Below are 72089 nucleotides of genomic sequence, written 5' to 3' on the forward strand. Positions count from 1 at the left end.
CATGAAGATTCTATAATTAGATACTTTTTTATGTACATCATATATGCTGAGTTTCACAATTTTTACGAAGAAGCCAAATGTGAGACACCTATTCATATATGTGTATACATATAAGTCACATACATATCATAGGGAGCAATGACATTGCTTTATGTTGTGCTCTTATGACAGTTAAATGTATGTTGTTGATTACACAATGAAATAAATGTGGAAAGTTCTAGCTTCATCTCCTGGCACTTTGATAAAGAAAGAATAAAAGATGCCAACTTATGCAATGTGACATTAAATTACATCCCAAAGTCATTCCAATCTGATACAATTAAAAGAATTTCTTTTTTCTATCATGGCTGTTGTATCAGTTTGGCCATTTGGGAAGTGACACATGATGCATAGTAGACACCCGGTAATGTAAGCAAAGTTCTAAAAATAAGACAAAATTCTGAAAAGCAAAAGGTTATAATGAGGTGTAAATAAGAAGGGAAAAGAGCACAAAATGATTGGATTTTGAGATTTGTATGAAAAGCCATCAAGCAGTGGGTGCCCAACGAATTCTTGCCATTTGTGCTTATCTTGATTAATTGCAAGGCAAATAAAATGTGAGCATCTTAAATGTAAAAGGAAAATGTTGTTAACCTTCTGCAGACTGAGCTTTATAAAGCTGTTTCTAAGTGTGCAAATATTGCTGAAATTAAATAACAGGACATGCAATTTGTATCTTTTTTTTTTAAATGACAGTGATTCTAGTAGTCTGATCCAAATTCATTTTATGACCTGAGAAAGAGTTAGCAATACTTATATGAACTTATTAGCTCAGTGATAAAGAATAATGGGCGGGTGTTCAGTGGCACTTCCCAAAAGAAATAAGAAGTTATTGCATAAAAAGAGTTAAGAGAATTGAATGTGGTTCTGTTTTCTTTTTTTTTTAATATTTATTTATTTTTGAGACAAAGAGAGACACTGAATGGGGGAGGGTCAGAGAGAGAGGGAGACACAGAATCTGAAGCAGGCTCCAGGCTCCGAGCTGTCAGCACAGAGCCCGACGCAGGGCTCGAACTCACGGACCGTGAGATCATGACCTGAGCCGAAGTCGGGTGCTTAACTGACTGAGCCACCCAGGCGCCCCTGGTTCTGTTTTCTAAAGTGAGCCATCCAAGACTCTCTTTATGAATAATATTAAATGTCCAATCTGCATCATTTCATAATACAACAATCCAACCATCTCTTTAGAATATATACCCTACACTTTCCTGCTTCTTTCATTGTCTTCTTAACAAGTGCATTTATCATTATAGACAAGGACCGAAAGAAACAAAATTCTATACAGAAAATAAATACATTTGGAATAGGGGTATAAGAATCAGACAAAAGGCCAAAACACAAATCAAAATACTGAAAAAAAAATTACATAGGTTGTCCTAAGCAACTGAAAGAAATTGGAGGGGGAATTTTTAAGATAGCAGGAAGACTATCCATGGGGAAAGCACAAGGAAAAACATTTATACTAGTGCCTACTTTGTACAAATTGAGTAATTAAAGAAAGGGAACCCCCTAATGACACATGGTTATCAATCAGTCCTCAGCAATAAATATGCCTTTTATTGGTCATGCTAATTTTTAGATGACATATAATCAACTAGTTGAAAAACACCCTATTTCTATAACTGATGAAATGATGACCAAATGAGGGAAAAATTCTAAAAACTTGAAATATGTACATAAATTTGCGTTAAATTTTTTATTCTTATAGGATTACGATTTTCAAGGCACCAACTGGAATACACAGCTAGTGTTTGCTGCAGGTTCATATGCCATATGCTGAGAAATCTATTATCTTTTCTAAAGAAATCCAAAGTCTTGGTGAAGCTGCTGTGTCTAATAAATTTAGCAAAAGCATATTTAAGATATAAAGGTGGAAAATTCTTTCATGTTAAACAATTACATGAACCCCACATAGTTTTGCATTTCTTTTACCTTCTGACCAGAATGCCTATATCATATGGGGAAGTAATACTCTTCCTTAGAGTCCTAGTTCACATACTACACCCCCATGGAATATTTCCAGTATCCTTAGAAAAGGCTAATTTGTCTTCTGTGCTTCTTCATGTTACATTATATTACCCCCATTATAGTGTGTGTATGTGTGTGTGTGTGTGTGTGTGTGTGTGTGTGTGTGTGTATACATATATATATATATATATATATGTATGTATACATGTATATATACATATATATGTGTATATATATATATATATATATATATATATATATATATATATATATATACACATACGAATATTCTTGCACGTTCCATGTTAATTTTGCACTCTTAGTTTTTATGGCCAGCATAAAATGAAAGCTCAAAGAAGGCAGATGAAACAATGGACATAGTTTCTGGCCTGATGATTTTGAGTTTGAAATAGATAAGTGCTTACTTACTCTTTCACCACTGTTCTGCTTTTCTGCATTTCGTCATTGTTGTAAGGCATAAAAAATGCTTAATGCACTGCCTGTTACATAGTAAACACTTGTTAAAAAGTCAAACTCATATTATTAAGTCTACTTTAAGTAATTCTTATTTCCCCTTCTTCAAACACCCAGATTTTCCTGCTCTAATTCTAAAACCTGAGCCTTTACTGTACAGTTAGCTTCTCATCTCAGGGCATATATAGGTGACATTAGCATTTGTAAGTAAGAGTTATGTTCTTTAAATGAAGCTAGTCCAAAGTCATCAAACTCTTAGTCTCTGGAAGACTTTCCTCCCTACCTACCCCAAAATATATCTCCTGGCTGGCATGTATTTACAGTGTTATAAGAGAGAAACATGGAATTTTCTATGATAAATATAAGCTATACTAAAAATATATAAAACAAAGACAAATTAATTCTGCTAGGACCACAAAGGAAGGCACCACAGAGTTATATTTTACCAAAGCCTTGAAAGATGAGTAGACAAGTGAATAAACAATGCTTACACCAAAAAAATCAGAGGCAAGAAAGTCCATGGGTTGTATAGAAAACCATGATAAAATCTAAATGACCACATCATGGGGTTGTCTGAGAGCAGTGTGTGGGGGATGTAAAGCTGAAGGAGCCATATTGCAAGGGTATTAAATGCTATGTTAAGGAGAAATGTATTGTTGACAAAGCCTATGTGAAGAGATTTGTATTTTAGAACAGTAATTTAATGTTTATTTATTTTTGAGGGACAGAGAGAGACAGCATGAGTGGGAGAGAGCAGAGAGTTGGGAGGAGACCCAGAATATGAAGCAGGCTCCAGGCTCTGAGCTGTCAACACAGAGCCCGGTGCGGGGCTCGAACTCATGAGCCGCAAGATCATGATTTGAGCCAAAGTAAGATACTCAACTGACTGAGCCACCCAGGTGCCCCTAGAACAGCAATTTAAAGGAGATAACTGATTGCCAGGGGAAGAAAATTGGTGCACATCTGTTATAACAGTGCATTAATAATGATGGGGCAAGTAGCCATGAGCATAGAGCAGAGCAGAGACAGTTGAGCACCATATTATGGGGGATTGCAGCAGTTAGAGGAAGCACAGTACACAGGGTGCCCTCACTTGTGGCGTCACCTGCCGGTTCAGGGTTCTCAAACACTCTCAGGTTCAATAAGGCACAAAGCTCACTGAGGCTATTCTACCTGTGGTTACAGTTATGACAGGATTATGGATTAATCAGCCAAGGGAACAAACTCACAGGGCAGAGAAACACAGAGTTGCCAGGTATCTTCTTCCCATGAAGTCATGGATAACTCAGTGTTGATACCCAAGTATCATTAGGATGTGATTTTAATAGAGGAAGGATAGATGAATATTTTGAGGGCTGCAAAAGGATTTTCAGTTTCTAGCTCCATAAAATGCCAGATTGTTATCTCCTTCCTCCTCCTCTTCTTCTCCTTACTCTCCTCCTCCTCCTCTTCCTCTTGCTCTTCCTCTCCTTCTCTCCTTCTTCTTCCTCCCCTCCTTCCTCTTCCTCTTCCTCTCCCTCTCCCTCTCCTCCTCCTCCTCCTCCTCTTCCTCTCCCTCTCCTCCTCCTCCTCCTTCTTCCTCTGTCAATAAAACTTACTTTTATTTTTCATAAGTGAAGATGACAAGTGGCAACTTGCCTTTGGAAAAGATATTAAAGAATATCAGGATAATAAACTATCTGTCTCTTAGAGATGGTATCCTAAGAAAGACTGTTACATAGCTTTTTAAAAAGTCCTGTCAAATAAATCTCAGAGTAATATGCAAAACAGCATAACAAAACAGCAAAACAAAACCACCACCACTAACAAAAAATTATATATAGAGAGTCCATTAAATGGTATGTGAAGAAGGAAAATGGAAAATCTGGAAATCCACATACTGATAGTGCTGTATTAAAATAGAGGAGGCCCAAATCCTGCATTGTAAGAATGGAAATCAATTAGGCTCTCAAAACTCTACAGTGCAAACTTTAACAAGACAGGGTATCCAAGGTAAAATCAATCTGCTCCCAACCATCCAAGGAAAAGAGATAGTGCAACTACCACTTGATACAAATAGCCGTCTGCATTTCACCAAGATATGGGCTTGAGAAAACCAACTCCATTTCCAGTAAAATGTGTTTCATTGCCACCAAAGCCCTTACAGTTATGTTGGGTGTTGGAAAACAAGGAACATGTGTTATGTATTAAGGAAAGTTAACTGGTTCTCATGTAGCATCATTTCTTTTTGAACCTTTAAATCATATTCCCCCACTTTGAGGTCCTTGCACTTAAAAATCTCTTTGCCATCATGGCAGTGACGGCAGCAGCTCCCCAAGATCCTGTGGTCACTGATGAACGACAGGACAACCAGGAGCTGTGAGGCCACAGCCTCCAGAGCAGGCAGCCTGGAGGCCAGGCAACCACCATGCTGGGGATTGGCCCATAGTTTCCTTCTTCAACATTTGAATACAAATAGAAGAAACATCTAAGAGATTGTTAGGGTAGATATAACAAGCTGATTGTAAAAATTAATGAAGTCCAAAATTTACAAAAATTCACCACATGAAGTTTATGATTCTTATTGGACAAACAGAAAACATGAATGGCAAAATAGGAAAATGAGAGCTACAACAGAGAGAGAGAGAGAGAGAGAGAGAGAATGTTGAATATAGTTGCTACTACGCAATATAAACTAATAGTCTTATCTATTTTATGACATGACACACATTAATAAGGATAATTGTACAGTCTTCTAATTCATCTAGATCTAATAGCAAATAGTACAAACTTATTCCCCCATGCTACATATGTAAACAAATAGTGTCATTGCACAATCATAAGATCCTCCACCATCTATATATGTTAATAATCTAAGAGATATTTAAACAAATGTACATCTGAGTCGAAGTACCTTAAATGAATCATGCTTAGCTAGCAATAGTAATTTATATTTTCAAGGTGAAGTGACAGCATTTGAAAGAAGAGATAAAGCAATATCAGGTCTGTTATTAGCTAAAGCCTGGATACATTAATAGGTACGTATTGTTTTGGATCTATATAGAAGAAAGAAAACTAAACATGTTCCTTGAAATTTATTACGAGATATGCAATGAATCAGCTATCAACTATTTAATGCATATCAGGGCATTAAAAGCTCATTCCAGGGAGTATGGAAGTATGAGACATTTTAATGATTTTGAATTATGAGTACCAAGTCTTATTAATAAACACAATGAACAAGAAAAAAATATTGTTTATAAATAAGTTACATGATTTATGATCAGATGAGGGGGAAGCATTGTCTATTACAATCCATTGGAGACTTCTTTTCCTTATCTTCCTAAAAACATGGAACAATTGCCCCCACACTTCTGTCATGGAAGGTGCCCCATCCCCCCCTAATTAAAGCTGAATGCCTTCCCCGTCATAATGTCTCCTGTTGCTCTTCACTTCCCTATAAACCAAATCAGTATCATAATTTGCTAGCATCATAAAACCTCTATATGTCTCAGTTAAGTAAAATATTTTCCTTTATTTCACTGATCTTATACTTCTAACACACTTTATTGCGCTATGGTTTTCCTAACTGTATTGTGCAATTGGCCTTGGCAAATGCATGTATTCTTCTTAGGTCTGCCACAAACAAAATATAAAGTCCATTGCTTTAAAAAGTTTCCCTCTAACCCTTTGATGTCAATCTCTGCTCCCAGATCCAGGCCCTACACAACTATTGGATTGTTTTCTCTCACTATAGATAAGGTCTTTGATTTCTAGAGTTTCAAATAAATGGAATAGTAGAGATGTTTTCTTTCATTCCTAGCATCTTTTACTTTTTTAATGCTATTGAATGTATCAGTAGTTCACTCTTTTTATTGCTGAATAATATTCCGCTATATAGACATTGCAAATTATGTAGTCTTTTAAATTTTAGTACGTTATTTATTTATTTATTTATTTATTTATTTATAAGCTCCACACCCCACGCGAGGCTTGAATTCACGACCCTGATCAAGAGTCACAAGCTGTACCAACTGAGCCAGCCAGGTGCCCCTTAAATTTTAGTATTTTATAGTGGTATCTCATCAAGATTTTAATTTGCATTTCCCTGACTAATATGATGTTGAAGATTTTTTCCATGTTTAAAGACCATTTGAATATCCTCTTTCATGAAGTATTTGCTAAAACTTTTGTCCATTTACAAAAAAGTGGTTGTCTGCCTTTATTATTGAGGCATAATTATTCCTTCGTATTCTGTGTAGATGCATGTGTTCTGGAAGATACAGATCTGAAATATTTCCTCCCAGGCTATATCATGCCCTTCATTTTCTTAATTGTGCTTTTCAGAGACCTGAATGTTTTTTTAATTGTGATGAAGCCCAATTTATAATTTTAATTTCTATGGTCCTAAGAAATCTTTGCTTGCCCTGAGGGCACTAAGATTTTTTTCTTGAATTGTATAATTTCAGCTTTTATGTTTAAGTTTATGATCCATGTTGAATCCTTTTTAATGTATTTTGCAAGGTAAAAGCTTATTTGAAACTTGGATATATACCAGATGTCTTATACTGGAGAATTATTATTAATTGTCTTGGAAGAAATAATGGAGTGAGATTACATACATAAGAGACAGTTCTGATTTTTATGTATGGAAGCTAAATTAGTTTGGGGTAAATATTAATGTTTTTTTCTACAACTTATACTGCTCACTAAGAAAAAGAGAAACAAATAGTATAACCCTGTATGTATAGCTGCCTAGATAGATAAAAAAGTATTATTGAATCTAGACAGACACATGCATATGCACAGTACTACACGTAGAGATATTTTTACTTGAATATCATCAAAATTAAAAATTAAATAAATAAAAATAATGTTGCAAAATATTATACTCTACCTTACTGGGATACGCAAAATAGTGTATTTCATGTAGGCTTAAGTGTAATAATTAATTTTAACAATAATAGTAGTAATAATTCCTTCAAGTGTTGAGAATTGGAGGGGCAGTGGGGACAAGAAACTTAACCAATTCTTCTAGTACACATATCTGAAGTTCTAAAGGCAATACTGAAGTCCAAAGTTCAGAGGTTTCTATTCAGGAAACTCACTTTTATAGAAGTAGCATCAGATTTGGGTCGGTTAGACTAGGATATGAATATATTATCTAATTTAGAGCCTACTACTGAGTCAAGGTACTTTTCTAGTTTGGGTTTATTAGGATTTCTACATAAATATATTCGTCATATTATGTATTCGTGCATATGTACTATTTCATTTGCCATTGTTTCCAATTTTTGCTGACTCAGCAGTACATTTCAGTACATTTGATCAAGTTTTACCTCCCAAAAGTGTAGCTTTGGACTTTCTTTACATCCCCTCAGTATTGGGAAAGAATTGTCCATTAGTTTGCTATACTGTAAAGTGTGAATGTTTCATATAGCTTTACTTATTGCTAAAATCCTTGCACAACAGGTCTTTCTGGAATGCCTGCTGAGATCCCTGTCAAAATTTCACATAGTTTATTAATTTTTGATGCCCTCTGTAAATCTTGTGGTTTTGTATTTCTGTGAGATTGGTTAATTTCAGAAACTCCCCATGCTTTTTGTAAATAAATGAGCAGAGTTGTAGTTATTATAACCCTTATCATTAGAAGAACAAAGTCCTTGTGTGATGTTGTAAATAGAAAAATGGTGCGTGTGTGTGTATGTGTGTGTGTGTGACTCAGAAATTGGAAATAATATTTTAGAGTGCTCTCTTTCACTCCTCTGTCTCTAGTTTAGAAAAAATTTGAAAAACTTATTTTACCACTGCTATTGATGTGTATGTGATGAAAGAGGAATTGTCCTATACTTTTTATTTTATTCAAGTAGTTAACATACAGTGTAGTAATGGTTTCAAGAGTAGCACTCAGTGATTCATCACTTACATACAACATCCTGTGCTCATCCCAACAAGTGCCCTCCTTAGTACCCATTCCCCATCTGTCCCATCCCTCCATCAACCCCCAGTTTGTTCTCTGTATTTAAAAGGCTTGAATGCTTTGCTTCCCTCTCTGTTTTTATCTTATTTCTCCTTCCCTCCCCCTATGTTCATCTGTTGTGTTTCTTAAATTTCACATATGAGTTAATCATGTTATATTTGTCTTTCTCTGACTTATTTCAATTAGCAAGATACATTCTAGTTCCATCCACATTGTTGCAAATAGGAAGAACCTGTTCTTTTTAATCGCTGAGTAATATTCTATGTTATATATGTACCACATCTTCTTTATCCATTCATCAGTTGATGGACATTTGGGCTCTTTCCATATTTTGGCTATTGTTGATAGTGCTGCTATAAACATCGGGGTGCGTGTGCCCCTTTGAATCAGCATTTTTGTATTCTTTGGGTAAATACCTAGTAGTCCAATTGCTGGATCATGAGGTAGTCATATTAACTTTTTGAGGAACCTCCATACTCCTGTCCAGAGTGGCTGCACCAGTTTTCATTCCCACCAACAGTGCACAAGGCTTCCTTCCCCTTTCTCCACATCCTCACTGATACCTGTTGTTTCCTGAGTTGTTAATTCTAATCATTCTGACAGGTGTGAGATGATACCTCATTGTGGTTTTCATTTGTATTTCCCTGATGATGAGGGATGTGGAGCATCTTTTCATGTGTCTTTTAGCCAACTGGATGTCTCCTTTAGTCCCATACCTTTTAAAAACTAATTTGACATTGCATATCCAGATTAGAAAAAAATCATACACTTTGTTAGAGTGTTGGTACTTCAAAAATATAACCTAATTTTTAAAAACTGATCAAATTCTTTGTAAAACAGGTGACAATTGCAGCATGGCAGACACTTGGGAAATATAATAAAATTTCAACAATAGAAGATGATTACAAAAAATAGTTTAGGGCCATTAAATTTTAATACTTTTTTACAAGTAGCATGAGGTTTTCAAAACTATTTTATGGACATACAGTGGTAATGTTAAGATAAAAATAGGATAAAAAATGTATATTTAATATGATTCCTTTTTTCCATTTTACACATGAGCACAAAATAATCTGGGAAATATATTAATTAAACAGTCATTATGTTTCCATAAAAGGGTTCTGAATATATATTTTCCACTTTATTTTTCTATAATTTTAATCTATTTTAAAGATTTTATAACTTGATAATAAACTTTACACATATCTTTTTAGCAGGGTTCATATAGACTTACTGTCCACAGGCCCAACTAACCAACTGCCTGTGTTTTGTAAATAAAGTTTTATTGAAACACAGCCACAAGTATTTATTTACATATTGTCTATAACTTCTTTCATGCAAAAGGGCAAAGTTAAGTAATTGTAGCATCAGGATATTATGGCCATCTCACACAGCCAAAAATATTTACAAAATATTTATTTCCTGTACTTTTACAGAAAAAGGTCTCAGTTCATTATGTTCAAATTTCAAATCAATCAAGATTTCTTAAAAAAATGTTTCACACACCACAAAGTGATATACAACTTTACTATATAAATGATTTCACTTATCAAATTCTTTAAAATCCTCTTTACATCTAAAATTGTGACTTTATTTAAAATATTACTACTTTATTTTTGTTTGTTTCTCAGTATGTTATTTTGTTTTATTTTTTTTTAATATGAAATTTATTGTCAAATTGGTTTCCATACAACACCCAGTGTTCATCCCAACAGGTGCCCTCCTCAATGCCCCTCACCTACCCCCCCTCCCTCCCACCCCCCATCAACCCTCAGTTTGTTCTCATATTTTAAGAGTCTCTTATGGTTTGACTCCCTCCCTCTCTAACTTTGTTTTTTCCTTCCCCTCCACCATGGTCTTCTGTTAAGTTTCTCAGCATCCACATAAGAGTGAAAACATATGGTATCTGTCTTTCTCTGTATGACTTATTTCACTTAGCATCACACTCTCCAGTTCCATCCACGTTGCTACAAAAGGCCATATTTCATTCTTTCTCATTGCCAAGTAGTATTCCATTGTGTGTATAAACCACAATTTATCCATTCATCAGTTGATGGGCATTTAGACTCTTTCCATAATTTGGCTATTGTTGAAAGTGCTGCTATAAACATTGGGGTACAAGTACCCCTATGCATCAGCACTCCTGTATCTCTTGGGTAAATTCCTAGCAGTTCTCTGCAGTTTGGAGCTACTGCAGGGACTACCCAAAATTATGAAACAGAAGAACTCTCCTGAAAAGAAACTCCAGGAAGTAGCGACAGCTAACAAATTGATCAAAAACGATTTAAGCAATATAACGGAACAAGAATTTAGAATAATAGTCATAAATTAATCTCTGGGCTTGAAAAAAGCATAGAGGACAGCAGAGAATCTATTGCTACAGGGATCAAGGGACTAAGAAATAGTCATGAGGAGCTAAAAAATGCTATAAAATATTCCTACTTTATGGCAGAAATTCAAATCATTCAGAACGAAAAATATATACAATAGATTATTTTAAGTAAAATTAAAGCTTCAAATGCATAAGTAAGCTGTTTAGAGCCTTCTTTGTCTTTACAATGTATCTCTTTAAAGAGATGACAGAGAACAGCCATATTTAAATTATTCTATCTTGAACATGGCTAATACTTCAATTATGACACTGTTTAAAGAACAGAACTCCGGGAAGAGAAGTCACTAGCCTCTCTCCTTTTTACTATTGTTACTGACTCACTTTGAGTTCTGAGGTAATGAGAAAAATAGTAACTCCCCAACTATGTAAACCACAGGGTTCTTTGTAATTCACAATTTAGTAGTGCTCTTAAGAAAATCAGAGCATTTCATGGACAATGGGGAAGAGATCAATACATGTGCCAATGTATAAAGGCCTAAAATCAGAGTTCTCAGTTGGAAGGTACAGGATTCTATAAATGCTTCAGGGATTCCGTTCATTAAAGTGTTGCCTAGACATTACCCTTGATTTTCTAAAGAAGGCTTACGGAATCCTGATGGTCTGGAAGAGAATTCTCCGATTTTCCTAAACTCATGCTAGATTTCTTTTCCTCTTCTTCCCACTATAATTCTAGCTTATTGACTTCCTGTTTTATTCCTTCTCTTTCCTTGAGAAGGGTTTGGCCCTCTTTGAAAGAATGATGGATCTGAAAGAACATTCTAATCATCAAGAACACTCACATTAAACCAGAAGTGATGTATACCACAGGCAGTCTTATAAAGAGATGAGACAGAAAGATATATCACCCTTTTATTACAGTTGAGTGTATGCTCATGCTTGCTGAGGTCCCCAAATAATGCACACAGGCTACCAGGAGAGTAATTTCTGTTTTCTCAGTTCAGGTTTCTTTTCTTTTAACAGTGTTGACAGGCAAAGTGGGGCCACATGAATACAAAAACAACTTGGTTAATTTGAAATGACTATGTTCAAATAAGTGAAAGAAATAATACATTACATTGCACCCAAAAAGTTCTCATAATGCAGAGAGACTCAGTGTGATAATGTCTTTTTCAAACTATTGGGTCCATCCACTGTGATCCTATCCTTGGTCTACCTCACAAATTCCCCTCAGATTCCTGTCTAGATTGTTAGTCAGACTGGAGCTAGCTAGACCACAAGTTGATGAGCTGCTAATTACTCTTTCCTAAATGGACCTACCTATTCCTTATCTCATACTGTCCTTAGTATGTGGGAGTGGCCCTGCAACCTGAAGTCCAGAAGTGGTGTTTATACAGTTCAATTTTTGTCTAGAACACTTTTTAAATTGGCTGGACTCCTACCTACTGTGACTTTGGTCTATCTCTTGATTATGACCAGAAACATATAAATGCAATGTGGTCTTATAATCTTGATTCAGAAAGTCAACCATGTAAATTATTTCTCTTTAACTTACTGATCAGAGCAACTTAGCATGAAACTGAAAACATTTTCAGACACTCATACAACATGATTTGTATTTGAAGTTTAGAAGGTTTTTCATAGATATAAAATTATAATGTATAACTATGTATGTATTTTAGGGAAGAAATTTTCCTCTATCCTTCTGAGTTCTTGGCTGAGACCCCTGTAACAAAAGACAGATTAACAAAAGAAAAACAAGGAGAAGTTTATTAACATGTATACTTCATGTATGTATGAGAGACACACAACCCGGAAAGATAAGTAATGCAAAGAGGTGGCTTTACAATTCAGGATTAAATACCATCTTAATAGGAGAAAGGGAGGGAGATGTAGGCCTCGTAGGGAGATTAAATGTTTTGTTTTGTTTTGTTTTTTCCCCTTAGGAAAGATGAATGCATTCTTAGAAAAAGAGATGGGAGGTTGGGTCATTTGTGACACAGTCCATCTGGGTATGGTGTCTTCTCCAGGTGTCCTCCCCCATGATAAAAGTCAGCCCTCCTTGGTGGCAAAATTCCCTGGGAAGGGATCTATGACAATTGAGTTCCTTTGGGGGGTCTTTTAGGTGGGTGAGGAAGTTCAGAGAAAGCATTTGCTGTTTCTCAAGTATCTGTGTCTCACAAAGATCAGTCTGACAAAGAGGCATATTTTGGAGTGACATATTCTGTTGTCCTTTATTATATATACACATTTAATAACATAATACTAGGATCTCATTTTGAATCATTATGTTCTCTTATTCATATTTATCATTTCCTATCAAATCAATTTAGATGAAATTAAAATGTATTTTATTTTTAGCGTTTGTGATAATTTTCTTGGTATGTTAATTCCATGATCATCTTCCTCCTCCCTATTTATGTATCAAACTCTCAAAGTATCTTCTTTTTGCTCTCATGTTACCCATTAAAATGTCCTAGAAAAATCTTTTCTTTTCTCTGCAGCTGGACTCCCTAATCTGAATCATATGTGTTCATTCTCCCTCACCATGATATGTGCGTGCAATATCTTATGCTGTATGATTTGGGCCACTATTTTCTAAAAGGATCGTAATTACTATTTTTAATTAATTAAGGCTAAAGTGTGTTGAAGAAATATAATTAAAAACAAAATTTCCTGCCAAAGCATACAATCTCTTCACCAGGGATTAAGAGAAAGAAAATGATTTTATTATTGAATGAAAATTAAATCAGACTGTGATGCATAACACGGCAGTCTCATAAAGAGATAAGACAGAAAGATATCTCACCCTTCTGGCTAAGTATGTGCACCTCATGGCATACACCTTCTTCAGATAAACATTGACTAATCTGCAAGGGAGAAAGAGGACTAGACAACATTCATCCCACACAGTTCATCCTAAACTCATCTAGCATTTGAGGTGACCTTCTATGCTGGCTAATTGGTTTTATCCAACGGAACAATAAACTTTTCATGTCTTCATGACAGGGAGTAGTTTTGGAGCAAGACACTGCAGAAGCCCGGGGTCTATAATCCCACAGAAACTGGGAGATAGGGCACATATCAAACAGATGGTTCCCAGGTCCTTGAGAAGAGGCTTCTATAGCTTTTAAAGGATTCATATATATGTTAAAGATTCAGAAAAAGAATTACAATTGTAATTCTAAATCTAAAGCAATGCTGTTAAAAGGGAGATATGGGGAGTTTCTTTCCTTATTTTCAATAGGGAGAGTTCATTCATTCATTAATTCATTTAGTATTTACCTATTGAAGTGATAATAACTAACGATATATGTGCAAGATAATTCCTTTAGAGTGTCTAATTTTCTATTTGGGACAAATGTAGATACTTTTAAGCCAGAGAACTGATATTGAACATTAAACATTGAAATTGTGATCTTTCAACAACACAATAGCCTGGAAATTGGTATAAGGAAGATTTCTACTCCTAACTAGAATGATAAATAAAATTCAATAAATTTACCTTTCAAACACAGAGCTGCGTTAGAGCAAAATTACACATATGTGCACATGTGCACACACACTCACACACCCACACCCTTAAATGATGGTAGAAATGCATTTAGAATTTAAATTCAAAGTAATTAGATTAAATTCTGATGTTATGATAGCTCAGGGGGCTTTATATGAAATTTGGAGTGTTTGAAATACACCAAAAGAAAGAGGATATACATGGTTTTAGGGATACACAAGGCAATAATCTAGAACTGAGACCCCAGCATGAAGTCCAAATGCTGGAAATACTCCCCCCAACACGCATACACACACACACACACGCATGCACACACACACACACACACACACACACGCACTCCTTCCATGAGTAGGGCATTGGAAGATTTTGCACAACTGCCCAAAGATATTCTACTATGAGGGAAAAAGTGTATTTGTATTAAAGAATCAATTATAATAAGTATAAATGTAAAAAATATTTTATTTAATTTTCATAAAAGATACAAATCTGTAAGTTACTTAAGTGATATAGAAAATGTGGAGTTGAGGCACCTGGGTGACTCTGTCAGGTGAGCATGAGACTCTTGATTTCAGCAAGGAGAGTCTGCCCCTCCCCCAGTTGCTCATGTGTGCACTTGTGCACACTCTCTCTCTCTCAAAATAATAAATGAACTTTAAAAAATAAAGGAAAATGTTGTGAGGTGGTACAACATATAACTAATAGGAATTTAATTTAGTAACCATAAGTAAAGAGATAGCTTCAGGAAAAAAAATCCAAGGAGACAGGCTTCTTTGATGAATACAGAAACAATGTTAAAATAAATTGTGCCCTTCTCTTGAACAACAACAGCAGAAATCTCGCAGAGGTAGCAGAAAGTATTTAGTGTGCAGGATTCTGCAGTGCAAAACAGATGAGAAGTTGTAACGTACAATGTATAGCTCAATGCTGGGTAAAGGGTTTCAGGAAGAATTTTCTTTCCTCTAGTGAGTATATGCTATCTAACTTCTTCCATAAAGAACATATTCTAGAGAACATCGTTTCCCACTCAATTATATTAAAATAGAAGAAAGGGCAAACAGGGAATTGAAATGCATGCACTTTAGAAAAGACACATAAAGAAGAACAATTTTTAACTTTATAAGAGCAATTCTCATCTGTGGCATAATGTTTATTCAATGATTTCCATTTTTACCACCTGCAAGACTGAGGTCACCTTATTTTAAAAGATTAAGAAATAAAGGATAATAGAATATCAAGAGACTAAGTATATCTATTGAAACCAGAAAGGGAAGCACAGGGAAATGTAAAAAAGAACCTTTAAAAGTCGTTTTCTTTCTATGCCTTTTTAAAAATGTGATCCGTCCTTTATAATGGTACTTTGGTTTGGCCTACATATCTGAATGATATATAATCTTAAATTCTAAGGGCTGCCACAGTTGCTGACTTGGTTTGTTAATTTTTCTGTTGTTACAGAGTTATGCTGATGCTCTGAACCAACTGTATACAGTGCTAGAGTCCGCAGTGGGTCTAGACCAACTTACGTGAGTCTAAGAACAGGGGAAAAGATTCCTTCTGACATGAGGAACAGTCATAGGGGATGAGAAGTCCATGGTTTGGGGTCTGTGATGAATAAAGGGTCAGAAGAAGCATAATATGATTTTGTTTTACTCTGAGTAATGAGAAATGAGGAAAACCCATTCTCACGGGTACATCCCCTAGTGCCGTCCAGCCCTAGATGTTCACCAGACCCCCTCCCCACATCACCCGCCTGTCAGCAAAAACCTATAGACTACACACGGGTCAGAAGAGACAAAGGAGAACATTACAGACCTGTACTTACTTTGCCTCTCGATGGTCCAAATGGACGTCTGTGAGGATAATATTTGAGAACAAGTGAAACAGTCAGAGAGGATTCCTAGCGTTGTGGTTTAGAGCCATGCCCATCACAGATCTAGAATCTGTTTTGTTCCTTAGTTTCTACTTTGCAAATTCTTGTCATTAGAAGTGGGTTGGTGCCGATAAATTTTTCACTGATTTAACTAATATTTGTGGGGTTTTTTTTTTTTTTTAGATATTAGACAAGATAGATCCTGCAATTTTATGTTGCTCTGCCATGTTTGTTCCTTTTTCCCCTCCAATTATCTGTGAAAATAGCAATTGGTATAAAACAAATGTTGGAAAATAAAAGTTTCTGAAACTATGCAATAAACTGGGAAGAAGACCCTGTAAAGGAAAGTGTAGTAGTTCTCCAGTCAGCCAGATTTGAATCTTAGACCTTTCCAAGTAACGACTGTGTGACTTTTGCAAGTAAGTTAACTTCTCTGAGCACTAATTTTGCCACTATGTATGCCATCCAGCACAGTGATAACACATTAACTTTCAAGAAACTGTACAAATATTGTAAAATCACTATATTAATACATTGCATTGAACTTGGCATTTAGCTGTCATTTGTTTTACCATGTAAACAACAAGGGGGGATATTCTATTTGCCTTCACAGTTTTAGAAGAATTTCAAACTAACACCAAACTTGAAATTGACATCATTTGAATAACAATCAGCTTTCTCTTCTGTATAAGATACTTCTGCTGCACTGCCTCACATCACCCTAACCTCGTCCGCAATCACAGCTATAGCTGCGGATGACAAGTCTACCTGAGCCTTGGCTAAAATAGTGACAATGACACCTGACACATACTTGCCAGTCAGTAGAATGTTTTCAGTCCCCCATATGAGGGGAAATCAGTCCAATTCCCTTTTACATGAGAAGGAGAACAGTAAATGTATACTGTCTTGTCTCAGGCTATGTTAACTATCACAATTTCAGTCACCATATGGTTGATGAGATCTTTATTTTCTTAATTTGTGAAGAATCTTACTGTAGTTCATTATTTAATAACATTAAGTTGATTGGTTGTAGTGATCAAGCAGTCACATGTAGGCTGGATGCATGCCAGAATATGGGGAAAAAATACTACAGACATTAAAGTCCTGCCTCATCCAAAAAGTATTTAGGGATTCAGTGTTTCAAAGGGTTTTCAGGACATTCCCTTAAAGGTCAAGAGCAAGCTGTTGCTCCCTGAGCCTCTGCCAAGGAAGAGTCATCCTTAGTGAGTTTCTTTGGATCTGGGAGAGTATACCGTATTTGGGTATATGGCTGAAAACTGTGAGATGATGCACGGAGATATTAGTTTTGACTAGGGCCGAGGACAGTGAGCTCTGCCTCAGGACCAGAGTACAGTGTAAGTGCTCCAGAAGTGAAACTTACCTGAATGTTCAGTGTCTTGTTACAGGTGTCAGTGGTGGGTATAGGAGCTTTCTGCAGGTTCCACCACACAGACAAAGGCCATGTCATTTGCAGCAGAAATCACCTGCCATATACAAGATAATTTTCTTGGTGAGCTATTGGTCCCTAGTAGCATTCTGAAGTTATGATCATGTTACATTCAACCATAGCTGTCTGTAAAATGCTAGGAAACATCAGATACACTATGACTTAAGGGCATAACAGACAGTTCTAATAACAATCTTTTGTGTATCAGAAATTGTCTAGTTTTTATTAGTCTGAGCTGGTAAGACATTACAAGGACGTCCCATGAACAGGTGGTCCAGACTCTCATCTAACCTGCTTCTTGGGCACTGATGCCCCTCCCTGATCTACATCTGGGTCCACAGAGGGAAGTGTCCATGGCTACCAGACAGAAGTGGAAAATATCTTGGATCTATATAATAATAGGTTTGTCTGGTATGTTGATGTGAGCTGTGTACTACATACTCTCTCACAAGTCACCCTAAAAGATGGAATGAATCTTTCCAATGAGCATTTCTGTGAGCAGTTTACCTGGCCTTTTATATTGTCTGAGGCAAGGACACATATGGAATCAGGCACTGGTGTATGGATGTCAGTCATGAGTGGCAGCGGGCAAGATTGAAAAATCAATAAGAAGTAAGTCAAGATGTGGACTAGACCACCGGCTGGTGAATGGATAAAGATGTGGTATATATACAATGGAATATTGCTCAGTGATAAAAAGAATGTAATCTTGCCATTTGCAACAACGTGGTTGGAACTAGAGTGTATTATAAAATAAGTGAAATAAGTCAGAGAAAGACAAATATCATATGATTTTACTCATATGTGGAATTTAAGAAACAAAACAGATTAACATACGGGAAGGGGGGAAAGAGAGGGAAACAAACCATAAAGGACCCTTAACGAAAGAGAACAACCTGAGAGTTGATGGAGTGAGGTGGGTGGGGATGGGCTAGATGGGGGATGGGCATTAAGGAGGGCACTTGTTGGGGTGAGCACTGGGTGTTATATGTGAGGGATGAATCACTTAAATTCTACTCCCGAAACCATTATTGCACTGATGTTAACTAAAATTTAAATTAAAAAAAGAAATGGACTATAGATAGACCTATGGGAGGGAGTACAAAACGTGTGGATCTTATGTCTCTGCACACACACACACACACACCACAGAGCATCTGCTATCTAGAATTCAGTGAACAAATAGGTGGGCATAATGTCAGCCAGCCTGTCCCCTTCATTACTCCTGTCACTGCAGGGGGCGTGCATGGTGGCAGGCAGGGTTATATGATGCCTGCCCAAACAGCTAAGCACTTTCTCATTAAGAGTGATGTAGGTAATGGTATGACTGATTATTCTATCTGCCAAGAGCAACTACCAATGATGAGCCTTCAATATGGTGTCATAACTCAGAAAGAACAACTGACTGCTTACTGAGAAGTTAGGTACATTGGACCCATGCACCCTGGAGGCAACAGGCATTCGTTATTTTGGGGTTTCCTTAACTTCTCTGTCTCTGCTTTGACTACTTTTAAGGGCTCACATATTTTCTTATTTACCAAAAGGGATATGAGATAACATCTTCCAGACCGAGGGACTCATTTATGAGAAATAAAGTATGACAATGGTTGAATTCATACACTGTACCTATTATTCTGTATACCATTACTTCAGAGAAAACAAACAAACAAAAACAGAAACTGGCTTCACAGAACAATGTAATGACCTATTAAGGGCTTTGTTAAACTCCTGTCTCGGAAACCACACCCAGTATATGTATACTGCATGTACCAAGCTATAGATGTGGCTAAAACCTGGATCTTTTTCCTCAGTATCTACAATAACAGGTAATAAGTTTGGTCCTTCTTAGCATTACTTCGAGAAGCTTACTTGAGAATTTTGTTTTCTGCCTTGCAATTGTATGCTGTGCTGCATTTGTGTCTCTATTTCTCAGCAAATGAGAGATCCTTTCAACAGAAGCTAGTGAGATATTTACTAAACCTGGAGTCATGGCTGCTGACGGACCTCCAGGTTGGTGAGCCTCTGGTGAGGTAGCCCACTCGAAGGGTTACTTTCTATTTAGCACAGTGTCAAACTGTATCCTCCTCTGGAACATATTCGTGTTTCAAGAAGGCTTACAGATACCAAATCACATTAGAATCTGTTGCAATTTCCTAATCAGACTTTAATATCCATGCAATAAAGTAATTACTTTTGTAGTTATCATACGTTTAGTAAAAGAGTAACAAATTCTAACTGATCAAATTGAACTATAGATTTTACTGTATCACTTATAAAGATAGCACTAGATGTAAGTAGAAGATTTAGTTAATCTAATACTAGTTAAGACTTTTTTTTTTTTACCAAGATGGTGTTAGGCAACTGTCACTCATAGTTTTTTTGTGATAACACATTTTGCCAGGAAAATCTGTTGCTGTTCTAACAATCCAAATCTAAATTAGTGATTTTCCAACATTTTGACTATAATCCACAGGATAAGATAAAATACATCTTACATCTTCAAAACACATACACGAGATAAGTTTCCTCAAAATGTCTTTACCTTTTCTGCTTTGCAATTAGTAGCAGAAATCAGGAATAGACAGCTATCTAGTCAGCTATATAGTCAGTGAATCTAAAATTGTTAAGCAGAAAGCCTCCCCCTGTGAGGAGGAATCCCATATTAATCAGAAGCTCAAGGAGAGCCATTCTGGTGCCATGGTGATTCGTTTCTGAAAACATATGTATCTTGATTGTGGAAAACTTAAGTAACTTCCTCCAGAACACATTTAATGATACAACTCTTCAAAACCAATGCCTCCTGTATTAGTCAGGGTTCCCCGGAATGAGAAACCTTGTGGGATTTATAATCTATAAATTATAGGAAATGGCTTATGTTGATTATGGAGGCCGAGAAGTTCCACGACGTTTCTACAGGCTGGAGAACAAAGGATGCTACTGGTATGATTCAGTCTGAGTTTGAAGGCATAAGAACCAGGTGAGCTGATGCCTGAGGGGATGGATCCCCCAGCTCAGGCCTAAAGCGGAAACTTGCCCTCCCTCTGCCTTTTCATTCCATTCAGGCCCTACAGGATTGGATGATGCCCATCCCCATTCTTCTTTACTCAGCAATCTTCTTTCCTCAGGCTACCAATTCAAGGTAGTCTTTTCCAAGTACGCCATTACAGAAACACCCAGAAATAACGTTTTACCAGCTTTTTGGGCATCATCAGTCGAGTTGACACACAAAAATTACTGTAACAGCCTCTAACTTTGAATACAGATGGGAATGTTCTATGACATGGCATTTAAATCTTTTAAGGAAAAAAATAACAGATAAGCAATTTGGAGTGAGTACTTCCTTTTTGTTTCTTCAAAACTGATACCTATATCTAGATATCCATACTTAAATTCCTCTTGAAGTGACAGGACCCTATGTGGTATCTATAGCACCTAGCCTGAATAAATGTTCTTTCTCGACCTTCTGTCCTGCCTTGTGTGTTGGAAAGCAAAGGCTCGTTGTATAGAATAAATCTGTGATAGTCACACAAAGCAGATTTTCTTACCTACTCTGCTTATAATTCGTTTTCAGGTCAACAAGACAATTCTAGATAAACAAATATGCTTTCTTTCTCCATTGCTTTCCTCCTAAGATTAATGTTTAATTATGCATTTATTGAACATTTTCTTTCATTTGAAAGGCAATGGATAGATGCCATAAATTCTAATCAAATTAAAATTATGCCTCAATGTAATTAAACCAATTTGAAAATGGTTGCCTCTAGAAAACAATTTTGTGTATTAGGAGCAGTAATAAGTAGTTTATTTTGAATATGAGCACCCCAAAAGAGATGAACTACAAGTATTTTGACAAAGCGTTCTTTTATTTGTAAGGTCCTCCTTAATAACCTAGCAAACAGTGTTGTTGACATTTAATAAAAATGCTTCCACAGATACTTAGGTAGAAATTATTAAGTCATTTGTATGGTTTTTTGTGTGTGTACCATGCCAGTTTCACAAAAGAGCTGAATGGCTATGAAAAGAGTGTCTTTATAATTTAAAGCTGTGGCAGCCACTATTATTATGAGCCTTTCAGCAGTGATCCACTCTAGTGTGCACAGGTCAAGCTAGTCTGCTGATGTGTCTTTTAACTAATTTCAAGGCCAATGAGTGGTCAAATTCCCTGTTTAGCCACATCTTCCCCAAAGAATCTTCAGGCACATTTTGGTTTTCCTGCTGAAAAATTCCTCTAACCCACCACTCACAAGTACAGACAAGTATGCAAATTTCTCCCATGGCTTTTTTTTTTTTACATTTGATTTTCTACCTTGAAACTATTTTTTTGCTTTTTATCTTCCCAAATAAAATTTGATGCATTGAATATATTAACCATTCCTTAATTTTTATGTGGCTATCTGTATATGAACTAGTAGCCATTATAAATTAGATTCTCAGTGAGTATATACTGAATAAATTGCTCAGGGAGTAACTGGATTATTTTATTTGCTCAGTCCCCAAATTCACAGAAAGTAGCTTAAAAATTTTCCCCTGTATCAACTGCCCAAAAACAAAGAAAAAAAGGTTTATCAACTCTGAATAGTGTTTCTTTAATTATTTTTGTTTGTAATATGCAAGCATTAACCCCAATAATGTATTCAGAAGTTACTTTGATAAGCCCCTTCCTCTTATTTTGGTTAATTTTATTTATCTTACTTTTGGATGCATAAGTAAGTCACATGATCGTGAAGATAGGATTGTAAGACAGCGTGTACTTGACAAGTGTCACATCCCTCCTATTCTCTTTCTGTTGCCCCCACTGTCCACTATTCTGCCCTCTCACTCTCACTCCTGCAGGTAATTGATCTCATTAATTTCTGATTTACTCTTCCTGAGTGTGTGTGTGTGCACGTATGGACGTATTTTTTTCTTTGTACAAAAAGAGCGTCATATAGATATTCCTTTGCATTTTGCTCATTTCATTCAGTAATCTAGCTTGCAAATCACACCATGTCAGCTCACAAAAATCTTCCTTATTTTACAGCAGGACAGGACTCCATTATGTGGATGCACCAAAACCTTTTTAACTACTCTACATTTGAGCATTTATGTTGTTTCTAACATGTTGTAAACATAGCTTTACTGCTATGAGTAACTTTGTGCAGATGTGTTTTTATATTATTGGAGTTGCATCTTCATGGTAAATTTCCATATATGGGTCAAAAGCTCAGCCTGTGTGTATATTTATTAGATAATGCAAAATGTCTCTTCATAAGGGTTTTCTAAGTTATATTACCACCAGAAATGTGTAAGTGTTCTTTTTTCCCTAACCTCACCAACAGTTTCAATCATTTTTATTTTTTAACCAACTTTGGAGATGATAAATGATGTGTTTGTGTAATTGAAATTTACATTTTCTTTTTTTTCCCCCAATATATGAAGTTTATTGTCAAATTGGTTTCCATACAACACCCAGTGCTCATCCCAAAAGGTGCCCTCCTCAATACCCATCACCCACCCTCCTCTCCCTCCCACCCCCCATCAACCCTCAGTTTGTTCTCAGTTTTTAAGAGTCTCTTATGCTTTGGCTCTCTTCCACTCTAACCTCTTTTTTTTTTTCCTTCCCCTCCCCCATGGGTTTCTGTTAAGTTTCTCAGGATCCACATAAGAGTGAAACCATATGGTATCTGTCTTTCTCTGTATGGCTTATTTCACTTAGCATAACACTCTCCAGTTCCATCCATGTTGCTAAAAAGGGCCATATTTCATTCTTTCTCATTGCCACGTAGTACTCCATTGTGTATATAAACCACAATTTCTTTATCCATTCATCAGTTGATGGACATTTAGGTTCTTTCCATAATTTGGCTATTGTTGAGAGTGCTGCTATAAAACAAGTGCCCCATGCATCAGTACTCCTGTATCCCTTGGGTAAATTCCTAGGAAATTTACATTTTCTATACATGTGATCAGACATCTTTTCATAGATTTAAGGGTTATATTTACATATTTTTGTGAATTGTCTGTTTACCTTTTTAATTTATTTCTCTATCATGAAGCCATTACGTTTTTTAAAAAGATGCTAACTGCATTGAGATATAAATTGTATATCATACAAATCAACCATTTAAAGTGTACTAAGAAAAAAATAGCGTAGAGTGGGTTTTAGTATATTCACAAGGTTGTGTGACCATTAGCACAGTCAAGTTTAGATTATCATCATCTCAGAGAGAAACCCTGTACCCATCAGTGAATATGCTCCATTTACTTTCGGTCTCCCATCACCCACCAGCCCCAGGTGACCACGTATATACTTTCTGTCTCTATAGATTTTTCTTTTCTAGATATTGCATATCATTGGAATCATCTGTGTATCTTTTGTGACATATTTCTTCTACTTAATGTTTTCAAAGTTCATCTATGTTGTAACATGTACCAATAATTCTTTTTTATTGTCAAATAATATTCCATTGTATGGGTAGACCACCTTTTATTTATCCATTCATCAACTGATGGATGCTTGAGCTGTTTCTACTTTTTCACTATTATCTATAATGCTGCTACAAACATATATTACTACTTTTTGTGTGGATGATGAATATTTTGATTTGCAGGGGGAGGGGAGGGAGGGAGCGGAGGTTATATACCCAGCAGCAGAATTGCTGGATCACATGAAAATTCTGTTTTTGAGGAACTGTTTTCCTAAAACAAAACAAACAAACAAACAAACAGCCACAAAAAGTGGATTTGATGACTCCAAAGTGGCTGCCTCAGTTTACATTCCTACTAGCAGTGTCTAAATCTTCTAGTCTCTCCACATCCTCTCCACCACTTATTCTCTCTCTACCTCTCTCTCTATCATTATAGCCATCTCAATAGGTATGAAATGGTATTCAGTGTGGTTTTTATTTGCATTTCTCTTAGAACTAGTGATGTTGAACATCTTTTCATGTTAGCCATTTATATATCTTCTTTGGAAAATGTCTTTCCAGATCCTTTGCCCATTAAAAGGTAAATTAGCAGATTTTATTATTTTAGAGAAGTTTTAGGTTTACAGCAAAATTGAGACAAAGGTAGAAAGATTTCCCATACATTCTCACTCCCACACATGCACAACCTCCCCTATACTCTGCATTCCCCTCCAGAATGGGACATTTGTTATAATCCATTAGCCGACCTCAATGCATCATAATCACCCAAAGTTCACCATTTACATTAGAGTTCACTCTTGGATGTGTACATTCTACGGGTTTGGCCAAATGTGTAATGCCATTTACTCATAATTACAGCATCGTACAGAATAGTTTCCTTGCCCTAAAAATCTTCTGAACTCTGCCTACTTATCCCTCTTCCATGCTAATCCCTAGGAACCACTGACATTTCCATAGTTTTGCCTTTTCCAGAATGTCATTTAGTGGAAACATACAGTATATATAGCCTTTTCATATTTGCTTCTTCCAGTGAGTAATGTGCACATACATTTCCTCTGGTTTTTTTATGGATTGATGGCTCACTTCTTTTAAACTGAATAATATTCCATAGTCTAGATGTTGAAGTTTATCTGGTCAATAGCCTAAGGACATTTTGATTGCTTCCAAGTTTTAGCAATAAGGAATAAAGTTGCCCTAAACAACTGTATGCAGGTTTTTCATGTGGACATAAATTTTCAACTCCTTTTGTTAACGACCAAGTAGTAAAATTGCTGGATCTTATGGTTAAAATGTTTAATTTTGTAAGAAATTGTCAAACAATCTTCCAAAGTGACTGTACAAGTTTGCATTTTCACCAGCAATGAGAAGAGTTCCTATTGCTCCATGTGCTTGCCAGCATACATTTGTTTTAGTTTTTATTTATTTTTGAGAGAGAGAGAGAGAGAGAGAGAGAGAGAGACCGACCAAGCGGGGGAGGGGCAGAGAGAGGGAGACACAGGATCCAAAGCAGGCTCCAGGCTCTGAGCTGTCAGCACAGAGCCCAATACAGGGCTTGAATTCACAAACCACGAGATCATGACCTGCGCCGAAGTCAGATGCTTAACCAACTGAGCCATCCAAACGCCCCTACATACATTAATCTTTAAAAGAATAAAATATTTAATTATCCAAATGGCTTCCTGTCAATATTTATTTTCTAAAACTGAATGTCATTTATAGTTAATTTGCAAAAGTAATATAGTAATCTGAAAAAGGTTAGATTTGTAGATTTTTCAGAAGTTATGTGAATTACCAAATGTCTTTTGCACTACTGAGTAGAGCCCAAGAACACATTATGAGTCAATCTATATTCAAATTTAGAGCTTTTCCAAATATGAAATATTCATGTTGCAAACAAACACTCTTTGAGGAGACTAAGCTATTAATATATTTTTTAGATGGGCAGTAAGACATCAATGTCCCAGTAACTCTGTATATGAATTAATAGATATAAATATATTAATGTGAAATTTGAGTAATCGTGTGCATGTTACCTGCATTATATAAATGAAATTCAGTATGTAATTAGAAAGTCCAATTATCTTTTGAACTATACCACTCTAATATATCATCCGCAGCTTAACATTTTTATTAGTATTATAATCTCTGATTAATTTTGGTATCTATGTTTTCCTTGTCTATTCACATACTAGTAAAATGATATGAGTTTCTTCATTTAATGTCTTTTCTGGTATGATATCCTAAGCTGATTTTCTATTTACTTACCTTGAAATGACAAAATAGAAAATATGTGGTTTAGTCTGGAAGCTTCTGATCCTTTCTGACATTAATAGAGTTATGTAGATACATTTTCCCCAAAGTTGAAGTATTTGAAATACCAGAGCTATTTACAAAGACAAATGTGAGAGCTCCCTCAAGACTTGAGCAAATAATATTTCCAGAGGATAAATATACATGTATTTCTTCTGATTAGAGAACAATTAGGCTTGTTCCTCCATAGCTACATAACGAAGAATGATACTTGTCTTTTTGTAAAGGAGGCAGTTTGGTTTTCTGGCCACAGACTCTTATTGATACTTGAGCTTCAACAAAGAATCACTGGATTTAAAGTTGTTAAATCTAATAGACTCATAATTCTGCTGGTAAGAAACTGTATAGCAGCAGTTTAAACAGTCCTTCACTTAGACTGTCTTTAAGTATTTGAATATGGTTATGTGAACCTTAGCTGTAATTTAATTATTTAACCACTATTCTGAATTGCCAAAGAGTGGGATATAAAATATAAGATTGTATGGGAAAATCAAGCTTACTTAATATTTTTTATTTGTTAGCTAAAGGTATCATATACTTATTAGAATTTTTTCAAAGGATTAATATAGGTAATGTTTTCATGGAACATTGGGAAGTAAATGGAAGTGCCATTATTATAGGCAAGCTTCATAAAGAATTTGGCTTTTATGAAAAGGAAGCAGGATTTCTAGATCAGTAAATATTTGTCCTTAATAATGTATATACATAACATATAACTATATATGTAATATAAATCTTTTATTTGTGTGTGTATAAAACCAGGCCTATTTTTACTCTATTGTAAGTAGTTTTAAGTATATCTGCTTTTTTTGATGGACTAGAGGCATAGCTGCAAGGAATGGCTACAATAGAAGCATACATTAAATACATACATACATACATACATACATACTTACATACATACATAGTGATTATTTACAGTTCAAAGAAAGCTTTTGGTTTTTCCCCCCAAAACCATCACTTCTAGGGGCGCCTGGGTGGCTCAGTCGGTTAAGCGTCCGACTTTGGCACAGGTCACGATCTCACGGTCCGTGAGTTCGAGCCCCGCGTCGAGCTCTGGGCTGATGGCTCAGAGCCTGGAGCCTGCTTCCGATTCTGTGTCTCCCTCTCTCTCTGCCCCTCCCCCATTCATGCTCTGTCTCTCTCTGCCTCAAAAATAAATAAACGTTAAAAAAAATTTAAAAAAATTAAAAAAAAAACAAACCATCACTTCTATTTTCCAAATTTTAATGATTGGACAACCTTAGATAGAGTTTACTTCACAAGGAAGCAGAGCTCTTCCAGATGTGTTCCTGAAGTGTGCTTAGGGCAGAAAAGCTTCTCTTGTACTTCTCTTAGGAAGTAAGTATATTCAGAAATTCTCTGGGCTTTAATATGTGAGATGGGCAATGCTTTCCATGCGTCATCTGCTGTGGCCAAGGTGTCCTGAGAGGTCTATTTGGCCAGCTAAGCAAGTGTCTTAGTCACCATCTTTCAGGCTCTGTCAACTTTTTTTTTTTAATTAAACTTTATTTTTTTTTAATTTACGTCCAAATTAGTTAACATATAGTTCAACAATGATTTCAGGAGTAGATTCCTTAGTGCCCCTTACCCATTTAGCCCTTCCCCCCTCCTACACCCCCGCCAGTAGCCCTCTCTCCATATTTGTTCTCCATATTTTGTTCTCCATATTTATGAGTCTCTTCTGTTTTGTCCCCCTCCCTGTTTTTATTTTATTTTTGTTTCCCTTCCCTTATGTTCATCTGTTTTGTCTCTTAAAGTCCTCATATGAGTGAAGTCATATGATATTTGTCTTTCTCTGACTAATTTCACTTAGCATAATACCCCCCAGTTCCATCCACATACTTGCAAATGGCAAGATTTCATTCTTTTTGATTGCCGAGTAATTCTCCATTGGGTGTGTGTGTGTGTGTGTGTGTGTGTGTGTGTGTGTGTGTGCATGTGTATATATATGTGTGTGTGTGTGTATATATGTGTGTGTATATATAAAACATCTTCTGTATCCATTCATCCATCAATGGATGGATTTGGGCTCTTTCCATACTTTGGCTATTGTTGATAGTGCTGCTATAAACATTGGGGTGCATGTGTCCCTTCGAAACAGTACACCTGTATCCCTTGGATAAATACCTAGTAGTACAATTGCTGGGATGTAGAGTAGTTCTATTTTTAGTTTTTTGAGGACCCTCCATACTGTTTTGCAGAGTGGCTGCACCAGCTTGCATTCCCACCAACAATGTAAAAGAGATCTCTTTCTCCGCATCCTCACCAATATCTGTTGTTCCCTGAGTTGTTAATGTTAGCCATTCTGACAGGTGTATAGTGGTATCTCATTGTGGTTTTGATGTGTATTTCCCTGATGATGAATGATGTTGAGCATTTTTTCATGTGTCGGTTGGCCATCTGGATGTCTTCTTTGGAGAAGTGTCGCGTCATGTCTTTTGCCCATTTCTTCACTGGATTATTTGTTTTTTTGGGTGTTGAGTTTGATAAGTTCTTTATAGATTTTGGATACTAACCCTTTATCTGATATGTCATTTGCAAATATCTTCTCCCATTCTGTCGGTTGCCTTTTAGTTTTCTTTATTGTTTACTTCGCTGTGCAGAAGCTTTTTATTTTGATGAGGTCCCCGTAGTTCATTTTTGCTTTTGTTTCCCTTGCCTCCAGAGACGTGTTGAGTAAGAAGTTGCTATGGCCAACATCAAAGAGGTTTTTGCCTGCTTTCTCTTCAAGGATTTTGATGGCTTCCTGTCTTACATTTAGGTCTTTCACCCATTTTGAGTTTATTTTTGTGTATGGTGTAAGAAAATGGTCCAGGTTCATTCTTCTGCATGTCACTGTCCAGTTTTCCCAGCACCACTTGCTGAGGAGACTGTCTTTATTCCATTGGATATTCTTTCCTGCTTTGTCAAGGATTAGTTGGTCATACGTTTGTGGATCCATTTCTGGGTTCTCTATTCTGTTCCATTGATCAGAGTATCTGTTCTTGTGCGAGTACCATACTGTCTTGATGATTACAGCTTTGTAAGACAGCTTGAGGTCCAGGATTGTGATGCTTCCTGCTTTGGTTTTCCTTTTCAAGATCGCTTTGGCTACTCATGGTCTTTTCTGGTTCCATACAAATTTTAGGACTATTTGTTCTAGCTCTTTGAAGAATGCTGGTGTTATTTTGATAGTGATTGCATTCAATATGTAGATTGCTTTGGGTAGTATCGACATTTTCACAATATTTGTTCTTCCTATCCAGGAGCATAGAATCTTTTTCCATTTTTTTTATGTGTGTGTGTGTGTTCTTCAATTTCTTTCGTAAGGTTTCTGCAGTTTTCAGTGTATAGATTTTTCACCTCTTTGATTAGATTTATTCCTAGGTATTTTGTGGGTTTTGGTGCAATTGTAAATGGGATCGATTCCTGATTTCTCTTTCATTGTCGGTGTATGGAAATGCAACCAATTTCTGTGGGTTGATTTTATATCCTGCAACTTTGCTGAATTCATGAATCAGTTCTAGCAGTTTTTTGGTGGAATCTTTTGGGTTTTCCATATACAGTATCATGTCATCTGTGAAGAGTGAAAGTTTGACCTCCTCCTGGCCAATTTGGATGCCTTTGATTTCTTTGTGTTGTCTCATTGCAGAGGCTAAGATTTCCAATACTATGTTGAATAACAGTGGCAAGAGTGGACATCCCTGTCTTGTTCCTGACCTTAGGGGGAAAGCTCTCAGTTTTTCCCCATTGAAAACGATATTAGCATTGGGTTGTTCATATATGGCTTTTATGATCTCGAGGTATGATCCTTCTATCCCTACTTTCTTAAGCATCTTTATCAAGAAACGATGCTGTATTTTGTCAAATGCTTTCTCTGCATCTATTGAGAGGATCATATGGTTCTTGTCCTTTCATTTATTGATGTGATGAATCACGTTAATTGTTTTGCGGATACTGAACCAGCCCTGAATCCCAGGTATAAACCCCACTTGGTCATGGTGAATAATTTTTTTAATGTATTGTTGGATCCTTCTGTCAACTTTTTAAAAGTGTTCACTTTATTTGAGCTAAGTGAGATGGCTTCTATATAAAAGAAGCATCCTGGGGGATATTCAGTACTAATTGAACTATCTTCAGAACTGCTCTCATTCCCTCACTGTTTACCTGCCCCAGTCTTTTGTATGGCTTTCCTATTTTCTACCCCATATCTCCCCAACCCGTTTCACCCCCAAGCCCCATTTTAGTTGAGCATCTTGACTTGATGTATAAATGGGTGACATTTCAGATTCAGGTATTGTATTTTCTCAGTGTTGTGGCTTTGCTCAGGACTAATCAGCCATAAACAACTCTTCCTTTATGCAGATGTTCAGGGCTGTTATGGCACTGGTAAGACAGCCAAAAACAGTCATGTTGGAGCCCAGTGATGGGTTTTGGACACCATAAATGGAATGGAGGAAATAGGTTCCTTGTCAGACCCATTTGTAATATGCCATCCATCAAAGTACTCCTTTTTCCTTTTCTGCCATGTGAAAACATTGCAAAAAGACATTGTAAAAAAAATAAATAAATAGAAAAAAAGAATAAAATTCTTCATAAAAATATGTTAAAAAGTTAAATATATATACATATATTGAATCATTATATTGTACACCTGAAAGTAATATAACATTATATGTCAATTAATCTCAATTTAAGAAATATATAAAAATAGTTAAATATAAAAGAAAACATATTTATTAAGGTCTGTGAAAAAAACTAGCCATCTATGTCAATTTTTTTTTTTTTTTTGCTCTGGTTTAGAGGATGATTTTTACTATCACAATAGCAATATGAACAGTAATAGAAAAAAATTCAGATTTAAGAACTACTCTTTTACAGGCAAAGTAATTTCACACCCTTTTTCTCATATGATCCCTTTCAACCTTAAAAATAAAATAGCCAATTATTTAACCAGCAAAAATGAGTTTATTTGGTAATAGCAGAAGAACTACAACTTGGGACATGCAAACTATAGCAAACCATAGGCAAATCTGAAGAGTGAAGGAGGAAGTTGGGAGGGGCTGTTTAAACAAATATTCAGTGGAGGAGACTGAGAGTAGTGGCTCCTCACTGGCAGAGTTGTGGCCATCTCTAGGCTTCTCACCAGCTGGGTTGTTGCTCCAGGAGGAAAAAGCCTTGTGGCTCCCTGGGGGAGCACGTAAAGGAGGCCTTGAGGAGTGGTGAGTGCGAGCCCTTCTTCCACTGCTTCCTGAGTTCCTTGTCTGTCAGTTCCTTTATCCTTCTTCGCACTGCCCTATGTTGTCTTCTGAGACCCACCAGTGTGTTCTCATCTTAGATTTCGAGGAGTAACCCAGTGGTCAGAAAGGTCCTGAAGAGACATCTCAATGTCAAACAAGAAGTGACTAGATTAGAGTTTGAGTCTAGGTTTTCTGAATTCAGCCCTCTGAACTTTTAACTGCCAAACTGTTCCTCCACAAATGATGGAGAAGACTTGATACAGACTGTGGTTGAAAGCTTAACCGCGTTTATCTAACTGTGGTTGAGGTGACTTTGGGTGTTCAATTTTCTTATCACCCATGAACAGCTACAGTCCAGAGAATGAAATAGATCATGACAAGTGGTTGGGCTATAACACCCAGAATCACTGAGAACAGAGGCTGAACTTGTTACTGTTTGCTGTGTTTCCTGTCGAACTAAAGTTTAAATTCCAGACACCAGGACTGGCTGGCTTCACAGTCACACCTACTGACCTAGAGTTGAACACCTATCGGCCAGATTTGGTCTTTTGCATAAAGGTGTCAGCCCAGATTACATGTGAACATGACCTATGGCCCTGTTGTTTATGAACACAGATCCGTTTTCTCAGGGGACAGCACCATTATCCAGTCAGATTCTTCAGTTCTGATTCTACCTTTGGCCAATTCCAACTAATACTTTGGCCTAAATCTCTTATAGTCGAACCCCAATGGCTTATATCAATATTCACTTTAAATATCTAATTATACATCACTTATCTGTGTAATCCATTGTAGTGAGATGTAAGCATTATTGTGTTCCTGAAAAAAAAAAAAAGTTTGTAGAGTCATACATATTTTAAATACATTTGAGAAATTTGTGAAGGCCATTTGTTAATCATATCAAAATCATATCCATGAAGAGAAAATTCGGTTTTCAGGTAATTTTTAAATTTACATTTTAAAGCATCATGCTCTCCTTGGATCCTCCTATGGTCCATGTGTCTGCCAGATGGCTCTGTTTAACTACTAAAGAGTCTTGTTGTTTTGTTTAAATGATATTCAGGCTTTGAGATTTTTTTAAAGAGGTGTCTTTATTTGGGCCAGGGGTCAGAAAACTCTTTTTATCAAAGTCCAGATAGCAGATACTGCAGACTTTAAAGGTCTTTAGGTCTCTGTTCTAACTGGTTTAAGATCTGATTCTACCAATGTTTTTGGAAGTCAGCCAGCAATTTGGTTGTGGGCCAATAAAATTTTATTTACAAAAAAACAGAAGTAGTCTAGATTTGGCAGGTTATTTGCCTATTCCTGATTTAAACAGTTCTGCACTTTGTGGAAAACTGACTTCACTAAGTATTAGGCAGGGTAAAAACTGAGATGACATACCTAAGAAACTACATTTTAAAAATATCTTAGAAATAAATCAGTCTATTTCTGTTTGAAATCATTATTTTCTTCTTTCATAGTTAATTTTTTTTAACAAATCATACAATTCATGTAGACACCGTGAAATAATATAAATCCTTCATTGATGATGCTCAGGATTTCAGTCAGTCAGAGGATATTCCCATGCCTTCTGCCCAAAGGTAAGGGTCCAGAATAGCACTCATTCCTGTGACCTGCTCCAAGCATAGCACAGAATTACATCTCCCCTTCGGGATAATTTAGGGGCAGGGAGACCCTGAGAAACTTGTGAAGTGACTGAGTTTTCACTTTGATTTTGTCCACTTTCCCTTTCTCTCCTATCTCCCCATTTTTGGTGCCTGAGTCTTCCCTCCCAGGCTCCAGGTCCAATGTGCCATCCGGAGCCTTCCTACCAGTACCTGGGAAGGATCTTTCTGTATTCCCTTTCTGTGTTTTAAAACTTTAATTTGCAACATCAATTTGTTGAAGTGAGCTTTCCAACAAGCTGTCAATTATGAGATAATTATATAACTTATTTACATTTTAAAAAGGGATTCCTTAAGTTTTAATGCTTGATTGAAGAAATTAGTCTCTGTTCGTTGGCTTTTACAGTACTATGAAGAGAAGGATCTGCTGGTGGTTGCTCATAAACTATATATATTTGCTAGTATCCTATTTTATTTACATTTTATGACAGTCCTAGTTAAGGTGGTTGTTTGAAATTAAAACAATTCCCAGGATCCCCCTGATGTTCCAGTTCCCAGGTAGAGGAGGATGTAAGATGTCAGTCTAAAACCAGTTTGTTTGTTTAATATTATATTTCCTGGTTACTTTATGAACGTACAAACTATTGGTCATTTGTTTGGACTCTATCACAGGTCTGGATTGATTTACTTTGATTCCCAGAAGGGACTTTTTTTCATCAAAACATGGCTGAAAGAACATTAGAAATCAGGGTGAGAACAGAGGCAAAGATAAAGCACAAATTAGTGGATAGGATTAAAATACTGAGAAACACACTAGATTGAAGCATTATATTTGCACATATACATATATGTATATACACATATCTAAAATATTCACAGAATTTACCACACCGATTCAGACTGGCATTTTCCAGGAGTTAGCATATGTATGTGGTATTTCCAGTTAAGTTTTGAGACAGTTTTAACAGATACTGAGCCCAAGTTGTTGTATGAAGAAAGAAACTCCCTGGCAAAGCTATGGAGGAAGTTGGAATAATTGCCTCTACAAAATTCTAAATCTCCTTTTTGACGTTTGACATCCTGCAATACATGATTTTCTAGCATCTTTGGAAAAGCAGCCTGACTTTGTTCTCCCTTTCCAGCTTGAATTACATCATTTGTTTCTTTAATTACTTGATCAGTTAAGGAAAGTACAAAAATAATCAAGCCTTTCCCTGGGGAGGCAGGTTTTCCATAGGCTCTATACCAGCAGGGTTGTGCTCTTCGAGAAGCATAGAAACAACTCTGTTATATAATTATTTTCCAGGTTTTAGCTGGGCCTTATAATAGAGCTCCAATTTTAAGCTTCATTTCATCCTCTTCTGTTGCTTTCCTTAATACTTACATCAAGGAACCTCATTTACTACCGCCCTGTGTGTATATGAATGTTAGGAAACACCGGCAGATTCTGAATGTTATTTAAATGTATTCTCTTGTGGGGCGCCTGGATGGCTCAGTCGGTTGAGAGTGCAGCTTCGGCTCAGGTCATGATCTCACAGTTTGTGGGTTCGAGCTCCGCATCGGGCTCTGTGCTTGACAACTTAGAGTCGAGAGCCTGCTTCGATCTGTGTCTTCTGTCTCTCTGCTCCTCCTCCACTCATGCTCTGTCTCTCTCTCTCCTTCAAAAATAAATAAAAACATTAAAAAAAATTTTTAATGTGTTCTATTGTGAGTTAGTGTACAGATATTGGGAATGAGGTAGCAGCACAGGCACTACTCAGTGAAGAGGAATAATTTTTACATGAATAAAATCAATGAGCTATTAAAATCTGTGTCACTACAATGACCAAATTCAATGGAATTGTTAAATATTAAAGAAACATTTGTGCTCAGACCATAGCACCAAATACAAAATAAATTATTACTCTGAAAATCTAAGATTCTGGTAAAACAAATGCAGTTTCTGGACTGAATGGTTTAAAAAATACTCGTTGTTGTTATCCTAATTTAATTCCCATGCTTAAAATTTATCTTAATATAAAAAATATTTTAAGGAGGATGTCATATTTTAATTTGATCATTTGATTTTTCCAGCCAGCTTAATATTCGTATTTAGTTGAATCCTGGCTAGTGCTGTCCCCATTTATGTTTTGCTCTGTATGTATAGATGTGTATTTGCCCAACCATTTGGTAGACGTAGACCTCTAGCAGATGTCCTTGATACGTCTTTTTCTTTTACCCCTGGCATTTCATCAGTCACCAAAACCTGATAGTTTTGCCTCATAAATGTTTTTCAAGTCCTGCCATTTTTTTCCATTTCCTCTTACAACCCCTTTCTACAGCCCACAGTTATTTCACAGCAGAACTACTAGAAGTTTCCACACTAATTGCTGATTGTGTGAAAACGCCCTGCTGACAGGCAGCAGGCTGTCACAGAGCAACTTAGAATTGGACACAAATCACAGCTTGTGAAACATTCCCACGAGTCACAAAACAGGTGGGCCGCTCCAAAGCAGGATGGCCAAGACGTGTTAAGCCCAAACACTTATCCCCATATATTAGTGATAAGACCTCAGCTAAACCTCCCTAACAGTAATCCTGCATGGGGTCTTGTGATCAAAACCTAAGAAAATGGACTATTCCAGAAAATCACTTATTCACAAACTGTGGCCGAGCCCAAACCGTCCTGTGATGGCCTTTGCCTTCCACACTCTCTCAGTTTACTTCCCTAACTGTCCCTTTCAGGGGAGCACGTGGCTCCACTGAGCTGCTTTCTGTCTTGGGAAACAAACTGATAAAACTGACTTTACTTTGTTTCCAATGTGTCGCCGGTTGTCTTTCTTCAGTGGGCCTGAACAAGTGGAGAGAAAACAAACTTTGGCAAGATGTTCTACGGACCAGGGCCCTTGACTCAGCAATAATTTGTGCATATAAGAGGTTCTTGAGCCTTTTCCTCAAGCCACAAGGCTGTCACCATGGGAAGTGGTTCTGATGATCTGAACTGTAGATAGGAGCTAAAGTAAGAGATGTTGGCCAACAATTACTGAACATGTGACACACACCAAACTCTGCCCAGAGACTTTGCAGGTATGATGCCATTTAATCTTCTTCACCGTGACCTTATGGGGCACATGACTTAATCCTGTTTTACAGAAGAAGGACACTGAGGCACGGAAACATTAAGTAATTTGCTAGAAGTCATAAATTGTTTTGCCTCTTATTGACAGAGGAAAGCAAGTGCATAACCCATGTGAGCCTGGGCTGTGCAGTCCACAGCCCAGCTTTCCGTCTTGCTCCGCCTCTTGGCAGAGTACTTATTTATCAGAATTTTTACTCATGGCAGAAAGAAAGAAACTAAAAGGGGCACATAGCTCTCGTTTCTTTCTTTTTTTTCTGTTCTGTTTTTAAAGATAGTCACTTTTCTACTCTGAAAACATTCTGAGACATGTAAGATTGTAGAGCAAGACATGAACAGACGGACACAGGGGTGGCTGGATTAAGAATTGAAAGTCATCCTTTCTTTTCTTTTGGTGTCTGTATAACACATCTAATTGCCTACACAAGTACTTTAAAGAATCCTTCCTGGAAGGCATAAAATATTTACAAATAGTAAATAATCACTAACCTTTAATTTCAACTATTGAAGGCCACTTGGAGATTCTGCATGTTAAAAGTATCATATGAAGTCTCTTTTGATTTCTTATTCCATGTTCCTTTTCTTTGTTCTTTCCAGTCACCTTTTAAATAAAACTTTTATTTTTCTCTTATGTGCACTTTAATATCACCTGCTAATATTCTTTACTTTTTACCAAAGAATGACATGGAAAATTGAATTTCGTGAATATCTTTGATTCCTAGTTATAAACTAGATTGGAATTTTTTGTGTTTTTAATTATTTTCAATGATTATTATTGAAGCTAGATGTATAACATATTGCACCCTTGCCCGAAATCAGCGTAAAAGGAATAAAATGTTAATAATCAGCTTATCATCTGTAGAACATGTGGGTGCCTATGTGGTAGGCATGATAATCCAGACATACATTTTCATTTATTTGGTCTTGAATGAAAATTGTCAATAGATTGAGGAATGTGAGATTAACAAAAGAATAACAAGTAGACTCAAATTGCAAAAATATATAAATAGAAGATGACCTCTTCTCTTGAATTGATATATATGTTCTGGTTTCAAGTATTCAGTCCTTTATAGATTCAAGGTTATAGCTTAGGGACTGTGCCTGCCCATTGCAGAGAGCTAATTTGTTTTTCCCCAGAAATGGATTTCATTTTCCTTTGTGCATCATCAGCACATTTTTAAAGTCCTGCTGGTAAATTTTATAGTGGCAATGTGCAGGAGAATTTCATTTAATTTTGAGTTCCCAGGTTGACTAGCAATGCTAGTGGGGGTTATATTATTATTTTATTTTCAAAAGTGCATTACTATTTGAAAACAGAAAATATCCAAAACATCAACTTATTTCAGGGGAATGGAGTTAGAGAAAGAGTGGAAAAGAAAAGTAGAAAATAGTAGTTCAAAGTTTTGTTTTGTTTTTTCCCCCTCATTTCTGAAGAATATGGCCTGAAAACCCAAAAAGCGTACCTTGTTCTACTCCCTGGAGCCTTTGACTATGTTAAATGGCCTGGCAAAGGAAATTAAGAGTAAGTACTTAAGATGGACAGACTGTCTTGGATGGCTCACATAGACCCAGTGCTGTCACATAAACCCCTAGCTATAGAAAGGACAAACAAAATGATCAGAGAAGGGCTCCCTTTCTCTGTTGCTGTCTTTGAAGATGGAACCAATGAGTGATGTGGCCTCTAGAACCTGGGAACAGCTCTCAGTTTACAGCCAGAAAATAAGAATCTTAGCTCTACAACCACAGGAAACTGAATTCTTCCAGCAACCTGAATGGGTAAGAAACTAACTTTCCTGTGGAACCTCCAGAAAGGGATGTAGGCTGCAGGTACCTTGACTTTCGCCTGGTAATACCCATGTTGAACTTTGGACCTACGGAATTGTAAGATGCAAATTTGTGTTGTTTAAGCCAACAAGTTTGTGGGTTTTATTACCCCAACAATAGAAGACTAATACACTGGGTGGCAGATATTTGACAGAGGTGGAATGGAAATGAGGGAGAAAATATAAAGCAGAAAAACAATTCAAAATCATGTTGTATTTGGTGTAACTGATGTAAGCTAAATACAAACATTCATCGTTATATGACGGTTAAGTTATTTGGGAATAGACAGATCCTGTGTTAACTCTCTCAAGCCCAGCTACTTAGTTATTCATTAATTTTCTGTGTGCTTGGAGTTATAATTGTCTTCAGTGTGCACATAACATGGAAAGGATCTCATTTGGATAAAATTAGCGAAGAACTCAGTGACCTTGAAGTTGTAATGATTTGATTTTATTTATGTATGTATGTATGTATGTACGTATGTATTTATGTATTTATTTATTTATTTATTTTTACTGCATCATGAGTCAGCTAGCCTCCTTCAAGTGAGGACTCCCCATAGGACCAGGAAAATATGTCCTGCTGGGGGTAAGATAGAGAATGCTTTAACTGTAAAATTGAAGGTGTTTCCCCGGCCTCACTGTGTCCTTCATTGAATGTGAGTCCAACAAGAGCTGGACAAAAGGCAAGCTGTATTATAGAGGATTTTAGCAAACTTTTTAAAAGAAATAGTATTACAGTATCCTCTGAAGTCCTCAATTACTAGTTATGTTTCCAATTTTAAGCTGTAGTGCTGTTTGATGCTGGCAGGGTGTGGGATGGAGGACAGGGACGAAGGCCATTAGAAGGGAAGACAGAACATACTTTTGTATCTTTAATTCTTTGCTTTAACAGTTTCACCATTGTGAACTCCTGTTGTTTGCATTCAAGATGCTAATTAACAATCATAAATCCAGGATTTACTAGAAAACTTACCGCCCCAATCCAAACTTCAAAAATGATATTGCATACATTATTCATTTTTTAATTAAAAAAATTAACTTTTGTTTATTTTTGAAACAAAGAGAGAGACAGGACATGGACAGGGGAGGGACAGAAAGAGAGGGAGACATGAAATCCAAAGCAGGCTCCTAGCTCTGAGCTATCAGCACAGAGCCTGACTTGGGTCTGGAACCCAATGAAGGGGGAGATCACATGTATCTAACTGAGCCATCCAGGCGCCACTCCATTATTCAATTTTTATGACTATATCCTTCTCCTAAGAAGGCAGCTTTTGTAGAAAGGACTGGAAAATGATTCCACTAGAAACATCCATCTAACAAGGTTGCAAACAATAACAGCAACAAAAAAATAAAAGAGAGAGATAGAAAGAGAGGCAGAGAAACCATTATGAAATTCAAGGTCATATTGGGGTACCTGGGTGGCTCAGTCGGTTAAGTGTCTGACTTCAGTCAGGCCATGATCGTACAGTTCACGAGTTTGAGCCCTACGTCGGGCTCCATGCTGACAGCTCAGAGCCTAGAGACTGCTTCAGATTCTGTGTCTCCCTCTCTCTCTTCACCTCCTCTTCTCATACTCTCTCTCTCTCAAAAATTAAAATTAAAATTAAAAATTAGAAAAAAATAGACGGTCATACTAAGGTCTAAAAGTTTGGTACATCACCAGGTTAATGAAAATTATATTTTAGTATTTTATTTCTGATTAATAATTCATACGACAAGTAAGTCTTAAGAGGTAATTTATTTTATTCTACTAAAATAAATTCTGCTCACTGAATTTATTGTACAAACGTAGTATTTGACCATGAAATTTAAGAATTATAGTTAGGCATGGGCATTTAATTTTTTTTAATTTACTAAAGTCCATACTTTACTCAGGTTAACTTAGGGTGTATTGTTTTGTTGTGTTTTAATTCAAGTATAATTAACATACAATGTTACATTAGTTTCAGATATACATATTCAACAATTTTATACATTTCTCAGTGCTCATCAAGATAAGCATACTCTTTTTTTACGTTTTTATTTAAATTCCAGTTAGTTAATATACAGTGTAATCTTAGAGTCAGATTTATAATATAGTGATTCAACAATTCCATACATCACCCTGTGCTCATCACAACATGCGCACTCCTTAATCCCCATCACCTGTTTCACCCGTCTGTCCACCCATCTCCCCTTTGATAACCATGGGTTTGTTCCCTATAGTTCACAGTCTGTTTCATGGCTTGTCTCTCTCTTTCTCCTTTTTGTTTTTCCCACTTTGTTTGTTTCGCTTCTTGAATTCCATATATCAGTGAAATCATGTGGTTTTTGTCTTTTTCTGACAGACTTGTTTTGCTTAGCATGACACTCACTAGCTCCATCATGTCATTGCAAATGGCAAGATTTCATTCTTTTTTATGGCTGAATAATATTTCAGTATGTGTTTGTGTGTGTGTGTGTGTGTGTGTGTGTGTGTGTGTGTGTGTGTGTGCATGTGTATACATATACATACCTTCTTTATGTATCAGTCAATGGACATTGGGTGCTTCCATAATTTGACTATTGTAGATAATGTTCCTATAAGCATTGGGGTGTATGTATGACTTTGAATTATTATTTTTGTATTTTGGGGGTAAATAATTGATAGTGCGATTGCTAGCTCATAGGGTAGTTTTATTTTTTTTAAGTTTATTTAATTTTTGAGAGAGACAGAGACAATATTATCAGTGGAGGTGCAGAGAGAGAGGGAGTGAGAAAGCCCCAAGCAGGCTCTGCACTGTCCACACAAAGACCAATGTGGGGCTCGAACTCATGAAACCCTGAGATCATGATCTGAGCTGTAACCAAGAGTCAGATACTTAACCAAATGAGCCACCTGGGCACCCTGGGTAGTTACATTTTTAACTTTGTAAGGAACCTCCATACTGTTTTCCAGAGTGGCTATACCAGTTTGCATTCCCACCAACAGTGTAAGAGTTTCTCTTCTCTACATCCTCAACCAACAGCTGATATTTCTTGAGTTGTTGATTTCAGCTATTCTGCCAGGTATGAGGTAGTATCTCATTGTAGTTTTGATTTGCATTTCCCTGATGATGAGTGATGTTGAGCATCTTTTCATGTGTCTGTTGGCTATCTGTATGTCTTCTTTGGAAATTGCCTATTCATGTTTTCACAGATTATTCATTTTTTGGATGTTGAGTTTTATAAATTCTTTATATATTTTGGGACACCTGGGTGACTCAGTGGGTTAAGCATCTGACTTTGGCTTAAGTCATGATCTCTCAGTTCATGGGTTGGAGCCCTGCCTTGGGCTTTGTGCTGACAGCTCAGAGCCTGGAACCTGCTTTGGATTCTGTATCTCCCTCTTTCTGCCCTTCCCCTGCTCATGCTCAGTCTTGTCTCTCTCTCAAATAAACATTAAAAAAATTCTAAATTATTTATATATTTTGGATGCTGTTTATCAGATACATCATTTATTAATCTTGTCTCCCATTCTGTAGTTGGTCTTTTAGTTTTGGTGATTATTTCCTTCCTATGCAGAAGTTTTTTATCTATTTTTATTTTTTAAATTTTTTTAAGGTTTATTAATTTTTCAGAGACAGAATGTGAGGGGGGAGGGGCAGAGAGAGAGGGAGGCACAGAATCCGAAGCAGGCTCCACGCTCTGAGCTGTCAGCACAGAGCCCAATGTGGGGCTCAAACTCATGGACTGTGAGATCATGACCTGAGCTGAAGTCAGACGCTTAACTGACTGAGCCACCCAGGTGCCCCAGAAGTTTTTTATTTTAATGAAGTCCCAATAGTTAATTTTTGCCTTTGTTTCCCTTGCCTTAGAAGACATTCCTAGTAAGAAGTTGCTGCAGCCAATGTCATAGAAGTTACTGCCTGTGTTCTCCTATAGGATTTTAATGGTTTCCTGTCTCACATTTCGGTCTTTACTACATTTTGTATTTATTTTTGTGTATGTTGTAAGAAAGTGGTCCAGTTTCATTCTTTTGCATGTTGCTGTCCAGTTTTCTTAACACCATTTGTTGAAGAGACTGTCTTTTTCCCATTGGATATTCTTTCTTGCTTTGTCAAAGACTAGTTGACCATATAGTTTGGGTCCATTTCTGTTTTTTTATTCTGTTCTATTGACCTATTTTTGTCCAGTACCAGACTGTTGTGATTACTACAACTTTGTAATATAACTTGAGGTCTGGAATTGTGATACCTCAAGATTTTTTTTTGTTTTGTTTTTCAATGTTCCTTGACTATTTGGGGTCTTTGTGGTTCCATACAAATTTTAGGATTTTTTTTTTTCTAGCTCTGGGAAAAATGCTGTTGGTATTCTTGTCTTACTCCTAACCTTAGGAGAAAATCTGTTTTTCCCCATTGAGGATGATGTTACTGATGGGTTTTTTAATATATGGCCTTTATTATATTGAGGTGTGTTCCCTCTAAACCTACTTTGTTGAGAGATGGATGAATGGATGTTTTACCTTGTCAAATGCTTTTTCTGAAGCTATTGAAATAATCATATGGCTGCAATCTCTTCTGTTATTGATCTGATGTATCATGTTGATTGATTTGAAATATTGAACTACCCTTGCCTCCTAGCAATAGACTCAACTTTTTGTGGTGAATGATTTTTAAATGTATTGTTTGATTCGGTTTGCTTGTATTTGGTTGAAGATTTTTACATCTATGTTCATCAGAGACATTAGTTTGATTTCTCTGTTTTAGATGTCTTTATCTGCTTTTGGTATCAGGGTATTGCTGGTCTCAGAATGAATTTGGAAGTTTTCCTTCTTTTTTTCTTTCTTGGAATACTTTGAGAAGAGTAGGTATTAACTCTTCTTTAAATATTTGGTAGAATTAGCCCGTGAAGCCATCTGGTCCTGGACTTTTGACTGTTGGGAGTTTTTTGATGACTGATTCAATATCTTTTCTGGTTATGGATCTGTTCAAATTTAGTCCATTTATATTCAAAGTGATTATTGATAGGTACTTATTGTCATGTTATTACTTGTTTTGTGGTTGTTCCTGAAGACTTTCTATCATCTTTTCTCTCTTTTATGTGTTTCTTATATTCTTTAGTGATGTATTCAGATTTATTTCTCCTTATTCTTTGCATGTTTGTCACTGGTTTTTGACTTGTGGTTGCCATTAGGTTTGAATCCAACCTTTTCTTCAAATAGCAGTTTATTAAGTTGATAGTCATTTATTTATTTTTTTAATGTTTATTTTTTGAGAGAGAGAGAGAGAGAGAGAGACAGAGTGTGAGAGGGTGAGAGGCAGAGAGAGAGGGAGACACAGTATCCATGGCAGGCTCCAGGCTCTGAGCTGTCAGCACAGAGCCTGACATGGGGCTTGAATTCACGAACCGTGAGATCATGACCTGAGCTGAAGTTGGACACTTAACCAACTGAAACACCCAGGCACCCAAGGTGATGGTCATTTAAATTTGAACCCATTCTTTTATCTTCTCCTCATGTTTACCTATATGTTATTATATTTTGCATCCATTTTTCTTTGTGAGCTTCTTGACTGATAGTTTACATAAATATTCATGTTTACTACTTTTGTGTTTCCTGCCTTAATCCTGTTACTTCGGTCTTTGTTTTCCATTCAGTGTCCTCTTTAATATCTCTTGCAGGGATGGATTAGTGGTTATAAAGTCCTTTAGTTTTTGTTTGTCTGGGAAACTCTTTATCTCCCCTATTCTAAATGACAGCATTGCTGGATAGAGTATTCTTGACTGCAGATTTTTCCCATTCAGCACTTTGAATATATCCTGCCACTCTCTTCTGGCTTTCCAAATTTATATGGAGAAATCTCCACCTAGCCTTATGAGTGTTCCCTTGTAAGTTACTGACTACCTTTGTCTTGCTGCTTTTAGGATTTTTTCCTTTATACTATATACTGCAAATGTAATTACAATATGTCTTGGTGTTGGCCCACTTGTTGAATTTGATGGGAGTTCTCTGTGCTTCTGGATTTGGATGTCTGTTTCCTTGCCTGCATTAGGTGTGTTTTCAGCTATTATTTCTTCAAATAAATTTTCTGTCCCCTTTTCTCTTCTTCTTCTGGGACTCTAAAATATAAATTTTATTACATTTGATGGAGTTATTGCGTTCCCTCTGTCTGTTCTCATCTTCCATAATTCTTTCTCTCCTCTGTTCAGTGCCATTGCTTTCCAGTACTGTCTTCAGGTAACTAATTTGTTCCTCTGCCTCTTCCAGCTTGTTGTTCATTGCATTAAGCATGTTTTAATCTCCTTTATTGTATTATTTATCTCTGGTTGATTCTTTTTTAACTCTTTTATCTCGGTGGTAAGTTGTCTCTGATATCTTCTCTTCTTTCCTCAAGCCCAGTGAGTATCCTCATGACCTTTGCTTTAAATTCTCTGTCTGGAGTGTTACTTATATCTGTTTTGCTTAGATCTCTGGCAGTGGCCTTATCCTTTTCTTTCATTTGGGATAAATTCCTCCATCTTGGCATTTTGTATCAGTCTCTGCCTTCTTCTGTGTGCTAGAAATGCCGGTTATGTCTCCTGCTCCTGAAAGTAATGGCCTTATGAAGAAGAGGTCATGTAGTGCCCAGGGCCTGGCACCTCAGGGAATGTCTTTGGTGTGTCCTGCATGTGCTCTGCTATTGTGTTTTGGCTGCTCTAGCCTTCAGGCCTGTTGACTTCAGAGGCTCTCCTTGCCTGGTGTGGGCCTGATTTAGTCCCTGGCCTGAATGTGGCAAGTTGTAACTAAGTATGCTCTGATCTGCTGGTGAAAGTAGACCTGTCACCACCTCTACCAGAAGGGAGACCTTGAGAAACTTTCTGGTGGGGAGATGTGGTGTGGGCAGGTGGTTTGTGCTGGTTTTCTGGGGGAGAGGCCAGATACAATGGGACTGAGGCAAGTATTCCTGAGACAGGGCAATTCCACTGGAGCACCCTGAGGTGGGGGGCTTAGCGTCCACAAGTTATGCAGCCAGTCTCCACTTTGTGCTGCTTCCTGCAGGTGGCTATGCTGAGTGGTTGGGGAGGAAAATGCTGCCAGGCAGCTCCTTTTTTCTGTGAGAGTTGTCTCTGTGAACTCTGCCATTCAGGAACAAGCTCCAAGAAGAGCGATATTCTCCTCACTGTGTGTCCCTGGCATTTTTCAAGTTGCTATTTCCATGCTGTCTGCCCTTGCCTTCCCTCTGAGAGCGGAGCAGGGCAGTGCCCTCCAGGCTTTATTGCAGCCAAGCCACTGACTTTTAAAACTCCAGGCTTTATGTCCCACTGGTTGCAAGAACTCATGAAGTTCCACACCTCTCATTTACCAAACCACTGGCTATGTGGTTCTTGTGCATTCTTGTGTGTTCCCCTGTGTGTTCTGCTCTCTCTCACACTTCTTAGCTACCATGGCTCCTCCTGTCTGCAACAGCCAGGATCCATTTCTCCCTTAAACCGTGGCTCTTCATTTCGTACCTTCTTCACTGGGGCTTCTTTTCTCTCTTTGATTGCAGAGTTTGTTCCGTCAGTCATCAGATGGATTTCTGGGGTACTTTGGATGATTTGATAGTTATCTTGTTGTATTCATGGGATGAGGTAAGCCTAGGGTCTTCCTACTCAGCTACTATCTCCTCCCTCTGCCAAGATAAGCATACTCTTAATCTCCTTTATCTATTTTCCATCCCCCTCCCACCTCCCCTCTAGCAAATACTGCTTTGTTTTCTGTATTTAAGAGTCTGGTTTTTTGTTTGTCCCTTTTGTTTGTTTTCTTCCTTAAATTCCACATATGAGAAAAGAAAAAAATCCACACATGAGTGGTCATACCATATTTGTCTTTCTCTGATTAATTTTACTTAGCATTATAGCCTCGAGGTTCATTCCTGTTGCTGCAAATGGCAAGATTTCATTCTGTTTTCATGGCTGAGTAATATTTCATTATATATACGTAGTTAGGTGCAGGTTCAAAGTTAGGTCCAGGTTTTAGCATTCTGCCATATTCAGTATAGCATTCTGAATTTCCTGTGACCAAGTTTCCCTTTGTAATGATTTGATTTTCAGTGAAACCTTTGAAGTAACATATATAACCAAGTTATTACCTTGTGAGCTGAACCAACCATTTAGCATCAAACTTAAAAAAAAAATGTTTATTTATTTATTTTGACAGGAAGAGAGACAGAGCAGGGGAGGGGCAAAGAGAGACAGAGGGAGAGAGAGAATACCAAGCAGGCTCTGTACTGTCAATGCAGGGCCCAACATGGGGCTCGATCTCATGAACTGTGAGATCATGACTTGAGCCAAAATCCAGAGTCAGGCACTTAAACAACTGAGACACCAAGGCTCCCCAAAACTTTTTTTAGAGCTATAGTTAAAAGAATGTATTATATTTTTTTTTGAATAATTTTCCTGATGGAATTTGAAGATACTTTTGGAAGACCAATAGTATACAGCTTGATATTCTGCTGATATAAATAAAAATGGTGTTAAACATAATATTTGTATTTAAATACAAAAATAAACCAGCGTATAGTTCAAGTACTAAAATGTAGATATAACTGAATACACATTAGAGAAGATGTAAAGGCCAGCATGGTGCTTAGATACAGTGGTCAGTCAAATCAATGAGCTGATATTAAAGCCACTGATACATGCATCATTCATGATACTGTGTAAAAAAAAAATAATAATAATTTTTTTTATTTTTTAGCCAAATATTTTTAGCATTAAAGTTAGTAGAAAACATATTGTGAATCCATACTTTCACAGGAAAGGAAAAAGACCAATCAATCCTTTTTTTTTTTTTTTTAATTCTGGATAATCTAGAAAACTAACTTAAATCTTTTTGAACAGCATACAAGTTTTAATGAATCTTAGAATTTCATGGAATGTGTAATGTCAGTAATAATGCATACAAACAAATTAAATATAGAGCCACAAAATATGAAACCAAGTAAACAAAATAATGTATATGGTTATACTACAAGGTACTGAGGAGGGATTAAAATAAAAGTCACATGTGATGCCTGCTAATGCAAGGTCACTCTTATTTGATTTTGGAAAAGAAAAATTAATGTGTGCAAAGATAAATATACTGCAAATAACATAAGGAATACACTATTTTGGTTTGAAACAGAATCGTTTAAAATTATATTAGCAAATTAGGGGTGTGTAGTGGCACGGCTGGTTAAGCATCCGGCTCTTGATACCAGCTCAGGCCTGAAGTCAATGGGCTCTGCGCTGATAGCGTGGAGCTTGCTTGGGATTCTCTGTCTCCCACTCTGTCTCTCTGTCCTTCCCCACTTGCTTTCTCTTTCTCTGTCAAAATAAACATCTAAAATTATATTAACAAATTAAAACATTTTTTTATTTAGTTTATACAAAAACTCATTTAAAGAGTATGTGTTTCATACTCAGATATCCTGTCTGTTTCCTGACAAAAATTTGCTGCAAACAAGATTACAATCAGTAATGGCAAGAAGCCTCAAGGATTTTTTATTTCATTTTTTTTTTATTTACCTGCTTTAGGACTCTACTCTTGCGTATGAAAATGCAATAAATTTGTGTTGCTATAGAGATGATAGAATGCTATCATTCATATCATAACACTTGTCCATATCAGTTATATTTAAATTCTATGTGGCACATTACTATTAACTAAACTTTATACTTTGTTCAGATTTCCTTAGTTTTTCCCTAATGTCCATTTTCCTTCCAGCATCCCATCTAGGATACCAAGTTACATGTAGTTGTCAAAACTCCTTAGGGTCCTCTTGAAGATGACAGTTTCCCAGATTTTGTTTGCTTTTGATGACTTTGCCAGTTTTGAAGATTGCTGGGAGGCATTGTTTAGAATGTCTCTCAGTTTGGATTTGTATGATTGTTTTCATGATTAGACCAGAATAATGGGTTTTTGAGAGGCAGTTCACATCAGTGAAGTGCCATTTTCATTTCATCATATCAAAGGTACATGCCACCAATATGACTTATCATTGATGATGTTTACATGAGCACTGGGTCAAGGGAATGTTTGCCATTTTCTTAACTGTGAAGCAGTGTTTTTCTCATCCTTTCTCTACTCTTTGGAAGCAAATCACTAAGCAAAGTATATCCTCAAGGGCTGAGCAGTAGAGCTCTCCCTTCTTGAGGGAGGGTTATCTGCATAAATTCTAGCTTCAAACATTTGGTATTATTATTTTTGGGAGACTTTCGCTCTCCTAGTAGGAGGGTGTTTAGTAGTTAGAAGCCATATAAAGCTTTTCCACTTTTATTTAGATCCATTTAAACATACTCATGTCAAATGTCAACTTGGACAGAAAGTGCAAGTTCTTTATGTCATCCAATGCCATGCATCACCAACACTTTCATCAGAGATTGTTTGCCTGCCCCACATAACCTACAGCCTCAGAATTCTTGTTTTGCTGTTTGCCATTTGCCCAGTTCCCTTCTGCTTCCACACTGGGGTACAATAACACGCAATTAACTATCATAACTTTTCACTTTTTCCCTTTAACATTTCACTTTCTTTTAAGAATATTCTGCTTCTCCAACCAAAATATATGGGCAGAATGCAAATGAAAGTAACAAGTCATCTTGTCCAAATACTCTGAAAAATGGATCCTGTGTTCCCTTGAGTGCTCTCAGTTTCTACATCCTCCAGTTCCATCATCTGTTTTAGGAGCTTACTTACTACACACACACACACACACACACACACACACACACACACACACACACCACCTTATCTGAATATAAGTGTGCATATAGTAATTTACGTAAAAGAAATTTGGCATATAAATTTTTTTAAGTTCTACATGGCTTTTAACTTTTACAGTTAATATGTGCCAATTAATTAATTAATTTTGTTTACAAAAAGAATTGTTTTTTGTTTACAAAAAGAAACTGAAATGTATGAGAAATTAATACAAATACATGTTTTAATATGCTTCATGCTACTTGCTACCCATTGTTTTGAAATTTTAGGGGTGTGGTGGATGGAGTGTATCTAATGGCTCCAGTTCTTCAGCTTCTTTCTATCAACACCTGCTGCTCTGTAACATGCTGAGCTTCCCTCTCTGACACCGCGGGCAGCCATGCCCTTGGATTTGGACAGATATTCACAGGCGTGGTACGAGAAGAGACTGGGAAAATCATTTGTGCATTTCTGACTGTGCTCTTGATCTTGTCATGGCCAACATCACAAGCCTGGGAGGCCTGCTAGGGTCTAGAAATTATGCCTGGGATCTCTGTAAGAGTCAGTGAGAGCCTTTGTTAGACAAACTGAGGCCCTCATAGATTAAATGCTATAGGCTTGTAAGGTGACTTCACACATGTAAGTGAGCCCTTGAGATTGGTCGAGTACAGCCCAAACAGTGGAATCTCACAAACACATGAGCTAATTATATATTTGTTGTTGTAGGGTACCACATTAAAAAAATTGTTACATAGCGTTATTGTGGGAATAAGTAACTGATATTAGACTTTCATGCTAACACTGAGGAAATGTAGTTTTGAATCTCTTTAGATTTTCCCATATATGTGTATGCATGCGTGTGCTGGAAACATTTCAAATATATCAAGAAATGAACATTAATTTCATAGAATATTTCTGTTAAAAAATGACCTATGAATGTTATTTGGTTTAACTTCCCACCACTGGAGAACAACTCAGGCAATAGTCTTGTCAGGTGGTCACCCAGACCTTGGGAGTTGAAGTTCCCAGGTAACTTACTATCTCAGCAGGAGAAAACCCCTAGTATTTTTCATTAGGCCAGTTTTTTTTCCTGGAAACTGTAACTTTTGGTCCTACTTCTTCCTCTCAGATGATAAGGAATAAAGACTATTCCCTCCTTTATGATTATATTTAAAGTAACTCTTAAGCCCCTTCCCTTATACATGTCACCATCTCTTTAGGCTGCTGTCGGCCTTAGTCTACCTGAACCTTTTAGTATAGCTTTCCACCTCTTCTTTGTGTTGAATCTTGGACCTGTAACCTCCCTTCAAATTTTGTACTTTGCCAACATTCCCCTCCCACATGTGCACTAACTTGACACTCTCAGTGCAACCATCTGAGTCTTCAGGTAATTTTATATCCACTGGGAAAGTTTGTCACAATATTGACACACTCTCTGTTCTTAAAGCCAGTGAGAGGGCATCATGCTATCATATTTTGAATTTATTTTTCAAGATTAATTTCTGAATTTTAGGAGATAAGTCTACACCTTTCATCTTCCTTTCCTGTTGGCCTTCTTGAAAGAAAATTCATGATTATTTCATCAATACATCATCACATATTCATGTTTACAAAATTTTTTTCAACACTTTTTCTACCTGGTACCTTTTCGGAAAATACAGGATTTTTCCCAATATAATGAAAAACATATATTGTGTTCTCATTTATACCAACTTTGTACTAACAGAGGTCATATTAAAGCATTTCTCTGGTGTTCTACTGTATAATTTTGTGAGGTTTTTTTGATGTGGAAAAGAGGCAGCAAAGCATGACAGTTGAGTTATTTCTGTAGCACTCCTATCTTTGTCTGATAATATCATCAATATGTTCTTAATCTAGGAAATTTAAGTGTTAAAGTGGTTTCAGGAAGATTGGCATCGTAAAAAAGAACAACCTGGATCCTCATTTACAAGTAAAAAATGCTGAGTATTATTCTGGAGGAGTAGTATATTTCTCATGTATATACACTGTTTCTATTTTGAATCTGTACCCCCTACACCTATATGAATTTTAGGTTCCTAAGTCATTTCCCAGCCATAAGTGATCAAAAGATATTACTTTCTCAAAAAAAGCTTTTATTATGTGAAAATTTTGAAAAATATGACAATTGATAAGCAATGAAACAATATCATGAAATAATAAAATATTTGAATTTTTCCAAACCTCCTCATATCTCAACTGTGTACCCTCAGCCTTCCAGAGACAGCTACAAAATTTTGGGCTTTACGATTATTTCTAGTCTTGGCTTCTAAAGGAGGCCTTAAAAACCAATACCTTAGTAATCATTGCAGAACTAAACTTGCTTTGCAAACCAAAGTTGTGCTAATTGGACACATGGCATACAGCGTATGCTATGTAGTAGGTGTGGGACTAGCAGAAGGAGATAGATGGTGCTGCCTCCTTGCTGGGAACACCAGGCGAGGACATGAAAGGACACAGTGTGAGAGGAGGGTGATGGGTGGACTCATCTGCAACATCGTGGTCCTAGGGTGAGGCTATGAATGGAAGCTTATATATCAGAGTTCTAAATATTTAAAAGTTACAAGTAAAGCAAACATACTAATTTAAAAATATATATTCTAACCTTCTAACTTTATGAATCTACCATCACAACTGCCTGGGTGTCAAGGTTCACACTTAAAATTCTCAGACCATGTTGGTGTTTTTCTTCGAAATGGAAGTGTCTGGCCTGCAGAGAGTCCTGCCTGTCCTCACACCCCAGCTGTTGTTCTGCACTAAAGTAACCCTACATTGGTAGATGTCCCAGCCTCTGCTTAATCTCCACCCACACTTCCAGGAAATAGGTACTTCTTGGCCCTTTAGGATCAGGAAGAAGCTTGAGCACAACTTGGAAATAGCCTGGGGGTCACTGGAGAGACACATGTGGGTTCTGGATCTGGAGAATGGTCTAGGATGATGGTTCAAGATCCAGGTTGGTTCCATGAATGTTTTGTCCCTGGGGAGGGAAATGATCAGAGGAGGACCTGAGTAAGGATCTCTAAAGCACAGGACACGTGCTGTAAAATCTGTACTGGGAAATAGGTAGAGAGGCATGATGTGGGCTGTGATAGCCTAGAAGAAGAGAACCAAAGCCAGTGTTCCTGGGATCCGCAGGGGACCCTTACTAGCTGCCCTTGTCACTGCCATTCTCTCCAAGAAATGACTACAAGTTGCCCTTAGATTGCCTGGGAAGCAAGAAGCTGCTGGCAGCCAAAAATTTTGCCCTTATGAACTCTCATGAAAGAGAAGAATCCCTGATAATAGCAGGGCTGATGTTAGAGTGGAATAGAAAGTAAAAGGGATGTAAATCTGGATTTCAGTTAGAAAAGACAGGGGTTAAAAGTTATGCTTGGTATGTATAACCACACACAAATACATACATAGTGCTGACTATCACTTTCAGTATTTAGTTATTTAGTTATGACATTGAAACTCTGGAAATAGTTATAAAGAACAGGTCAAATCTTAGCTATTCTGTGCAAAATATCTCTTTGTCATTAGGAAAAGAAAATGAAAAAGTGAGAGAGATGGGAAAGACCATAAAGATCATTTAATTTAGGATTCTTCAGGCCTGGGATATTCCAGATTTTATATAAAATATCACATTTGTAGGTATATGCTAACAAAATCTCCAAAATATCTGCAGCCCCCAAAAGATAAAGTCTTGATGTTTTCATTGTACAAATGAAGAAAATGAGGTCCAGGTAGTCCAGGGGCTTGCTTAGGTGACGCATCCTGTGACCTGTCACCTGCAGCCCAACATCCTACCACCTGGCCTCTGCTCTGAGCTTGCATGTTTAGACAACTGCATATCTACCAGATCTGCTTTTTTGGGTTGTATGTATGGAAACAGTTTTTATGAGCCATTTGATTTAGGTGTTTTCTTGTGCTGTATAAGAGCACTTTATGGGCATGTCAGCAGCCACCTTGGCCTAATAAATGCTTTTAGTAAGCAGAGTACAAGGTGAATTTTCAGCATTCATAATCTTATTCAGAAAATATCACTTTCAAAATTAAGTATTCAAGGAGATTTTAACCTCAATGTTAGTTTTTTTCCCTATTTCATCACGATAAAATTAAGGTACAGAATTACTTTGTATTGTTTTTTAAATGGCAACATGTAGGGTTATTTCACTCACTCTAATTACACATATATACACATAGACATATGTTAATCTCCAGGTGTTATAGAAGTATAAAAATTTCTACATATTTTATCTATAAATATTCACTGAGAGAGAGAAAGAGAGAGATTTGTCCACAAATGCTATTGAGAAAAGCATAGTCTGAACGTTGCTCAGCAGAGTAGCATCTGTCCATAAAACTCAACATGTTTGATTATTAAGATTAGAAGCTTTGTACTTGGAACTAATTTCAAATCATAGTCTGTTTAATGTCTGGTTGTTATTATAACCACGTCACATACTTTCTTTTATTCTCAGCCTCTTCATACGTAAATACAGTGACCACTCATGAGGTCACTGAGAGTATTAAATAAGATCGTCTTTGTAAAGCAAATAGAACAGTGCCTGAAATGGAAAGACTCTGGTGAAGCGAGTAGTATTTTGCTACCAGGAAATGCTTCTAACTCCTTAAGACCTCTGTTACCTTTGGTCCTTTGTGAAAGAAAGAAGTTCACAGAGTACAGAATAACTAATCTCTAATGCCAAGAGTACCAATAAAATCTGATACAGCTCAGTCTCAGAATTAAGTCAAGTTTCCTTTCTGGTCAGAAGTAGCAAAAGTATTTCATCTCTAGACACACACTGATTGTGAGGAGTGTGCTGAGCAATGGAAGGATTGAGCTCAGGAGAATCTGTCTCTGCCTTCTTGATGTCACTGTCCATTTCTTCTAGATCCTTTGTTTCAAGAAGAGGAAACACCTCTTGAGTAGCCACTGGTGCCTTTCGGAAGTTTTCTTGGAATAAAATTAGCTGCCTCTACTAGCTGTTAAATTCTGAGTTTCTAACATTTTTCCTTACATAATTTCTGAGAAGGCAGGTGGCGTTCTGTAACCTTATTTACCAGAAGTTCTAAGTAATCAATCATATTGGTCTGAAAATGCTTTCAAGTCTTCAGCCTTCTTTCTACCTGGAATTCTAGATTTGCTTTTTCAAATATTGAAAAAAGACTAATTGCAATTGTTCTCTATTGGCCAAATGTTGAAAATATGTAAAGTAGATAGAATTTGCTTTGGGGTATTATCTAAAATTTTGCTCATATTTTTATCTTTACCTATCCTGTTCTAATCCCTGACTAAACCCGCTATCAGCTAGATATGTAATGATTCACACTATGATGCCACATTTCAATCCCCATTTTAATAATGTCTGTAATCCCAAAGTAATGCATCCTTAATGGTGACACAAGAAAAATAGGGGACAATGGTTAATTGGAGGAGAGTCTTTCCAACACTCTGCATATTATAGAGTGTGAGCAATTATGATGTCTAATTGCTCATGCCCTGAGCTCTTCCATGACTGATAAGGTATTACAGCTACCTACATGGAGTACTGCACGCAGTGGAGACAAACTGGTGTATGAATACCAAAAGTCATTTGGGGGCCTTTGTGCACGTCACTTAATATCTCTTAGACTCAATTTCATTATCTGAAAAACACAGACAAAAAAAATTCTATAATATCATTATAAGGATTTAACTGGGAATAATACATTACATATCACAGTATCTGCAATAATATACCAAGCACTCAAAATGGAACAATGTGACAATATATTATAATCATTTTGCCTTAAAGATGAGAAAATTATGGTCCAGAGAGTTTTGGATGCCTTGCCTAGGTTACACAATGAGCTTATTGAAAAATAAATGGACTAGAATTTAGGTATTCTCACTTCTGGCACAGTAATAATCCATTGACAGGAAATCCTGAAAATAAATTAGAAAGGTACAACGTGTTCTAGTTCTCCAGAGGTATTATAATACTGTTGTTAGAAATAACATATTCAGGAAAAGGGTTTAATTTGATTAATATATTAAAGAGTAGATTTATAAATTTATTTACTAATTTTTCAGCCTGTCAATTACCAATCATTTTTTTCCTCTTCACTTAGGGTATAATTATTAATAATAGTGTAATTACCACTGACTTCTGATGTAAAATTTTTTTCAGATGCTCTACATACTTCATTTATATTAATTTAATGCTAAAAACTGACAAAAGGAAAATAAATAATAAATATAGGGGAAACAACTTGCAGAAAATAATTTAAAAACTTTTATAACCCTGAAATAAGCTTTTTTCTTATTGCCTTTATGTGTTTGTTTTATAGTTGGTATTTTCCTGTTCTTCTGCTTATGTTGTACTTTCTTCCCCTTCAAGTACATATCCTGCTTCCCAGCCTTGGTTTGCTTTAGATTCTTTGTTTATTTGTCTTGTTTATAAAGGCTCTACAGTAAGACTGTTACATGCGTTCTTTGTAATAACTAAAAAACTGCCTATTTCTAGTGTTCTTTTGAAATGTATGCATTTTACAAAATTTGATACCACTAAATATAGTCTTCAGTTTATTAAAGGCATCCTTGCTGAGGGACCAGAAATATTTAACAATGCAGTATTATCTAAAAAGTCTGCCTTAGAGCCAAGTTTAGCTCATTATCCTGTTATCTTTCTGCTCTGTGTCTGGGAAACTTCAACAGCCACTTTCTTCTTCATCATTATCATCATCATCATTATTTTGGTATATTGTGTTATATTTTGAGAGACCATTTAATTTTTTAAATCACAATTTCCTCTTTTCTATTCATTTTTTTGTTATTGAGGTTATTATTTTTTGTAGGGAGTGAGGGGAGTGACTTCTATACATCATATTAGAACCATATAGAACTTTCTAGATTTTTCTCTGCATTTCATAACTTTTACTGTTATTTGTCACGCTTTTTTTGTCCCTATAGTTTGGAAATTGTTCTTAATCTGTCTTTTGGGTAACTTTTCTAACTTTTTTCCTGTAGTTTTTTGTTTTTAAGATTGCTTTCCAACAAAAATATCTTCAACTCCTCTGATATTTTTTTTTTCTTTTTTTCTTTCTTTAAATAATATCCTGGGTTCGCTTTAGGGACACAGTATATTCTTGAATCTTTCTAACACACAAATTTGAATGTGCAAGGGCTTAAAATGCTTTTCCATTTCTAAGGATGAGAATAGAATGGGAACATACAACTGGAATAATAGCCTAGCACCCTGTGAGTCAGGCAGGCTTGGTAATCATTGTGAGGAAGGAGGATGGAGTAGAGTCGAAGGCTGTGGAAAGGTCCTGGAGCAGAATAAACGAGGCAGTGTATGAACACTAATAAAAGGACTCTTGAGGGGCAAAAGACTTGGCATGGATGGATGACTATCCTCGCAAATATTATAAGCCAAATCTTAACTTTTCTGGGAAGCGGAGTTTGCTCTGACCGTCATTATCCTGTGTCTAACATTTTGAAGGGTGTAATAGACTTACAAATGCATAGTTGTGTAATTTTATCAAATATTTCCAGTACCGACGGAGAGCTCAGTAGATTCCCTCTTGCCAGGAAAAGCAAATTTGAGGAAACAAACAGAATACAGTTCATTTACTTATGTATGTACTTTACATTTACTTCTTTCATGTCAAGAATTTAAACCCCATCTGAGGTTTTCTAAGTTAGGAGTTTCAGTGTGATATTTTCGCTCTAGACACCACATGATATTTTTATGTAGTGTAGTTTTTAAAAGTGTCATTTCGAGTATTAAGTGACTGTTCCCATGCCCTTCAGGTGACAACCTTATAAATGTCATGAAAAGAGAGAACTCTATCACCTATGTACTGTTAAAATAACACTACACAACATACCTCTCCGAATCTCGGTAACTTGAAATGATACGCATTTGTCTGGTCAGGGTCTGAGAGTCAGTGATTTAGGCTGGGCTTCACTGGTTGATTCCTCTTGTTTTGGTGTGGATTGGCTGCCAGCGGTAGGGGCGGGGGGAGGGGAGGTGGAGAACACTTCCTGCATCTCATCTCTTGATGGGCTCCCCTGGCTGTGATCTCCTAACACTGGCAGAGAGAAAGTGCTGCCAAGCCCAACTGGGAAGTCCCTGTGAGAAGAACAGAAACACAAGGAGGACCCTCAATGCAGTCTGTCCACAGCATGGAATTACTGTTGATTAGTTGCGTATGTATGAATTACATTTCTCACCCAAATATTTTGACCTCCACTTGTAGGTAGAAATACCTTTTGTATGATAATTTAGTACCTATATCTCTAAAGGCCTGTTTTGATATTTCTTTCTGTATGTGTATATCTGTGTGTGTGTGTGTGTGTGTGTGTGTGTGTGCATACACACTTAAGATCTCTTTTAAACTAGGCATGTAGGGCCAACTGTGGAAAAATCCAGGGAAATCTGCATGAAAGTTTTAGTATAAGGAAAGTAAAAGAATAAACAGTTTGGAGAAAAAGGATTAGACCACAGCCTGGGATTTGCCTTGGTGACCGGCAGATTGGTGATTTTCTAAGAATTTTGAAGAACATTGAGTGTGTTGGTTTCTTTTATCTTGCTTTAAGTTGTATACATTTTAAGTTGTGTTAATTTGGGGATGAACTGCCCAGGGCTTGCAACTGTCATGCTCTGAAAACAATGTTGTCAATGAATCAATCTCATGGCTTCTCTTTTTAGCTGTAGTTTTTTCTAGACTCGCCTTGCTAGAGCATCTAACTATTGAAATCTGAAAGCTGAGGGAAAGTTTAGATTAAATCATCAAAGAATGCAATGCATTCCAGATAGTTTCTCTGTATTAGGGCCATCTAGCCCGGACAGATTGAGGTTTCAGGTGTTTGAGAATCTGGCAGTTCTCTCTTTCTACTACACATTAAAAATGTTAATTTATATACATTAGAGTCAAGACTTACAGTTCTGTGACCAACAAAATCAGGCACCTTTAATAAATATGTGATTAAAATTTACAATACTATGCTCATTTGAGTGTACTAACATACTGACTTTTTAAATCACCAGTACATTTATAACTGAAATTAAAATATCCGAAAGTAGTTTTCATGAGAAAATAAAATTAAAATATTTCAAGTCTTCACAGACAAACTTGTTAAAGTCACTGATGATGAAGGTTCTTTTTACTGTTAGTTGTGTAAGGAATGTTAAAATTTTGAGTAAAACATTGCAGGACACAGCTTTTGTGTCTGACAATTCTAGGGTCACCCATAATCCTGCTAACTCTGAAGTGTCCATGACATTTTCCTATCAGGCATCTTTTTTTCAATATTTCATAAATGGATTATTGTATGTGTGATTGTGAATTATTTATATCAACTCTTCATTTTTGGCTAAATTTACTACCTTTGAAAGTGGTTACAGTTTCTACAGCAAATATTTAACTTTGTTGCAATTTCAGCATCTTTAAAAGATTTTTCCATTTACAGGAAAGTAAAAATTTTTAATTTTGTGTTCTTCAAGTCCCAACTAGAATGTGAAGTTTACATATTTCATGTAAGAGAACTTATGTCACATAAATTAAAATATTCATAAAAAATTCAAAATTGTAGATGCATTTATATTTCAATATATAGTACAGTATTTTCAGTTTACTTTGTATTTTAGTCAAGTTTATATATGAATGTACTTTAAAGTGTCAAGTGTTCCTGTGCCTTTTCCTCAACCCATTTCCTGTTTTGCAGATGCAACTGCTTTCAGCTATTTTAACTGATTCTTTTGAGATATCTCCATAACTCTAAATACCATGCTTATATTGCAATTTCTTGATTTTTTTATTAATAGGCTTTATTTATTGACTTCCTGCTGTGGAACATGAAAATTTAGCTTTCTTTCATCTTCTGGACCCTACCACACATGTGCACACTTTTGAGCTCTCATCTTCTCGAAATAGTACATCATAATTTTGATTAAATGAATATTCATGTCTGTCATATTAGGAAAGCATTCAGAGCTCAGTCATGCACTATACAAGGGTGCTTTATCTTTCCTTTCAGGATTTTGTTTCCTCTTGTGTTAATAATGGCCTATTTTTGTTTATTTACTGTGGGGTTTTTTTGTACCTAATCCTAAGTCATGCTTCCAGTCATATAATGTACCTCTGAATATTTGCAGGAATCTTTTATATATTATGCAAATTTTATCTTCCTCAAGAAATCTCTCCCAGAGCTTTATGACCAAATCCCACCAGCTGGAAGGATCGAGGGTGCTACCTTCTAACTCCATAATGATTGAAGGAACCCTCAGGAGCTTGCTTTTTATGGGGGCCCTGTGGACTAGTGCCACATAATGGCAGATAAAGCAAAACTGGCTTGTGACTGAGGACTGTTGGGGCATCCACAGCCTACACAAAAATGACAGGACGTGTAATACATGTCACATGTTGACCATACATGGACCATGCAGGAAACAAGAACCTTAAGTAAGTCATTATTTCCAAGAAGATATTAGAATCCAAGTCCTCAATATTATGGCTTATATATTACGGCAATGTCAGGGAGATTTTTGTTGGTTCTATTTTCACTTTAAGTGATCTTTCACCTTGCCTGTTAAAAAAAAAAAAAAAGGAGGGGCGCCTGGGTGGCGCAGTCGGTTAAGCGTCCGACTTCAGCCAGGTCACGATCTCGCGGCCCGTGAGTTCGAGCCCCGCGTCAGGCTCTGGGCTGATGGCTCAGAGCCTGGAGCCTGTTTCCGATTCTGTGTCTCCCTTTCTCTCTGCCCCTCCCCCGTTCATGCTCTGTCTCTCTCTGTCCCAAAAATAAATAAACGTTGAAAAAAAAAAATTTTTTTTTTAAAAATTAAAAAAAAAAAAAAAAAAAGGTAACAAAGGAAGCAGCTCTGAGAGAGATTCCACCCCTTCCCTGCCTACCTGTGGGACTGTATTACAATCACATTCCACAGGAAAAAATCTACACCTGAGGACAATTTGGGTGTTAAAAGAAGTCAAAAGAAAGACTGATGGGGTCTTTGCCATCCCTGTCCCCTCTCTATATTTCCACTGCACATGACGCAGAGAGACTGGACACAATCACTGACTGTGTAAGACTATGTCACATAAGCACAGCTGAATTCCATCTTATTACCAAAGGTCATAATAAAATTTGCATATGAGGATGCATGCTTTTCCCTACCTCGCCTTTTAAGCTCTTACTGGAGGGGTTCAATCACCCTTCCAGAAAGGCCGCTTCGGTAAGAAATCTTGAATGCTGTGCCTGAGTTGGTCTTCTGATTTTCTAATCTTTGTTTTCCCAATTTCCAAGCCTGCATTTGGCTCTATACTTTGGGTCAGTTGCTCACATTTACCCTCTGATTCTTCAATTTATTGTTTCACTTATGTTTTATAAATATTTTCTAAGAACTTTTATAATCTAAGTATACTTTTGAGCTGGTCAGTTTCTGTAAAAATGAAAAGTTTAGAAATTCCTGCTTAGAGAGTCTGGGTCCTAGATGGTTAAAACATATCATTAATAATTTTCTGATTTTGATGTTTGTATTGGCTTTATGAAAGAGAACGTCCATGTTGTGGGAAGTACACACTGGGTGTTCGGGAGTAATATTAGGGCCACGAATCTTCAATGTACTCTGGAATGGTTCCAGAAAAAAAAAGTTCTTTTTTTGTTCTCACAACTTTTCAGTAAATTTAAAATTATTTCAAAAGCACACAGCAAAAAGTTTTCACCTCCTAGAAAATAATGGTTTAAAAGGGACAGGGATCAGAAGTAAAAATTTGATTTTTGTGGGATTTTGCTCTAAAAATTAAATTGCTATAGAGTAGAAAAAGAGAATGCATTCTGAGAAACTTGCTAGAAATTGTAGTTTTTCATGCATATTTTCATTTCACACTTTGTTTAGAAAAAAAGTAGAGGAGATAGGAGTAAATATAACTCTCTTCTGTCACAGTCAATTGTTTATGAAAGTTTGAGTTACTCACCAATTATTTGACTAAGACTCCAGATTTTCTATTTGAAAACATATGCAAAGACCCAGCCTACTCTAGTTCATAGCACAGAGTAGATACAAATAAATGTTTGTTGAATAAATGAATATTATATGCAAAGTCCTTAGCAAAGTATCTTGGCCCCCTTAAATATTAAATAATGGTAGATGTTACTCTTACCACTTTTAAAAAATAAAAAAAATGTACATATACAATGGAATACTATTCAGGCATAAAAATTAAAGAAATCTTGCCATTTGCAAGAACATGGATGAAACTCAAGGGCATTATGCAAAGGGAAATAAACCAGACAGAGAAAAACAGACACTATACTATTATCTATGTAAGGAATCTAAAAACATTTGTACTCATAGAAACAGGGATAGAATGGTGGTTGTCAGAGCCTGGGGTTGGTAAAAAACCAGAGAAATCAGTCAAAGTGTACAAAGTTAACATGAACAAAATTTGAGGGTCTAATTTACAACATGTTGACTATAGTTAATAATACTGTGTTATATATTTGAAATTTGCTAAGATAGTAGAGGTTTATTTTTCTCCTCACATACACAAAGTGTGAGGTGAGCTTGATTTTGGTAACAAGTTCACAATGTATACATATATGAAATCACACTATACATCTTAAATATATAAAATTTTATTTGTCAATTATGCATTTATAAAGTGGGGGGAAGATAATGTTAAAATGTCTAAAATATTAGCAAATATGCTATATAATGAGGTGTTTGATTGGGATAACAAATTTGATTTATCATATCAAGATTTTGCGTGCTTGTTTCTTGGGGAGGCACATTGTAAGTTTTTATTTTAATTCTAGTTAGTTAACATACAGTGTTATATTAGTTTCAAGTGTATAATACAGTGACAACACTTGGACACAACACCCGGTGATCATCACAAGTGCATTCCTTAATCCCCATCACTTTTTTTCATCCATTCTGCCCCACTTCCCCCCTGGTAACCATCAAGTGTATTCTCTAAGCAACAGTCTGTTTTTGTATTTGTTCCTCTCTCTCTCTCTTTTCCCCTTTGCTTGTTTTGTTTCTTAAATTCCACAAGTGAAATCATGCTGTATTTGTCTTTCTCTGACTGACTTATTTCACGTAGCATAATATTCTCTAGGCTCCATTCACGTCATTGCAAATGTCAAGGTTTCATCCTTTATTATGGCTGAGTAATAATCCATTATATATATAAACTATATTTTATCTTCTATATCCATTCTTCTGTATCCATTCATCAATTGATGAACATTGGCTGCTTCCATATGTTGGCTATTATAAATAAAGTTTCTATAAACAAAGGGGTGCTTGTAACCCTATGAATTATTATTCTTGTATTTTTTTTTAATTTTTTTTTCAACGTTTATTTATTTTTGGGACAGAGAGAGACAGAGCATGAACGGGGGAGGGGCAGAGAGAGAGGGAGACACAGAATCGGAAACAGGCTCCAGGCTCTGAGCCATCAGCCCAGAGCCCGACGCGGGGCTCGAACTCACGGACCGCGAGATCGTGACCTGGCTGAAGTCGGACGCTTAACCGACTGCGCCACCCAGGCGCCCCTTATTCTTGTATTTTTGATTAAATACCTAATAGTGTCATTGCTAGATCAATGGTAGTTCCATTTTTAACTTTTTGAGAAAACCCCCCACTGTCTTCGAGAGTAGCTACGTCAGTTTGCATTCCCACCAACAATACAAAAGATTTTCCCTTCCGCCACATTCTCTCCAACACCTGTTTTTTATTTAGGCCATTCTGACAGGTATGAGGTGATACCTCATTGTAGTTTTGATTTGCTTTTGCCTGATGATGAATGATGTTGAGCATCTTTTTATGTGTCTGTTGGTCATCTGTATGTCTTCTTTGGAAAAATGTCTCTTCATGTCTTGTGCACAGATTATTTGCTTTTTGGGTATTGAGTTTTATAAGTTCTTTATATATTTTGGACATTAACTATTTATCAGATATGTCATTTACAAATATTGTCTCCCATTCTGTGGGCTACCTTTTAGTTTTGGTGATTATTTCCTTTCTGTGCAGAAACATTCATTGTAATGAAGTCCCAATAGTTCAGTTTTGCCATTGTTTGTTTCCCTTGCCTCAGAAGACATATCTAGTAAGAAGCTGCAATAGCCGATGTCAGAGAGGTTATTGCCTGTGTTCTCCTGTAGGATTTTAATGGTTTCCTGTCTCACATTTAGGTCTTTACTACATTTTGAATTTATTTTTGTGTATGTTGTAAGAAAGTGGTTCTGTTTCATTCTTTTGCATGTAGCTCACCAGTTTTCCCAACACCATTTGTTGAAGAGACTGTCTTTTCCCCATTGGATATTCTTTCCTGCTTTATGGAAGATTAATTGAACATATAATAGTGGATTCATTTCTGTTTTTTATTCCATTTTATTGGCCTATATGTCTATTTTTTGAGCCAGTACCATACTATTTTGATTACTACAGCTTTGTAATGTAACAAGGTCTGGAATTGTGAGGACTCCAGCTTTGTTTTTTCTTTTTCAATGTTGCTTTGACCTCTTGGCATCTTTGGTCATTCCATACAGATTTTAGGACTTTTTTTCTAGCTCTGGGAAAAATGCTGCTAACATTCTTGTCTTATCCCTGACCTTAGGAAAAAAGCTCAAGTTTTTCCCCATTGAGGATGATGTTATTGGTGGGTTTTTTGATATATGGCCTTTAATATGTTGAGGTATGATCCCTCTAAACCTATTTCATTGAGGGATGGTTGAGTGGATATTTTACTTTGTCAAATGCTTTTCCTGCATCTATTGAAATGATCATATGGTTGCGATCCTTTCTCCTATTGATGTGTTGTATCACATAGTTTGATTTGTGAATACTGAACTACACTTGCATCCTGGGAATAAATTCAACTTGATTTTGATGAATGATTTTATAATGTATTGTTGGATTTGGTTTGTTTTTATTTTGTTGAGGATTCTTGCAGTTACGTTTATGAGAGATATTGGCCTGTGGTTCTTTTATTAGTGTGGTGTTTTTATCTTGTTTTGGTGTCAGGGTAATGCCTCATAGAATGAATTGGGAAGTTTTTCTTCCTTTTCTATTGTTTTAGAATAGTTTGAGAATAGGTATTAGCTCTTCTTTAAATGTTTAGTAGAATTCGCCTGTGAAACCTTCTAGTCCTGGACTTTTGTTTTTGGGGAGTTTTTTGATGACTAATTCAATTTCTCTGTTGGTTATCAGTCTGTTCAAGTTTTCTCTTTTTTCCTGTTTCAGTTTTGGTAGGTTATATGTTTCCAGGAATTTATCCATCTCTTCTAGGTGGTCCAATTGGCTGACATATAGTTTTTCTTAATATTCTCTTTAAATGTTTGTATTTCTGTGATGTTGTTGTTATTTCTCCTCTCTCATTTGTGATTTATTGAGTCTTTTCTTTTTTTTTATGATAGATCTGGCTAGAGGTTTATCAGTTTTATAGATTTTTGTCAAATAACCAGCTCCTGGTTTCCTTGATCTTTCTATTGGGTTTATTGTTTGTTTTCCAGATAACTTATTTCTGCTCTAATCTTTATTATTTCCTTCCTTCTACTGGTTTTAGCTTCATTTAGTGTTCTTTTTCTAGATCATTTAGGTGTAAGGCTGGATTGTTTATTTGCAGTTTTTCTTGCTTCTTGAGGTAGGCTTGTTTTTCTTAAAACCTCCCTCTTAGGACCACTAATATTTTATGTCTTCTTTTTTTCTGGTTGACTCATTCATTATTTTTAGACTATTATTTAACCTCATGTATTAGTATACGTGTGTGTGTCTGTATGTGTATGTGTATATATATATATATATATATATATATATATATATATATATATATATTGTGTGTGTGTGTGTGTGTGTGTGTATTGTGGATGACTTCTACTTTTATAGCTTTGTAGTAAGAAAAGTTGCTAGCATTATGTCAATTTTGAATTTGTTGAGATTTGTTTTGTGGGCTAATATTTCATCTATTCTGGAGAATGTTTCATGTGCACTTGAAAATAATGAGTATGCTGCTGTTTTAAGATGGAATGTTCTGAATATGTCCGTTAAATCCTTCTGTTCTAGTGTATCATTCAAAGCCACTGTTTCCTTGTTGATTTTCTGTTTAGATGGGTTGTCCATTGATATAAGTAGAGTGTTAAAGTCCCCTACTATTATTGTATTACTGTGGATTCATTCCTTTTGTTGTTTCTTATTAATTCTTTCATGTATTTGCATGCTCCTTTGTTGAGTAATAAACATTTACAATTGTTAGATCTTGTTGGATTGTCCCCTTAAGTATTATATAGTGTCCTTCTTTGTCTCTTATTACAATGTTTGTTTTAACATCTAGTTTGTCCAATATATGTATTGCTATTTCAGCTTTATTTTGACATCCGTTTGCATGATAGATGTTTCTCCATCCCTCACTTTGAATCAGCAAGTGTCTTTAGGTCTAAAATGGTCACTTGTAGGCAGCATATACATGGATCTATGTCTTTTGATGGGAGTATTTAGTCCATTTACATTCAAAGTAATTATTGATAGATATGTACTTATTGTCATGTTATTACTTGTTTTGTGGTTGTTTCTGAAGACTTTCTCTGATCTTTATTTTACGTGTTGTTGATATTCTTTATTGATATATTTGGATTTCGTTGTCTTTATTCTTTGCATGTTTATTACTAGTTTTTGACTTGTGGTTACCACAGGTTTGTATATAACCTCTTCTACAAATAGCAGTCTATATTAAGTTGATAGTCATTTAAGTTTAAACCCAATCTCTTCTTCTCTGCCCCTCACGTTTAAGTATATGTTATCATATTTTATATCCTTTTTTTCTTTTTGAGCTCCTTGACTGATTATTTACAGAAATATTCATGTTTACTACTTTTGTATTTCCTGCCTTTATACGTTCACTTTGGTCTTTCTTTTCCATTCAAAGTGTCCCCTTTAATATTTCTTACAGGTCTGGATAAGTGATCACAAAGTCCTTTAGTTTTTGTTTGTCTGGGAAACTCTTTATCTCTGTTAAATAGAGTATTTTTGGCTGCAGATTTTTCCCATTCAGCACTTTGAATATATTCTGCCACTCCCTTCTGGCATTCCAAGTTTTTATTGAGAAATCTCACCTAGCCTTATGAATGTTCCCTTGTAAGTTACCGACTTCTTTTGTCTTAACTGCTTTTAATATTTTTTCTTTATCACTACATTTTGCTATCTAATTTAATTCCAATATCTTTTGGTATGGGCCTGTTTTTGTTGAATTTGATGAGAGTTCTCTGAGTCTCCTAGATCTGAGAGGTCTGTTCCCTTCTTGAAAGTAGGGAAGTTTTCAGCTATTATTTCTTAAAATACATTTCTGCCCCCTTTTCTCTTTTCTTCTTCTGGGATTCCTATAATACGAATGTTTCTATGTTTGATGGACTCGCTGAGTTCCCTATGTCTATTCTAATTTTGCAGAATTCTTTTTTCTCTCTTTGTTCATCATGACTACTTTCCATTACTCTGTCTTCTAGGTCACTAATTCATTCCTTTGCTTCTTCTAGCCTGCTCTTCATTCCATCAAGCACATTTCTTTTTTTGTTTATTGAGTCCTTTATCTCTGCTATGTTATTCTTTATCTCTATTTAAGGGTCTCACTCATGTCTTCCACTCTTTTCTCAAGTCCAGTAGGTATCTTTATGATCATTACTTTAAATTCTTTATCAGGTATGTTACTTACATCTTTTTCCCTTAGACTTGTAGCTGTGGCCTTGCCCTGTTTCTTCATTGGGGATAAATTTCTCTGTCTTCTCATTTTGCCTAAATCTCTCTACCTGTTTCTGTATGTTAGGAAAGTCAGCCATGTCACCTGTTCTGGAGGGTAATGGCCTTGTGAAGAAGAGGTCCAGTAGTGACCTTCTGTGTAGTGTCCCTTTTTCCCCGGGGCCTGGCTTTTCCATGAGTGTCTATAATGTGTGTTGCCTGTGCTTTGTTGTTTTGTCCTGGCTGCTTTATCTTTCAGGCCAGTTATCTACAGAGGTTCTCATTGCCCGTTGTGGGCAGTGTTTGGTCCCTGGCCTGAATGAGGCATGTTTTAAGTAGGTGTGCTCTAGTATATTCATGAAATAATACTTTCATCACTGCCACCAGAACTGAGACTCTGCAAAACTCCCTCATTGGGAGATGTGGCTTGAGTATGGGTTTGGACCCATCTTCTTGAGGAGGGGGCCTGCCATGCTGGGACTGAGGAAAACATGAGTGAAAGGGATAATTACACTGGACATGACAGAGGTGGGGGGCTTGGTAAAAGCAAGTGAGATAGCAAATGTTGGTTCTGCGCTTGTTCCCACAGGTGTCTCTGTGTTTATACTGAGGGATGGGGGAGGGAAGTGGCCCTGGCCAGCTCCTTTATTCCTGGAGGAATCACTCTGTGAATGCTGCTTCTCTGGGACATGCTCTGAAATAAGCAATTAATCTCTCTACTGTGTGTCCCAGGTGCTCCTCAGATCACTATTTCCTTGCTATCTGTCCATGGCTGTTTGCCTTGTCTTTTTTTCCAAGAGCTGCCCCAGTATACTCCAACCTCCTCCAGAACAAAATACATCAACCTCTAAATCTCCAGGCTTTAGGTCCTGCTGGCTGCAAGAACTCTTGAAATTCGACCCCTCTCACTTTCCAAGCCAATTGCTATAGGCTTCATTTTCCCTGTTCACTCCTCTATGTGCTAGTCTGTCTCTCAACCTTCTGCATGACCACAGCTCCCTCCCCACCACTGCAACCATGATCTGTATCTCTCCCAAACCCTGTCTCCACACCTCCTAGCTTCTTTAATGTGGCCTCTTTTCTACCATTAGTTGTGGAGTTTTCCAGTCTTCAGGTCAATTTCTGGGGCATTTAGAATGAGTTAGTAGTTACTTAGTATCTAGTTAGTATTTATGTAATGAAGTGAGGCTAGGGTCCTTCTTTCTACTCTGCCCCATCTTCCAACCCCACCTGCACTACGATATTTGAATCCCAATTGTTTCAATTAATTAATTTATGGAATAAAGTAGGAAATAACTCAAGTGCAAACCTGTATATGGCAATGACTTGTGTGTGTGTGTGTGCATGTGCATGTGCATACAAATGCTACAATACTTAACCACCAAGAAGGAGACAAATCCTGAGCTTGAGCAGATGTGTTAGAGGCACTTTGAAGTCCTCTTATCTTTGGCCATTTATTCAGCTGGGGGAGATGAATAAACCGTTTAAAAATTTTAAATTTCTTTTATTGCCATTGTGCACCTAGACCCCCATGTCCCCCATGTCATCAGTATTCTTTATATCAATAGATGACCAAAAGGGAATTTGTATCATTTTACCAGGATTTGAATAATCCAAAACAAATAAGAGCACTGATAACAAAATGTTCCGAACCTCCAGAAAATTGCCATGACCTCATATTTGAGTCTTCTTTGTTTTGAATGTTTAATCTGGAGGTTGTTGGTACACAAAGGTTTCCAAATCTCAAACACTGTTGTTGACAACATCCTCCTCATGCTTCATGGCATGATCATCAGTAGCAATGGCCTTGTGAAGGCCTTGGACTTGATATTGCTGAGCTCTGCCAGTATCAGAGAGCCTAAGATGAACCTCCACTCATAACATTGATGTGTCTTGAGTGCACAGCAGCAGGGAACACAACTGAAGCTGTTCCCATGGGGTTAGATTTCAACTTCATCATTTTGATTTTCTTCTTTTTAAATTATCATTAATTTATTTATTTGTTCACTCTTTCTAAAATATCTCCAGTGCTAAAGGGAGCCAAAAACAATTACTGGGCAATCATCATATTTCACCTGAATTGAATTAGTTAGAATATTCCTGCTAGGCAATTCACACTGACAGCTGGCTTTGCTGTTTTCACTTGGACAGATTATACAAAATCTGTTTTTGAAAAGATTTGGTTGTGGTTGATTGTTCACAGTTTCAAAGACAGAATCTAGATTTAGATCTAGGGAAAAATATAGGTTTGAGAAATGCTGTCCACTTGTGAGAGTTTTTCCTGGTACCATGTGTGATACTATATTATAGCCATTTTAGTTTTAGTATAAGCTATTCATTCAAATGAAATCATATCTTAGCTTCTCAAACATTGAGTTATATATGCAGATTGGCAAATCTCATATCCTCTGCTGCTTCTTTGTATATCCTCCCCTCCTTTTTTTTTGTTTGAAGCTATTCAGATTAAGGAAACCATATAAATAAAAAATCTTAAAATATAACAGGTAGTGGTCCAGCTTTTGTGAACTGTTTTCTCCTTTGATTACATTTTATTGTATGTAATTTTTCCTACACTTTAATATGTCTCTTTTCATTTCATATTGATATTAAATCAATAAATTGAAAACTATGTGAAAGTTTTTGTTTCTATAAGGAAAATAGATACTTAAAAGTTTTTAGGGGTGCCTGGATGGCTCAGTCAGTGAAGCGTCTGACTTCACTCAGGTCATGATCTCATGGTTTGTGGGTTTGAGCCCCACGTCAGGCTCTGTGATGATAGCTCAGAGCCTGGAGCCTGCTTTGAATTCTGTATCTCCCTCTTTCTCTGCCCCTCCCCCGCTCATGCTGTGTGTGTGTCTCTCTCTCTCTCAAAAATAAATAAAACATTAAAAAATATTTTTAGGGGTGGCTGGGTGGCTCAGTTGGTTGAGTGCCGATTTCAGCTCAGGTCATGATTTCAAGGTTTGTGGGTTTGGGCCTCGCATCGGGCTCTGTGCTGATAGCTCAGAACCCGGAGCCTGCTTTCAGATTCTGTATCTCCCTCTCTCTCTGCCCCTCTCCTGCTTGTGCTCTGTCTCTTTCTCAAAAATAAAATAAATACAAAAAAAATTTTTTATGTTTTTAAATCTCTTGATTTTGCAGAGGCAGTTTTTTCAAAAGAAAGAGGTTATGCTTATTCAATGGTCTTCTTAAGTTTTAATTTACATTTGACACCCGATTCTTATTTGAGTTCTCTTATTTAAATATACTCTTCTTCTTGATTCCCATGTTTTGATCTATTGTAGAGACATTTGATGTTTACAAAATAAAACACAAGCATTGCTCCAAAGGAGGAAATGCTGCCTGTTCATTCAGAAGGTCTGAGTGGGAGAGAGGCTAATATCACTTTTCCAGGCTATCTCCCAGAGTCTAATTTCACAAGCCATCAACACTTTGAAAAGGGAAATTAATTTAAATGCCTGTCATATTCTAGAAAGTAGGATGAAATATTGGTAAATATTGTCAAGTTCCCTCAGAAGAGATAGATTGGTGAAAGATGGATCCATATTGTTGTTAAAAAGGAGGAGACTATCCAGCAAAAGATGAAATCTTCTTTTGAAATTAATTAATAATTTCAAATAATTAATTAATATTAATTAATAATATTAATAATTTCAAATAATTAATTAATAATTTCAAATTTTTTGTCGTTGGGAAATTATTAAGACAAATTTCACAAATAATGTGTTTGTACAAAGAGATCTCTAATGAAATCATGGATAGATTAGAATGTGTACAAAATATGGAATGAGATGTATGTAACAAAGGTTGACTATAGAGGGGTACATAACTATGGAATTAGCATAGTGATGCTAAAATACAGAAGGGAATGCCCTTGAGTATCTTTTCCAAGACTGTAGACTCTTACATGCATCCATCAAATAAAAATAACCACTCAATGCTGGTGGTGATTATTGAATATATTGAATATATGATAAAAAACAAAATATAATGTCAGATTTAATTTTGCTGAGTGTGTGTTCAATGAGAGCCTTTTTTGAATAGACTGGCTAACTCTATGTTCCATTCTATGTAAACATCCTTGAAAAGATTGTTTGGAACAAAAGGCCAGTTGGTGTCTCTGTTCTCAAGATTACAAACATGCTAGAGACCCTCCCAATTCTCTGTAAGATTATAATTAGCTAGGCAAATTTCATCACAGTGCATATATTTGGGGGTTCTTTTGGCCACCCCAACATGCCACGCCTTTTTCTGACTACAGAACCCATTCATTCACTTTCCTTTGTCTGCCTTGCTCTTCCTCACCTCTGAGTATCAGGACCTTCTCACTGTTAGGTCTCTGGTTACATGTCAACTTCAGGAAGTAGCCCATGCATTTCTACTATTCTGTGTTATGCCACTGTGTTTATTTTTTATTTTTTCAAAATAGTTGTAACATTTTCTTTATCTGTTTGTTTGTGTGTCCTAACACATACTTTGAAATATAAACTCAGTGAATGCACAGGTCTAGTCCTTCATGTCTCCATTGTACCTGCATTGCCTGGAACAGTACTTTGTACGTGAGATGCTAAAAGAAAGCAATCCACTTGTTAAAGGATTGTTGAAGTGATCCAAATAGAGTACAATGTCATGAGCAAGATGAGATAGAAAATTGTGGCTGTAGATTGGGTAAAGTGGCAAAAAAAGGGGCAACCTGGGCAATATTCAGAATATACAAAATTACAAAACACTTCTAAAGATCTAGAATGTAGCAAACATATCCTCCCTAAAAATTATCACAGATTTTTCAGAAACAGTTCTTAATTCCTCTGAACAAATACTGCATCATTTTGGCTTAATTGAAATACAGATGTACTTTAGAACAACTCAAGCTGAACAATTTTCCATAATTTTTTACATAAATTGAACTATGTGAAAGCAGGGATCATGTCCATAGCACTTTGTTTTTTCTTCTTCTTTTTAATTTCCAGCATGTATTTCAATGTCTGGAACATAATACATTATTTAATCAACAGAGTGTTGGAAAGGAATTATTTAGCCTGATGTAACCATAGTGACATACTTCATCCCCTTAATGCTGCAAATGCTGGCTCATCAGGTTGGAATACTGCCCAAACATACTGACCAATTTCCTGATATTTTAGTAAATAATATACTTATTGTAAGTTTTTATGCTAGCAGTTAAAGTATAGATTACTTTTAGAATAAGCTTGATGCTTTATCTAACAGTTTCTCAAGGCCTTCCTGAAGTCAAATAAGTTGGATTATCGAGTTGTGGGCATTAGCTTTCCAGGGGCTCACTCTGTAATTTAGCACTCCATAAATCCTGGGGGTATGTATGTCCTCCTTTCCCCAAAGAGCAACTGATGTCCTACTAGTTTTGACTAATGTGGCTTGAGATATGACTACCCTGAAATCCACCTTACAAGATTTTCAAAACTAAAATGAGCAAAGGCAATACTTAAGGCCCATGCAGAGAAAAATTATTACAGTGGTTAGACTTGAGACACAATTGAGAAAGGACTTAGGAACCAAAAAGATCCACTGTGTTTCTACAAAGTATGTTATTTAAATAGTAATGCATTCCATCATGTAAATCAGACTTGGCTTAGGATTAGGGTATATCTGCCCAAAAGGTGTGAGAGG

At 36.5% G+C, this 72089-nt stretch overlaps 1 long non-coding RNA gene across 1 annotated transcript; it reads left to right on the forward strand.

Moving 5' to 3' along the window:
* The first annotated feature begins 9026 nt into the window (after nucleotides 1-9026).
* LOC123577468 lies at nucleotides 9027-28777 on the forward strand. Its single transcript, XR_006701858.1, has 3 exons — nucleotides 9027-9147; nucleotides 10689-10691; nucleotides 28740-28777. It is a non-coding gene; the product is annotated as an uncharacterized LOC123577468 (long non-coding RNA).
* Nucleotides 28778-72089: the final 43312 nt, after the last annotated feature.

The sequence above is a fragment of the Leopardus geoffroyi genome, chromosome D2, assembly GCF_018350155.1.
Source record: "Leopardus geoffroyi isolate Oge1 chromosome D2, O.geoffroyi_Oge1_pat1.0, whole genome shotgun sequence".
NCBI lineage: Eukaryota > Metazoa > Chordata > Mammalia > Carnivora > Felidae > Leopardus > Leopardus geoffroyi.